The sequence below is a fragment of the Eriocheir sinensis genome, chromosome 7 (assembly GCF_024679095.1).
Source record: "Eriocheir sinensis breed Jianghai 21 chromosome 7, ASM2467909v1, whole genome shotgun sequence".
NCBI lineage: Eukaryota > Metazoa > Arthropoda > Malacostraca > Decapoda > Varunidae > Eriocheir > Eriocheir sinensis.
Genome location: NC_066515.1, coordinates 545,667 through 617,755, shown reverse-complemented (window position 1 = coordinate 617,755; position 72,089 = coordinate 545,667). Strand labels below are relative to the sequence as shown.

The 72,089-nt window shown below is 42.9% G+C and overlaps 3 long non-coding RNA genes across 3 annotated transcripts; all 3 read right to left on the bottom strand.

Annotated features, from left to right (window-relative positions):
- Nucleotides 1–27,118: 27,118 nt before the first annotated feature.
- LOC126991397 (uncharacterized) lies at nt 27,119–29,539 on the bottom strand. The gene is made up of 3 exons (XR_007745476.1): nt 29,403–29,539; nt 28,320–28,402; nt 27,119–27,977 (listed from the first exon to the last, which is right to left on the bottom strand). It is a non-coding gene; the product is annotated as an uncharacterized LOC126991397 (long non-coding RNA).
- A 610-nt stretch (nt 29,540–30,149) lies between these two features.
- Nucleotides 30,150–33,054, bottom strand: LOC126991383 (uncharacterized). Its single transcript, XR_007745462.1, has 3 exons — nt 32,780–33,054; nt 32,483–32,617; nt 30,150–30,325 (listed from the first exon to the last, which is right to left on the bottom strand). It is a non-coding gene; the product is annotated as an uncharacterized LOC126991383 (long non-coding RNA).
- A 2,374-nt stretch (nt 33,055–35,428) lies between these two features.
- Nucleotides 35,429–40,438, bottom strand: LOC126991390 (uncharacterized). Its single transcript, XR_007745468.1, has 3 exons — nt 39,999–40,438; nt 36,089–36,181; nt 35,429–35,770 (listed from the first exon to the last, which is right to left on the bottom strand). It is a non-coding gene; the product is annotated as an uncharacterized LOC126991390 (long non-coding RNA).
- Nucleotides 40,439–72,089: the final 31,651 nt, after the last annotated feature.

Genomic DNA, 72,089 nt, shown 5'->3' with positions numbered 1-72,089 from the left:
CAGAAGGGTCATGAAATAGCCCCTGGAAATGCCCAAAAGTCTACCGAGAGCCTAGTCAGTTATGTGTGCTTGGGCCGAAATGTTTAAGAATATGACGCAGAATCTCCCATCTCCACCCCGACACCGTGACGAGAGAGAGAGAGAAAGTTTGCGGGAACAGTAAGCCAAACCACTCATTCGATAATTCTCCCTCCGTGTCGTAGGGGGAATGTTTGGAAAGGGAAGGTGTAGGAAAAGGGTGGCGAGAGGAAGTAAGGGGATGGTAGGGTATAGGAAAGAAGTTTGGAAGAGAGGGAGAGTGTGTGAGAGTAGAGGGGAGTCCACAAAGGAGAACACGCTGCCTTCCCCCTCTCCCTTCCTCTCTCTCTCCCTCCCAAAGCACGCCGTCACATCTGTCTTGCTAATCACTGGCTGAAATGTGAGAAATTTGTCTTCCACCACACTCGCCTTGGCTGGTTTAATAGTCCAGGCAGTGAACCCTATACTATTTTTTTTTTTACAATAAAGGAGGCAGCTCAAGGGCACACAAACAAAGAAAACAATAATAAAAAAAAAGCCCGCTACTCGCTGCTCCCAAAAAAGAATTAAAAGAGGTGGCCGAAAGAAAGATCAATTTCGGGAGGAGAGGTGTCCTGATACCCTCCTCTTGAAAGAGTTCAAGTCGTAGGCAGGAGGAAATACAGATGAAAGAAGATTGTTCCAGAGTTTACCAGCGTGAGGGATGAAAGAGTGAAGATGCTGGTTAACTCTTGTATAAGGGGTTTGGGCAGTATAGGGATGAGCATGAGTAGAAAGTCGCGTGCAGCGAGGCCGCGGGAGGGGAGGAGGCATGCAGTTAGCAAGGTCAGAAGAGCAGTCAGCGTGAAAATATCGATAGAAGACAGAAAGAGGGGCAACATCGCGGCGGAGCTTAAGAGGTAGAACGCTATCAGTAGGAGGAGAGCTGATGAGACGAAGAGCCTTAGACTCCACTCTGTCCAGAAGAGCTGTGTGAGTGGAGCCCCCCTACACGTGAGATGCATACTCCATACGAGGGCGGACAAGGCCCCTGTATATGGATAGCAACTGCGCGGGGGAGAAGAACTGGCGGAGACGATACAGAACGCCCAACCTCGAGGAAGCTGATTTAGCAAGAGAGGAGATATGAAGTTTCCAGTTGAGATTTTGAGTTAAGGATAGACCGAGGATGTTTATTGTTGAAGAAGGTGACAGCTAAGTGTTGTCGAAGAATAGGGGATAGGTGTTTGGAAGATTGTGTCGAATTGATAGGTGGAGAAATTGAGTTTTTGAGGCATTGAAGGACACAAGGTTCCTTCTGCCCCAATTGAAAATTATAGCAAGGTCTGAGGTTAAGCGTTCTGCAGCCTCCAGTCTGGAGTCGTGTGCTTCCTGTTGTGGTGGTCTTCTATTGAAAGAAGTTGAATAATGCAGAATGGAGTCGTCGGCGTATGAGTGGACAGGACAGTTTGTTATGGAAAGAAGATCATTGATGAATGACAGGAAGAGAGTGGGTGATAGGACAGAGCCTTGTGGAACGCCACTGTTGATAGGTTTAGGGGAAGAGCAGTGACCGTCTACCACCGCAGAGATAGAACGGCCGGAAAGGAAACTGGAGATAAAGAAACAGAGAGAGGGATAGAATCCGAAAGAAGGCAGTTCAGAAAGCAAAGACTGGCGCCAGACTCTATCGAAGGCTTTCGATATGTCTAGCGCAACAGAGAAAGTTTCACCGAAACGGCTAAGAGAGGATGACCAAGAAACAGTTAAGAGAGCAAGAAGATCGCCAGTAGAACGCCCCTTGCGGAATCCATACTGGCGATCAGATAGAAGGTTAGAAGTGGAATGGTGCTTTTGAATCTTCCGGTTAAGGATTGATTCAAAAGCTTTAGATAGACAGGAAAATAAAGCTATAGGGCGGTAGTTTGAGGGACTGAAACGGTCACCATTCTTAGGCACAGGCTGTACAAAGGCATACTTCCAGCAGGAAGGAAAGATAGATGTTGATAGGCAGAGACGAAAGAGTTTGACCAGGCAGGGTGTCAGCACAGAAGCACAGCTCTTAAGAACAATAGGAGGCACTCCATCAGGTCCATAAGCCTTCTGAGCGTTGAGGCCAGAGAGGGCATAGAAAACATCATTTGGAAGAATCTTAATAACAGGCATAAAGTAGTCAGAGGGGGGATGAGTAGGAGGAATATGCCCAGAATCGTCCAGGGTGGAGTTCTTACAGAAAGTTTGAGCGAAGAGTTCAGCCTTAGAGACAGTGAGACGGCAGTGCTGCCGTCAGGGTTAAGGAGAGGAGGGAAAGAGGAAGAAGTGAAATTGGAGGAGATATTTTTGGCTAGATGCCAGAAGTCACGGGAAGAATTAGAAGAAGCAAGGTGTTGACATTTTCTATTGACAAAAGAAGTTTTGGTTAGTCGGAGAATAGATTTGGCACGATTCCGGGCTGAAGTGTAAAGGTCATAGTTAGCGGGAGTTCGAAGGCTCTGGAACCTTTTGTGAGCTGCCTCTCTATCTGTAATAGCACGAGAACAAGCATGATTAAACCAAGGCTTTTTAGCATGAGGAGTAGAGAAAGAACGTGGAATGTATGCCTCCATTCCAAAGACAATCACCTCTGTGATGCGCTGAGCACACACAGAGGGGTCTCTCTCCTGGAAGCAGTAATCATTCCACGGGAAATCGGAAAAGTACATCCTCAGGTCGTCCCACCGAGCTGAAGAAAAATGCCAGAAGCATCGCCTCTTTGGCGGGTCCAGAGGATGTACAGGAGCGATAGGACAGGATACAGAAATAAGGTTATGATCGGAGGAGCCCAACGTAGAGAACAGTTTGACAGAGTAACCAGAAGGATTAGAGGTAAGGAAGAGGTCTAGAATGTTGGGCCTGTCTCCAAGACGGTCGGGAATACGAGTAGGGTGCTGAACCAACTGCTCTAGGTCGTTGAGGAGAGCAAAGTTGTAGGCTTGTTCACCAGGCTGGTCAGTGAAGAAGGATGAAAGCCAAAGCTGGTGGTGAACATTGAAATCTCCCAAGATGGAGATTTCAGCAAAGGGAAGGGATGGACACCTGCCCCAGCCTTGTCATTAAGCCGCGAATTTTGGAAAATCAACCGCTTTGGTACGAATCGCCATAACTCCCTTATTTCTGGGGCTACATTATTTTTTTTTGGTATCAATCGACGGCAAATTAAAAGGGCTATATTATTGTAATTAGCGACCGGGCTCGAAAACCGACACGAAAGGGTAAACAATCGAATATATTAGCAAAAAACGACGCTGAAAAAACTATTTTTTGAGTTCCCAACCTTGAAACTCACTCATTGTTTGAGAATTTCAAAATACTTATTTAACAAATGCTTTAGCCCTGCCACTGTGCTTTCCAATAGGGTGCATAACATGTCCCTACTCCCAGTAGTTTCGTCGCTAGAGCTCGGCTCTTTCGCCGTGATTTGGACACGTCCTAGTTTTTTGCTTATAACTTTTTTTTATTTATTTAATGCTTTTCAGTTTTTTTCTGATTATTAATCTGCAATAAAAGAGCTTTCATTTGCCACCAAGCACGCCCTCCTAGCTTCAGTAGTTTTTGCTCGATTTCGACCAAAATTCGCGACGAACATTCGCCGAATCTGACTCATTCCACGCGCCGCGACGAGTGGGTTTCAAGGTTGGTAACTCAAAAATAGTTTTTTTTTCCGCGTCTTTTCTTGCGACTTTATTCGATTTTTTACCCTTTCGAGTCGGTTTTCGAGCCCCTTCGCTACTTAAACAATATAGCCCTTTCATTTTGCCGTCGATTGATACCAACAGCTTTACTGTAGCCCCTGAAATAAGGGAGTTATGACGATTCGCACCAAAGCGGTTGATTTTCGAAAATTCGCAGTTTAATGACAAGGGCGCCGCAAAATCAAAAGAGTAAGCCGTCCATTACTTGAGATGTCACTGGTCCAGGCATTCTGGAGCAAAAAGAGCTTTAACCTGGGCAAAATTGCTTCAGAAGCCTTATAAACTGTTTTCAGCTCAGTAACCATTGATGAATAAAATCCAACAAATTTGAAGACCGGGAACACCCACAAAATTGATATTCAAAATGGCGGATTTGATTTTTCCTGTGAAACACAATTTATTTGGATTTCTCTTTGTAGAGAAAGTTTCTTGGTCAGTAAAATGTTTTAAAACAAATTTTAGTGTCTAAATTAACCTTTATGACACCACACATTGTATTAGGTGACAAGTATTAAATTATGGCGTCACGTAACTGTACGGAATGTATGTGAAAGCTGACACTGGTCCATCTTTATTTGTGCTCGTCATTTTCTTTAAAACTTGTTATGTACTCTTTTAAACATTGCAACACAGCTTATTAACTTGTGTGTTTGCATTGTTACCTTTGAGCAGCCTTTGTTCTGGAAAGCTTCCCAAGTCATCAGTGAACAGAAAGACCTGCATTACGTTGTTTTATTGCTGGGATCCTTTCACACCTCTGTTGAACCTTTTGGGAGCAGTCGGTACACTTATGAATGGTTCAGGATTGTCTGAAAAATTTACGGATGAAATGCCGTGCAATACATGATGTCTGGCAAAGCTGTTTCAAGAGCAATACGTGGTCATATGATAGATGCAGCTCTTAGTGCCTTACTAGTTGCAGACGTTTACCTCCTAATGAAGATGGAACTCCTCATGACCTCATTAAGAAAGCTTGTGTGACCGACAAACAATCAGCTGAAGATGTAGAATCTTCGAATGCATTATCTCAGATTGCTACTACTTTGGATGCAAAGAATAATGACCTTCAATCTACTTCACAAAAAAGTCAACTCTGGCTGGAAAATCAGCGAATGATCAACACTGTACGTACCTTGATAACAGCAGACAAAACCGGCTAGTGGGATTTGCACTTGCAAACCATGCTGGAGACCCTCCCCATAACTCCAGCAGCCGGGCATCACAATTATCATAAATCGTTATACCTGTACCTGCAGAAAATGTTCAGTTTGCCTTCTGAAAATCCAGCCGTTAACAAATTGTTCCATGAAGGTAAGTTTGTGGTAAGAAGAAGCGACAGATTATGGACAGGACTTGCCACAGATCTGGTGATAGAACAAGTGCTCATACGTTCCTTGTAAAGCAGAGGCGGACTGGCAGGCGGAAGTAGATTTCAAAAAAATCCAAAGGTCAACGTGGCTTTATTCTATGTCTGTGTGTTCCACTTATAACTTAGAAATGTAGGAATACACCAAAGTTTTGTTGGAAACTAGTGAACAGTACAAGGAAATGAAGGGAAGTAGACATATCAGCGACAGTAATGACATTAAGAAAGTGACAACATCTGGAATCCTTATTCCCGTTCCATTTTACCTCGGGTCTCTACAACATTGTATCAGGGGTAACTGCTGATCCTGGAGTTAACGCTCATCAGTTGCATTTAATTGGTACAAACATTGTTGTAAAAATGTTTGGGAAACAAGTCTTCACATATTCTGCCAAAAGATATGACAAAGTAAAAACACTAGGATCTGCTCGTGCTGTTGTGATCCCTGATGCTTCAGATAGACTCTAAAGGGCCGTGTTACAAGTCAAACCCGAGAAGTTTTGGGTCCCTACAAGGGTCGGTTTAGGGGCCGTACTACAAGTTCAATTCGAGAAGTTTCGCGTCCCTTCAGAGTTCGGGATGAATAACTCTGTAGGGACCCAAAACTTCTCAGATTGGACTTGTAACACGGCCCCTAAACCGACCTTTGTAGGGACCCGAAATTTCTTGAGTTTGACTTGTAATACGGCCCATATAGGTAGATCTTGCACTACTGTTTCAGAGAATGATGACTGTTGCAACTTGCGGACACATAGATCTTGAAGACGTCATGTGCTATGAACTGTATGCATATCCTCCTGCACTGTTCGAATCACGAAGCATCTTGAGGAAACCCGATAAGTCTCAGCTAGCTCATTCAGTAATCAAATACACTGACACTTTACGCATGGAAGAAGTTCAAGAAATTCAGTGCACAGACCAGTATGTATTGGATGGTGGATCTCTACTACATCGTGTTTCCTAGTGTAAAGACGAAACATGTGACAGTATCGCCAACTCATATGCCGATTTCACTCTGAAAACATATGGAAAAGCAGTCATTGTTTTTATGGTTACAGCAGCTTTCCTGCAATCAAGGACATGACACAGAAGCCGCAACACCAAGACAAGCAGAAATGTGAATCTTGGTCCAGGCATGAGGTTTGTTGGCCAGAAGGACACTTGTTGGCGAATGAAAACAACAAACAAGCATTTATTTCCCTCGTAGGTGAGAAGCTGAAGAAGAACGGGTGTACTCTTCACTACGCAGATGGGGATGCTGATGTGGACATTGTTCGTGCTGCAGTTTCCTCATCAGAAAATGCAATTACAACAGTAATAGGGGAAGACACCGATTTGCTGATTCTCCTTCTGTACCACGCCAAGGACCGTGGTTTCAAGTTGTACTATTACAGTGATATAAGACGGGGATCATTTCCTAATCCTGCGTATGATATTCTCAGCATTCGGTCACTGTTAGGCGATGACATCTGCAAGTATCTCCTGTTCGTGCAGGATTTGATAGTACTTCCAGGAGTTTTTCGATTGGGAAAGCAAAAGCATTCGACACACTGATAAAGGCACCTGAACTCCGTTCAGTTGCAAATAGAGTCTGTTCAGATTTTTGCCAACACTCTGACATTAAAGCCGCTGGAAGAAAGGCAATGCTTCTGTTGTACGGCTGCAAAACACTTGAATCCACTAATGCACTACATCATTGAATGTTAGTTGAAAAAGAAGCTACAGGTAAATCTTTTTGTTAAACCAGAACGTTTGTCACCTACTGATCCATCCACAAAGTACTACAGCTTTCGAACATACATTCAAATACAAATCTGGAAGTCTACAAAAGAGAGGATCGATGTAGAAGAGTGGGGCTGGCATGTAAAGAATAATTCCTACTACCCTACAGCTTGCGACAAGCCACCAGCTCCAAACTATCTACTCAACATTATCCGCTGCTCGTGCAAGACGAAATGTGCCAGCGTTATGGAATGCCCTGTTCAGCCGCTTGTGGCGAGTGCCAAGTCAGTGGCTGCAATAACAACCCAAGTACAGGTATTTTGCCTGATGATAGTGATGAGGACTCATTTATGTATGATTGTGACCAGCTTTCACTTCTGTAATGAACGTTACATGAAAAGGAACAAAAGATAATTGTTGTATTACTGCTGACTATAATCTGTAAAAAGTTATACAACATTATATTTGCATAAATAGTTGTTGCATATTGTTGAAAGCCAAATTTTATTCAAAACATTACAACTGAAAGAAAAAAAACATCAGCTATATCTCTATTGAGCGTAAATTATTTTTTGTTTAATTTTGTAGGAAACATCCAGTCCGCCATTTTGAATTTCATTTTTGGGTGTGTTCCCGGTCTTCAAATTTGTCGGATTTTGGATATGTTCTTCAGCAATGGCTTCTGAGGTGGAAACAATATAGAAAGCTTCTGAGGCAATTTTGCCCAGGTCTTACTACAAATTGCCTGGACGAGAAGGGAAGCCCCCCCCCCCCCCCTCAGCAGTTAACCCTAGAATGCTTTCGTTGTTTTTTGTAACACCATTGCTTTCTCCGGGTAAATTTTACCCAATTTTAGGAAATTAATAAAAAATACTTGCACTCAACTTTCATAAAATTTGACAATTCAGGAATGACGGATAAGGCTAATACTTCATTGTAATATGAAAAAAAATAATAAATGTGGAAAAATGAAATTTATATGAATTTTTAGAAAAAGTTATAAAAATAACCCGAAATCTGTAAACACATTAACTTTATAATCTGGAACTTAAAAACTATGGGCTCCATAGACACTGGGCTGGGTTGCCACCTCCTTGGGTCCCTGGAGACTCAGGCTGGGTGAGTAGCTTGTCTTACACAGCACCTAGGCCTGAAATGGGAGCACCGAAAAAAACGGGTTTTTTTTGGTAAGTAACGAAAAAATGGTACTGTGTCCCATAATTCTGGAGTGGACAGGTGGTTATTTCGCTGGCATCCAGTGAATATCAATAGTCCTATCAGTGCCCTCAGCTCAACAGGCACAAGAGGTGCATATGCCGGCAGACTTTGCCTCACCTTTAGGATCCTGCCGGCGTCCTAGCTGACATGGACACCTGTGGCCGAGCATACCAAGTAAACCCACTCCAGGTGGTGAAGCTCGTTTTCGGGAGCTCGACTACTAAGGAACCAGTGTCTGCACCCTGGTCATTTTTTTGTAGCTCGCGGTTTTTCAGAATGGACTGGGTGTGCATGCGAGGGGCCTGGGATGGGCTCAGGTTCAGATGATGCCACATGTGTCAGATATTGTTTCTTCTTTGGTGTTGAAGTAACACTATTTATTTGCAGGTTTCTTCTGATATTTTCTCCCTCACCGTCTGAATCACTTTCATCATCAGGATTTGGCACATACTGTTTATCTTCATCACTGTCATACAACACATCTGGCTCTAAACTGTAGCCACTGTCTTCAGGTTCACTCTTAGGTAACATAATATCATCTACATCTTCCTCCTCATTTTCACACACACAATTATCCTCTTCATCTTCACAAGTAATGGCACTAATGCAGGATTGATCAAGCAATTTTTGTATCCCACTCACTTTCTTTTTCTAGCCATGCTGGCGAGTGTTTATAGTGACACCATCTGCTTGGTTCCTGCTGCCACCTGGAATTCATCTTTGATCCTCTCTTTAGAGGAAGATCTAGAGTTCGGGTTGATAGGTGGTCTTCAGGGCCACTCGGCTGTGAGTGATAAATCCCAACTTTGGCGGCGGGCAGGACGCTAACCGCTTCCTCCTGAACGCGGTGCCGCCTCCCCATTGTCATTATTACTAAATCCATTGTGCTATTTATTTCTCACCAATAAAATTATCTAACTGTTTGAATTCCAAAATGGAGCACATCTTAACTTGCTCACCTTTCTCTGAAATATCCGTCTTAGGTAATTTCAATGTTCACCATCAGCTTTTGTTATCATCCTCTTACTGACCAGCCTGGTGAACAATCTTACAACTTCGCTTTCCTCGTTGATCTAGAATTGTTGGTTGAGCGTCCTACACGTATCCCAGACGGTCTTGGAAACACGCCTAAGGCCCTAGTTCGATTTCAGAGCGCAGTCGGGATGGATGGACAAGGTTCCATTTATCCTTTCCCATTTAGATACAGGAAAAATTGATAGGTACCGAGTGTTAGTCAAGAGTTGTGTTCCGACTTCAAAGTTAGCGAGCTCTGCTTACAATTGAGATATCTCTCGATCGATTATCGGATGGAATGGAGACGGTAATAACACCAGGAGTTGTGTCGCGCTCCCCCGAGTCTAGAAGTCTTGACCCTCAAAGGAAAGTAACTCATAAGTGAAAACCAAAGGTCTTCAGACTGAGGCACATAGATCGTATCTCGGTACAGTATGGCACAAGTAGGTTAATATCACACCCACACTCATATACATCAAAAGAGGATGAGGTCTCTCTCTCTCTCTCTCTCTCTCTCTCTCTCTCTCTCTCTCTCTCTCTCTCTCTCTCTCTCTCTCTCTCTCTCTCTCTCTCATTCCATTCCTCGTTCCCTCCACGAGCAGTCGAGTACACTGGTCTCTCCGTACCTACAACGAGTCTCTCTACGACTTTTACCGACTTTTACCAAGTGGTGCATCTTGGACACTTCTATATCGAAGACGTTGTTAGATGCACAGAAACAAGCTTACAGCAGTGCCATGGAATTACTAATAAAATATGCCAAAAAGCAATGTAAAGAACTCCAGACGACGGTGCAAGACTTGACCACCAGTTTAAAATATTCTGAGAATGAAATGGACATCCTTAAACAACAAGTGAAACAACAAACAACGAATCACCAAGTTGACTTAAGATCTTCAAGGAAGCAATATGTGTATTGAAGAATTAAGAAGCCGCTATAGTTATCAAGTAGATTATAACAGGCGTAATAATCTTCCGTTCATTGAACTCGAAGATGAACCAGGGGATGGGAACAGTCCGCTAAAAAAGTTAGTCAGCTTATCGATAACAAGTTCGAAATGCCTAATGTACAAATATATCGGGCTCATTGTGTCGGACAACCTAACGCACATCGCCAGCGGCCCGCCAACGCACGCTTCAAGAGGTATTGTGATCGTGAAGCAGTTATGAGAAATGTTTCGAAGCTCCGTGGCTAACGTGTCTACGTCAGTGAAAATCAGGAGACCGCAACTTGCCATTTTGAAGCAAGCTAAGAGCGAAAGTGGCATATTTCCGCCAAACTAAGCTAATAATAAAAGAAAGAAATCCAAATACGACAACTGAACCAGTCGTTCGGAGCGCCGCTGCTGACGTCATGGGTACTGGTGATTCTGCTGCCGCTGCTGCTGCTGGTGTCTCCCGTGTTGGGGATTCAGTGTGGGGAGCATTGACTAGTAGTGGTTCTGCTGGCGCCGCTGTCAGCGGCGCCAGCGGGCCCCGCTGACTGCCGAGATACAAACAACTTGATTAGGTCAGATATGACAGCTGGTACTGGTGTGGTAGCTGTTTCTTAGGGGCTGATGGTCGGCCCGGCCCTGTCATGGCGCGGGCAGTTGTTTATAGTGGCACCATTCTTGGCCCATGCTGCCGCCCGGAGCTCATTCTTGATTTCGCTTGGACAGCGTCTAGAGCCCGGGTTGATAGATGTTCTTCAGGATAGTATGTGGGTAGTCTTAGGCCACTCGGCGGTGACTGCAAAACCCCAGGTGGTAGCGGCAGATTCGAGCCTGCATCATCCACAACGCGGCGAATGTGGGGCGGGCACACTAACCACTCAGCCACTGCCTCCCCTTCATCGGAGGTTCGGCGGGGGGATTCACCGTTGTCGTCCCAGCGCCAGGGTAGTGCAGTCGGGATAAGTTGGCATCCACGAAAGTACTATAAAAATAATATCATTGCCAGTAGAAATGACGTACACTCTCCACACAAAGTTCTCGAACACCTGGGCAAGATGGATGTGAAAATGAATCGATCGTGGCTGGTCACCTCGGAATGGTTGGTACCCCTGATTGTGATGACGCATCTGAGTCCATTACTGTGTATGATACGTTTCGAGCCTGTGTTGATTTGATGGTTGCAGTAAGTCATACGTACTCACGTTAGTTTCCGTGGAAACCCCACAAGACCGGCGTAAAGTCATTATTATCCTTCACATTGAAGGCCTCAGTTATCGCCAAACAGCACGGCGGACTGATGTGTCCATCTTTACCGTATCACTATGAGCCAGCGGATATGTGGAAACGGGCTCCACTATAGTGACACGCCTCGAAGCAGACTTAAGTAAAATCAGCGCAGGCGGTGCATTCATTTATTATTAAATAAATAATCCCCATCCTCATATATGTTATACCTATCCAATCTTTCGCAGTATGGGGATTACTTATTAATTTTTGCAGATATTTCAATTTTACACACTTTTACTGGCAATTTTGCCCAAACTACCACCTGAAATTATCATTCCCTCACTTGAATAGGACTGACATCATCCACAGCATTTAAATTTACTGATAGTCCTCAAGCGGAATGAGTTACAAAATTATTTTATTCACTCGGTGGTACTAAATTTGCACCAGAATGACTTACATCAACAAACGAAAAAAACACCCTTGTGACGGGGAATTATCGCCGCAACAACTTATAATACTACGGTTACATAACATGTGGTTAGTGGTGGCTGAGTGGTTAGCGTACGAGGCATCCATCCACCGCGTGAGGAATGACACTGATTCGAGTCCGCCGCCACCACCTGGGACTTTTCAGTACCCACATGCTGTCCTGAAGACCACCCATCAACCCGGACTCTAGAGGAAACCGTCCAAGTGAATCAAGAACGATCTCCGGGGGGCAGCATGAGCCAAGAAAAGCCTCCTTGGTAGAAACAGGCACCACTAGTGACACGCCTCGAAGCAGACTTAAAAGTGTAATGTTCGCAGGGGGTGCTGCATACACAAACTACTAAATACCTCCCTTTCATATATCGTATACTTAACCAAACCCTCATAGTGTGTGGTTTCTATCAATTTTGATAGACATTTTAATTTTATATACATTTACTGCCAAATATACTCCTAAACTATCACCTGAAAGTGTCATTCCCTCACTTGAATAGGACTGTGACATCAACCACAGCATTTAAACTGACTGATAGACCTGAAGCGGAATGGGTTACAAAATTAATTTATTCACTCGGTGATAATAAATTAGCACCAGAATGACGTAACTCTACAGACGAAAAAACACCCTTGTGACGAGGAATTATCGCCACAACCAATGATTATAATACGGTACATAAGACATATTACTTTTATGGAGATCAAGCGACAAGGCTTATCAGTGCGCATATAGTACTGAGCCATTGGCAGCTCACTCCTTCACACAGAGCATGTGTACACAGGCTACCAGTGGCCGCTACCACCCGTTCTACACAGGGAGAGGTGGCTCAAAAATTTTCGTCCGTGTATCTCAGAATGCATGGTGCTTAAAGCGTTCGAGAACTTTGTGTGGGGAGTGTACATATACTTAGTTTATTGATATTATCTATTGTACCCCGTCGAAGGGGTCACCTTGTGGTGAAGGGGCTTGAAGCGGGATAGGCGGCACCACTTACCGTGGTAGCCTGCCTACCTCGGTAGGGTTTGGTCTTAGTTGACCTCGTAGACCAACGGCTCCTCCTTCATCATCGGCAGAGGAGACCTACTGGTGATGTTGAATGTGCCCGTTTTTTTTACCATCTACGGCAGGGCTATTGTCTCTCCACGTGCTTACCGTGCGTGGCGTCCCGTATACTCTCCGTGTCCTCTCTTGTGGGAGTTGAGTCCACCGCGGGGCGGGGTGTAGTTCTCTCGGTGGGCAAAACGCTTCTTCGATGGGAGGGTTGGGGTAAGACGGGTGGTTCAGTGTGGCCCCACTGGATCAATCGGCTGGTCATGAGTTGCCTAGGGTCAAGCGGTCACGGTCAGGTGGGCGGAAGCAACGGTCTCGCGGCCGCCATTGAACGCCTGGCAGTGACCGCGTACGTAGACTTCCCCATTACCCCTGGGGCTGTTGCGATCGGTCTGGCCCCAGCATCTAGATTCCCCTTGTTGGGCTCCGTTATGGGTTGGGGTTTGGGGAAGTGTATTGTTATTTCTAGTCTATGAGTACTTTTACTACTCTGCCTCTCTTCCGGCAACCGCCTGTCCCCGGACTTCTTCATGGTCCTCTCTCATCACTACATTTTAAAATTTATTGTACTGGAATCAGGAGACATGCGGCTCGGAATAAAACTCATACTATTGTACACAATCCTCAAAACCGAATGCTTAAATGCTAGATTTGCTCAACATTAGCTACCGGTACCAGGGGTGTCAAACGCATGGCCCACATGGCAAATTTGGCCCTTGGGATGGTCATGAGTGGCCCACTGAACCTATTTTGTTGTAGGGGTCCACCAGTGAAAAGGTGACTGGAAAAGGGGAACGGGACAAAAAAGATTGGGAACCACTGCTCTAGACGGTCTGCCCTAGAGAAGTCCGTGCGATTAAGAAGTCCACGGAATGGTTCTCGTAAACCTGGGGACTCTCCAGTCTCCCAAATAGAAGTTATGCCTGGTATGTATGAGCCTGTCTCATTAGAGAAGTACATTATAGTTTAGTCTATGGATGTCCTCTCGATAAGCAACCTCGGCATTTATGGAGTCCACCGTTTTAATGTCAAGGGCTGTGGCCGTGAGCCCAAGATCATGCCACAAGGGGACGGGAACTTGTTGGTTGAAGCATCGTCACCTGAAGAGAGTTCTAAGCTCCGCGAACTTACCTCTGTTCCTGGTGCATCAGTGTCCTGTTATCCCCATGCCACCATGAACCAAGCTCAGGGTGTTGTCTTTTCACGGGATCTTCTCCGCTATCAAGAGGCTAAAAAAAGAGGAGTGATCCACATGTGGCTGTGTGGGCCCAGGTTAGTATGTGCTGTTCAGGCTGTCCCCATATCGGTGATTCCCGTGGGTCCCTGCCACCACTGAAGTATGTCGAGGACTAGGCAGTGCTTGCCTGGGTCCAGGTCTTGGTGTAGCTGGTGGTGTTTGGTCTATGTTTACTTTTGTGCTTTATGAACCCTTGATATGTACGAACCTGCGATTTGATTTTTGTGCTGGTTGTGATGGGACTTCTCTTATCTCCACTGGTGTGCTTGTAACGGTAAAGCTACTGACCTTGTCTGAGTATGTGGCGATATTCCCCAAACTGCTTACTATTCTGAGTGGGAGTGTTTTCCCAGCTCTGGGCCCCCGGGATCATATTCTCTGGTGTCCTGGTGCCTGGTGTTTGGGTGAAAATCTCCTGTGCTATCCTGTGGTACCTCTCTGATTCCGTTTGTGCGGTTGGTTGTGTTCTTAGGGGTTTCCTCAGACCCCGTGAGGAGTATTCTGTGTTGTCTGTTCAGTGCTTCCTCTGCCTCCTTGCACCACTCCTTGTCTGCATATTTTACCATGCACCACTGTTTACAGGTGTACTTACGGCTTGTTTTGGCGAAGCACAACAACTGGAATATAGGCAGGCCGCTACATTTGTAGTGTCCGCACTCTCTTCACCCATCGCGCATCACAGTGTAGCACATTTCGTCTTCGCCGCCACATGTGCCGCACCATTCTTTGTTTACTTCTACCTCGGTGGTGGACCTGCCATTTCGTCTCCTTATTTCCACTGTTTCACCTTTTCTTTACCGCTATATCGTTTATTTGTGTTGTTAGTATATCCATATGCCCCACTGATGTTTTTCGTTGTTCAGGGTAAGGGTCAGGGTCGGGCCAGATCAGGCTCTAAAGCATTTTTTTTAATATTATCTCTAACTACCCTAAGGTCAATAAACTCTCTCTCTCTCTCTTGCATTCTCTAGAAAGACGAAGGGTGCGTGGAGACATGATCGAGGTTTATAAATGGATGAAGGGCTTTAATAAGGGAGACATTCATAAGGTTTTGTTGGTAAGAGAACCGGGTAGGACACGATGTAATGGGTTTAAACTGGATAAATTCAGATTCAACAAGGACATAGGCAAAAATTGGTTTACTAACAGGGTGTGGATGAGTAGAATAGGCTTAGCAGTCATGTGGTGAGTGCCAATGCAATTGTCACATTCAAAAATAGACTAGATAAATTCATGGACAGCGATATTAGGTGGGGTTAGATACTCGGGAGCTTAGGGTCAAAGGAGCTGCCTCATACAGGCCTACCGGCCTCTTGTAGACTCCTGCGTTCTTATGTTCTTATGTTCTTATGTTCTCTCTCTCTCTCTCTCTCTCTCTCTCTCTCTCTCTCTCTCTCTCTCTCTCTCTCTCTCTCTCTCTCTCTCTCTCTCTCTCTCATAATCTTTAAGGTGACTGCATAGCATCAAGGTAATCATATAAAAAGAATGATCCAATTTTCATGAAGTATAACACAATGTTGAGACTATCATAAAAAATGCTTCAGACAAAAAAAAAAAAGCCATTCCATTTTTTTTTATCAATTTCTAATTAAAAAAAATGAAGCTTTAACTACTACTATAATTTGGTGAATAATTAAAAAAAATAATTCATGTATCCAAAACGTTTTTCTGTGGCTCCTGTTGAAATAATGGATAATGTTGCCGTATCATATAATAAACGGTATGCACATTAAAATAGAGCTCCATACTTTGTCCTAGGAGGTTCAAACTCTTCCACACAATCCAAGGGGTGGTTTAATACGTGCGTTTTTTTTGGACTTGACTAACTGGACTGACGCCGTGACGCGCTCTTCCTGGCTATGATCCTTTCTGCCACACACAAGCCCAACATATCGTACATCAACCAGAATGAGTTTGATTTTGGATAAAGTAGGAACAATTATGAAAATAAAATGAAACTAAAATCTTCACTACATGATATGGCCACACTTCCATTCAGATGATCCATTTAAATTCTTCGCGGGGCATTTAAATACGCGCCACATAAAGAATAAACATACGCTTGACATACCTGATGCCTGCAGCTAGTACCTATACATGCCAGAATCTAGAAATTGACTTCGTGAACCATTTTTGGTATCTCAATGCTATGCAGTCACCTTAAGTCTGTGTGCATAGACTATTCTTTGTTGTTCTCCACTTTATTCCTTCCTTTCCCCCTTTCGTTATGGTAAATCTTTTCCTCCGCCTTACACACACACACACACACACACACACACACACACACACACACACTCACACACACACACACACACACACACACGCGCGACACACACACACACACACACACACACACACACACGCCGCGTGCGCGGAGAGAGAACAATAGCTGTGGTTTATGCGGGAACGAGGTGTCGTCCCCTGTCCAGATTACGACTGAATAAATGTCAACCGCTTTATGTTCGTGACGTCATCTACTACGTCTCCATGAAAGGCCTGACGTCATATCTCCTCCGCTACCGCCCTTCCTTTAGTTTTATGTTAGAGTGAACACGATTACTTGAATTGTGTCTGCTGGCTATTATTGTAGTTGTGGTAGTTGTGGTTGTGGTGGTGGTGGTGACTTGCGGTTGTGTGTATGAGTTTTACATTATAGGAAGCAAGGGCAAAAAAAAAAAAAAAAAGCCCGCTAATTACTGCTCCTTTATAAAAGAGTAAAGAGGAGTGTTCAAAAGAGGTCAATTTCGGGAGAAGAGTAAAGAGGAGTGGTCAAAAGAGGTCAATTTCGGGAGAAGAGTAAATGGGAGTGGACAAAAGAGGTCAATTTCGGGAGGAGAGATGTCCTGTGATACTCTCCTCTCCTCGTGTGTGTGTGTGTGTGTGTGTGTGTGTGTGTGTGTGTGTGAAGAGGTTACTTGACACATGTGGCGGTCAGGGTTGATTTTGATGTTCCTTATGCACAAGTGGATAAAATGTATTTTTTTATTATTTTTTTATAATTGTTATTATTATTATTTTTTTCTACGTCGCGGCCTATTGCGTCGGTAGGCTTCTTCTGGTGGGGCCTGATGGTCGGCCCAGCCCGTTCTGGCACAAGAAAGTGTTTATAGTGGTGCCATCTTGCATTGGCTCATTCTGCCCTCCCGGAGCTCATTTTTAATCCTAGAATCTAGAGTCCGGGTTAATAGGTGGTCTTCTGGATAGCATGTGGGTAGTTTTTAAGCCACTCGACGGCGGCTGAAAATCCCAGCTTGCGGCACCGGTCGGGTTTGAACTCGCGCCCTCCTGAACGCGCCCCGTCACTCTGTTGACTCAGCCACCGCCTCCCCAAGGCGGTGTTAGTGTTATAATACCTTTTCTTATACTGGTGCTGGTGTTGGGGGGAGGGGGGTTGTAGTTCAGAATGGATAAGTTTGTCCTATATATTCAGTCGTTATGTTGCTGGTGTTGGTGGGGCTGGTGGTTGTTTGTGTATAGTAGGGGCGATGGATTAGTGGTGATTGTCGTTGTTGTTGGTGCTATTGTGGCGGGGTGCGCCATGCAGCAGGTCGAAGCTGAAACCCGGTTCTGTCACTTAGTATCTTCCGAGGGCGAATAAAGTTGGTACGAGGTAACGGTGCCATTCACGGGTTTGTCCTCACAAAGCTTCTTGAAGCGAGGCTTTCAGAGGTCCATGGAGTCGTTCACCTCGACCGTTTCCATTAGGAAGGTAAGGGTGGTGAAGATGGGTTTTAACTCTAGCAGCTCATGAGCTCAGCCATCAGGTTGGAAGTGAACTGGGTTCCCCAGTCAGATAAAACTTCCGGGTATACCGACGCGAGAAAATAGACAGCAAGGCTTCGGAGACTGAGTCGATGTCCTTTAATGGCACCGCTTCAGAAGCCAGTAGCAAAGTCAATCAAAGTTAGATATACCGGTGGCCCTCAGAGGACGGTGTAGAAAAAACCAGGTCAATAGCAAACACGGGAGAACGGCATGTCGATGATGGGCATCGGCTTCAAAGAGCTGGTCGGACCTGCCTTTGGCGGAGAATCGTTGGCACTTGTCGCAGGATCGACAGAAAGTCCGGATAGTACCCCATCCCGGCCAGAAAAGATGCACGCTACCTTCATTCCAGTCTTCCTGTGAGGAAATGACCAGCAAGGGGACTCTCACACACACACACACACGCCGCAGAGAGTGCGCAGAGAACAATAGCTGTGGTTTATGCGGGAACGAGGTGTCGTCCCCTGTCCAGATTACGACTGAATAACTGTCAACCGCTGTATGGTCGTGACGTCATCTACTACGTCTCCATGAAAGGCCTGACGTCAGATCTCCTCCGCTACCGCCCTGCCGGGAGGGGTCTGTTAGAGTGAACACGATTAGCAGATTGTGTCTGCTGGCTATTATTGTAGTTGTGGTAGTTGTGGTTGTGGTGGTGGTGGTGACTTGCGGTTGTGTGTATGAGTTTTACATTATAGGAAGCAAGGGCAAAAAAAAAAAAAAAAAGCCCGCTAATTACTGCTCCTTTATAAAAGAGTAAAGAGGAGTGTTCAAAAGAGGTCAATTTCGGGAGAAGAGTAAAGAGGAGTGGTCAAAAGAGGTCAATTTCGGGAGAAGAGTAAATGGGAGTGGACAAAAGAGGTCAATTTCGGGAGGAGAGATGTCCTGTGATACTCTCCTCTCCTCGTGTGTGTGTGTGTGTGTGTGTGTGTGTGTGTGTGTGTGAAGAGGTTACTTGACACATGTGGCGGTCAGGGTTGATTTTGATGTTCCTTATGCACAAGTGGATAAAATGTATTTTTTTATTATTTTTTTATAATTGTTATTATTATTATTTTTTTCTACGTCGCGGCCTATTGCGTCGGTAGGCTTCTTCCCGGTGGGGCCTGATGGTCGGCCCAGCCCGTTCTGGCGCACAAGAAAGTGTTTATAGTGGTGCCATCTTGCATTGGCTCATTCTGCCCTCCCGGAGCTCATTTTTAATCCTAGAATCTAGAGTCCGGGTTAATAGGTGGTCTTCTGGATAGCATGTGGGTAGTTTTTAAGCCACTCGACGGCGGCTGAAAAATCCCAGCTTGGTGGCACCGGTCGGGGTTTGAACTCGCGCCCTCCTGAACGCGGCCCCGTCACTCTGTTGACTCAGCCACCGCCTCCCCAAGGCGGTGTTAGTGTTATAATACCTTTTCTTATACTGGTGCTGGTGTTGGGGGGGAGGGGGGGGGGGGGTTGTAGTTCAGAATGGATAAGTTTGTCCTATATATTCAGTCGTTATGTTGCTGGTGTTGGTGGGGCTGGTGGTTGTTTGTGTATAGTAGGGGGCGATGGATTAGTGGTGATTGTCGTTGAGTTGTTGTTGGTGCTATTGTGGCGGGGTGCGCCATGCAGCAGGTCGAAGGCTGAAAACCCGGTTCTGTCACTTAGTATCTTCCGGAGGGCGAATAAAGTTGGTACGAGGTAACGGTGCCATTCACGGGGTTTGTCCTCACAAAGCTTCCTTAGCGAGGCTTTCAGAGGTCCATGGAGTCGTTCACCTCGACCGTTTCCATTAGGAAGGTAAGGGGTGGTGAAGATGGGTTTTAACTCTAGCAGCTCATGAAGCTCAGCCATCAGGTTGGAAGTGAACTGGGTTCCCCGGTCAGACAAAACTTCCCGGGGTATACCGACGCGAGAAAATATAGACAGCAAGGCTTCGGAGACTGAGTCGATGTCCTTTAATGGCACCGCTTCGGGGAAGCCAGTAGCAAAGTCAATCAAAGTTAGGATATACCGGTGGCCCTCAGAGGACGGTGTAGAAAAAGGGCCAACCAGGTCAATGGCAACACGGGAGAACGGCATGTCGATGATGGGCATCGGCTTCAAAGGAGCTGGTCGGACCCTGCCTTTGGCGGAGAATCGTTGGCACTTGTCGCAGGATCGACAGAAAGTCCGGATAGCTGCTCCCATCCCCGGCCAGAAAAAGTGTTGCGCTACCTTCATTTCAGTCTTCCTGTGAGAGAAATGACCAGCAAGGGGACTCTCATGGGCAACAGAGAGGATAAGGTGCCGATAATCGTTAGGGACAACTAGAGTTTGCTGTCCAAGCTTGTCAGGACGATTAGAGGAAAGGCATTTCCTATATATAAGCCCATCCAGCTCCACAAGCTGATATTCAGCACCATTCCTCATGTGGTCAACCACTCCGGAACAACCTTGGCCCTCACGTCGCTGAGGGTAGGACAGGAGGCTTGAAGTTGGCCAAAGGCCTACGGAGTCACAGACAAAGGCTGGAGGGCGGGAACAACACGGGGGTGTAAGCATTTCATCCTGCTAGCCCGGGTCTGAACGGCACATACTTGAGGGTGAATTGGAGTAGGCTCGGGAAGGGTGGCGCCAGCCGGCAGGCTGTAACTCGCGGAAGGTGTCCCATCAGCACAAGCAATAGGTGGAGCGATACTGGAGTCGGCAGAGGTCATCGGGGCGTGGTTGGCATCTGGTGGTAGACTATCAGGATCCTTAGCAGCTCTATCTCCCGGTATATTACCAATCAGAACCGTCGCGAACTTGATGGGGGTCAGTACGACGTTGGTCCACTCTACGAAATACGGAGACTTTATGTAGCATCGTAGGATAGGGAACTCATCTGTTCGCCCCAGGTAATCCGCGACCAAGGCTTTCTTGCAATTGGTGATGGTGGCATCGGGTAGAACTCCCACGGACACAGCCACACAGGAGCACCCGGAGTCTCTGATGATGGAGGAGGTCCAGGCTCCATTAACCGTACCGGCAACCTTATAGGTGTTGACGTTACTATCTTCCATGCAGAATCCCACCTTGTGTGGCTGAGGGCTGGCGCTGTCCTTAAAAGCCCTGGGATTCTTGCAACAGTTGGGACGGACGTGACCTTCCTCCCCACAGTTGTAGCAGCGTACAGCAGCCTTCTTTCTTTTTTTCGGCCAAACTAGGGGAAGAAGTTCTGGAAGACTGCGTGTCGGAAGGAGAAGACATGGCATTTTTCTTACGAGAGGAGTAAGGCCAGAAGTAATGGGTGGAAGCCCAGTTGTCAGCAAGCCGAGCAGCTTCGGACAAGGTCTTGGGCAGCCATTCCTCGACGAACAGGCGAATATCCGGGAAGAGGGAAAAGAGAAACTGGTCCAGCAGCATGAAGTCCATCAAGGAGTCGTAGGTGGCTTATACATCGGACAGGACTTGAAAAGACGCTTCAATTGTGTCGAGAATTGCGCGTAGCTCTCGTTGCTCTGTATCTTGGCGCTCCTGAACTCAGCACGATATCCACCCGGAGTTTTGTGAAACCCGGTCAGGAGCGCTTTCTTGAGAGGATAAGAGTTAGTAGTCTCGGGTAGTAAAGAGATGTAAATGTCAGCTCCCTTGCCGGCGAGTAAACAGCCTTACCTGACGGCATAAGTGGCCTCATCCACCCCGAGGAGATCTGCTACCTTCTCCTCCGAAAGGTTCGTATTACGTATGTCTTCTCCGTCCTTATACTGGGGGAGACGTGCTCTACTCACGGCTTCTTCCAAACAACCCTCGGCAGGTGTTCCTTGGGCGGCGATCCGTGCTAACTCTTATTTCCTTGTCAGCTTCTATCTTTATCTTCCTCTCTTCGGCTTCTGCTTTCATCTTCCTTTCTTCGGCTTCTGCTTTCATCTTCCTTTCTTCGGCTTCTGCTTTCATCTTCCTTTCTTCGGCTTGTGCTGTCATCTTCCTTTCTTCGGCTTGTGCTTTCATCTTCCTTTCTTCGGCTTGTGCTTTCATCTTCCTTTCTTCGGCTTGTGCTTTCATCTTCCTCTCTTCGGCTTCTGCTTTCATCTTCCTTTCTTCGGCTTGTGCTTTCATCTTCCTTTCTTCGGCTTGTGCTTTCATCTTCCTTTCTTCGGCTTCTGCTTTCATCTTCCTTTCTTCGGCTTCTGCTTTCATCTTCCTTTCTTCGGCTTGTGCTTTCATCTTCCTTTCTTCGGCTTGTGCTTTCATCTTCCTTTCTTCGGCTTCTGCTTTCATCTTCCTTTCTTCGGCTTCTGCTTTCATCTTCCTCTCTTCGGCTTGTGCTGTCATCTTCCTCTCTTCGGCTTGTGGTTTCATCTTCCTCTCTTCGGCTTGTGCTGTCATCTTCCTTTCTTCGGCTTGTGCTTTCATCTTCCTTTCTTCGGCTTGTGCTGTCATCTTCCTTTCTTCGGCTTGTGCTGTCATCTTCCTTTCTTCGGCTTGTGCTGTCATCTTCCTTTCTTCGGCTTGTGCTGTCATCTTCCTTTCTTCGGCTTGTGCTTTCATCTTCCTTTCTTCGGCTTGTGCTTTCATCTTCCTTTCTTCGGCTTGTGCTGTCATCTTCCTTTCTTCGGCTTGTGCTTTCATCTTCCTTTCTTCGGCTTGTGCTTTCATCTTCCTTTCTTCGGCTTGTGCTTTCATCTTCCTTTCTTCGGCTTGTGCTTTCATCTTCCTTTCTTCGGCTTCTGCTTTCATCTTCCTTTCTTCGGTTTGTGCTTTCATCTTCCTTTCTTCGGCTTCTGCTTTCATCTTCCTCTCTTCGGCTTCTGCTTTCATCTTCCTTTCTTCGGCTTCTGCTTTCATCTTCCTCTCTTCGGCTTGTGCTTTCATCTTCCTCTCTTCGGCTTGTGCTTTCATCTTCCTCTCTTCGGCTTCTGCTTTCATCTTCCTCTCTTCGGCTTCTGCTTTAATCTTCCTCTCTCTTCGTCTTCTGCTTTCATGTTACGCTCTAGGGCACGTTCTTCCCGTTGAATGGCCTTCTATTGCAGAACAAACTTCCCCACATCGTCACCAGAGAGACCCAGGCTTTGAGCTTGAGCCTTCAAGGCCTCTAATTTACTGAGGGACATACTGGCAAGGAAAGGCAAATAGATGAAACAAATCAAAGGTGTCCTCGGCACTAGAAAGACGCCTGTACAACAAATCCCGACACCGAAAAAAAAATGGTACACTTGAACTCAATACACAAAACACCAAAAGTTAATAAGTTAGACCCGAACACAAAACCACCAAAAAAATAAAAACACCGGCACCGCAAACAAACAACAATCCCTTGACATCTACATCAAAGATAACTTGGGTCAACTAAGGTCAACGAGCAGCAAAGAAAATCGGACTTGGCGTCCTACCAATCCACTCGCACAACCGAACGGTCGACAAGAAACACGGTGGAAAGGCAAACCTTGCTTCGGGCCTCAGACAGCAAGGCGCGCGCTAGGCGCGACAACCACCATCCACTCCTAGAGAAACTAGTACCGTAATCCTGGCGAGGTCGCCACTTATGTAAGGGCGGCAGATAGGGCGAGAGAGCTACGTTCTCGCTTCCGCTGCCCTTGTTAGCCCCGGAATAAGGTATCTAGTCCCCCAAGGAGTGGAATGCAAACAACACAACACTTGTAGGACAACTAGTGTATTTGAACCACAAACACACACGACAGACAAATGTACATATAACTCCCCCGGCCCGTACGGTCGCTTAGCTAGCTTGAATCATCCCCCACAAACTAATACGTGCACTCACTGGCAGCGACACTGGCGATTAACTTGAAGATGAGGGGGAAGCACTAGCCTAGCTAAGACGTACCTGGGGACTCGGGTTTGTACTCCCAAAAGATGGCAACAGGAGAAGACTGGAGAGAGTCGAAGGGTAGCCCACGCCGTTCGACTTCCCAGGGAACGAGCAGCAGACAGAAGAGCGATGGTACCGGTGTGGAGCAGCGTTACCGGCGATTCCTCGCTTATGTGGATGAACGGTTAGCAGTTAGCCTTTTTAAACGTATACAGCACAAGGAGGGCGTCTACTGATTTACCGCAGCTGCTTTTCTGCCGTTCTCTTGCCATTTGGTGAGAAATAAAACGGACATAAATAATAAAATTGAACCATATACTATTATTAACCCATGAATATTAGATTACCGCCAGCTCTTTTCCTAACAAGATGAACGATATCATAATATAAATTATTTAAATGAAAAATCTTACCTAATATTTCCTCCTTTTAAAGGGCCTTAAAGAGCTGTCTGAGCTATCAGTGTCATAGTCACCATCGTACTCAAATTCCGCTGTCACTTGTGAATGTGAAGATGGATCCGAGTCTGATGAGATTGTATATGGATTTTCTACGTAATTTTCTTGATCACTATCACTATGTTCCTGAGTATTATCACTGATGAAATCATCTCTGTCAGTGTTTTCTCCAGTATTAGAGATATAGTCTTCGCTAAGATTTCGTGGGATTCCTGAAAGGACTATTTGTTTGCCGGCTGGCATGTATTCTGGGACAGTGTGTGCTGTGAAGTGGGGGGGAAGGGGGGGGGGGATTGTCCAGCTTCTTTCCCGTGAATGCGGGAGTGAGGCAGGGCTGTGTCCTGGCACCATCGACTTCAGTCATTGTGGAGTATCTTTTGGCAATGCCAGGGTCAATGACCATTTATTCGCCGATGATACAGTAATCCTTGCGGAGTCGTAGGAGGTTCTAGTGACGGTTCTCGAGGCTGCACGAGGAGGCTTCAGGTCTCCTTGGCCAAGAACAAAGTACATTAGTTAGGAGGCTTGATAGATGAAACAGTAAAGTCTACATGCGTGTGGCGAGGACTGTGAGATGTCGGAAAATTTTCCATACCTTGGTAGCGTAGTTCATGACAACGGTGAGTCTCACCAGGAAATCCTACGGCGGATTGGCTTGGACCACGGTGTTGTGGACTCCTTGTTTTACTGTATGGCTGTGAGACATGGACACTAAATAGGTATTTGGACTGGCACATTGGTATTATGTACATCACAGAATTCCATATAGCTGCAGCCTGTTATCTATCTGTAAAGACAGTTGATGGAGGCTCAAGGCTCTGCCATCAACACTACCATAAAAGGGGGAAAAGTTCAAATGTGAAAGAAACATACACTAAAACTTTATATTGGAAATAACATGCATACATTGCATACATGCATACATCGCATACATGCATACATCGCATACATGCATACATCGCATACATGCATTCATCCCATACATGCATTCATCGCATACATGCATACATCATTTTGTGGAAGCCTTCCAGTGCAGCTAATTCTCGGCTCTCTCCTTCCCTCAACAGGGCAATTTTACATCCAGCACGTCCAGGTTCTGCCATCTTGCCTTTGTAATGTTCATCAACAGGCCGTTGTAGCGGTTACCTGCTTGTCGTGTAGTGCTAACATCATTTACAGTTACCGGAGCACAGGCATCATCTGAAGTGTATGATAGAGCGGTTCTCTCTCTACGGCAATGTGTTTATTCATGAGGATTGAGAAGACATTTTTGACAACTAACACTTTACAGTATTCCTTGAAAATTAGATCGTGTAATGACAAGACAATATTTATATATATTTACAACCATACAGTCTCTCTCTCTCTCTCTCTCTCTCTCTCTCTCTCTCTCTCTCTCTCTCTCTCTCTCTCTCTCTCACACACACACACACACACACACACACACACACACACTCTGCTTCTCATGCAGAGCCATTATTTCAGCACGCATTGCTCCCGGCTCCTCGATCAGTGGCTGCTCCACGCACAGGAGCGTCCTCCTCTTTCTAATCTTTTTCCAGCTAAGGAGGAAATAAGGTTTTAAAGGCACTCACAAAATATTATGTTACTTTTGGTGTGCTGAGTGTCTGATATAGTTTTGCATTATTTCATCTCTTACAGTAACTGCACTGACACAGCCAGAAATCTGGAAGATTGAAAGTGACCACTATTTTAAGTTGCTATATTATAACCAAAGATTACTCTACAGGGAGCACACAAAATAATGGATTACAGTTACCATTTCCACCTTACAGAAACGTAAATTTGTACGTGCTTGGGAACTGGAACCAGTAGATAGGAGGTAATTGTGTTTAGACATCTGATGGGGGCGTACTGCACTGCGCCCCCAGACACGTGAAGGGACCTGTAAACAGTGATAGCTGTAAAAACAAATCTCCCCAAGTAACCATCAACACCTTTACTTAATAATCCTGACTCTTCAAGCAAACCAGGGATGCATCTTATGCACTAGTCTTGTGCACTCCCATCTGCCCCGTCACACCTAACATTTTTTACTATATTTGCATTTTCAATCACTTTAATGCTGTAACAAGTTAGTAATCTACTTCTCAATGAGTTTTACAGGGTGATTAGCGTATGTGAATGCGCTAGTTATTGGGAACAAAAGTTTGTCACTTGCAGCGGCTCTTTAGAAGTCCAAATGTTTACAACACAACAACACGTATCCGTATATGTGTCATGTTGAAGCGCACCTTTCGTGCCGGTGTGGGATCGCGGACTAGTCATCAGAAAGGGATCGAATGGATAGCTGATATCACCTGTAAGATTACAGTCCCATGATGATGTTTTCAGGATGTAAAAAAAAAAAAAAGACTTAAGAGAGCTACACTGTAAAAAATTAAAGGTATAAAAAGGGTAGACATAGGGTATATCTGGTGTTCGAAATAGTAGACCCTATTGGGGTATTTTAGAAATGTGATATACCCTTAACACAATACCCCTATGAAGGGTATAACATATATTTACAATACCTTTACATCGGGGTATATCCAAGGCAAAAGATACCCTGCTGCAGGGTATTCTAGGCTATATATATACCATCGTACCTTAATCCATTATACCCTTATATATGGCTACAGATTAGGTATCACAAGAGGACTTCAGTTGAAAAGTTTATTATAATTTCTACAGACGTTTATAAGTATAATTATAAGGCATAAAAATATAGAAAATAGATTAAAGTTGTACACAGCTACACGCAGTATACAGATGACATGAAGACACCAAAAAAAAAAATATATATATATATATATATATATATATATATATATATATATATATATATATATATATATATATATATATATATATATATTTATATATATATATATATATATATATATATATATATATATATATATATATATATATATATATATATATATATCTATATATATGTCTTATAGGAATATTGGTGTACATACTTTTTATGGCTATTTGAAAATTAGTATAAGGCACATCAATAACATCATAGATATCAGGCACATGTAACACACATGCAGTGATATATATATATATATATATATATATATATATATATATATATATATATATATATATATATATATATATATATATATATATATATAATTTTTTTCCCTTCTTACATATCATTTTCATGAAAACAAATTTATACGTGAAAATCAATGCCATATAACCACATAGCATTTATTTAACCTATATGAGCCAATGAGAGATAAGTTCTACATTTGCGGCTGAGCATGACAAAAATGTAAAGTAAAGTGTTCTTTGTCTTTAAACGTAGAGCTTCTAAATAAAAGAAAAAAATATGATATTCTTAATTACTCTGAAAAGAACATGTCCTTGAAATAAATTTGCTATTCTAAAAACCATAAAATAGACAACAGTGAGTAAGACAAGTTACATGCTTAATTACTATTGAAAGAAGAGTTCTTTTAGTAAATTTGCAATAACATATGTAGAAAACTTTGAAACACAAAGGATTTCTGTCGGGCAGTGTTAAAGGTTTGATATTGGATACCGAAAAGAAAGTGAATTTCTCTCATGCCCTCTGACACATCCCTGACCCTGTTCCTATGGCACTTGGTTATCTTAAAAAAAATAAAAAATAAAAAAAAATAACACCAATTATCAGTCATGTATGGCATTGATAAAGTAAATTCAGTCTTTTATAAGTTAGTGAAGAAAATTATAACTTCATACCAATCTTTTTTGCCCAAGTAGAGACACATGCAGGTAGTTTAGTATTGTGTTGAAATATGTATGACTCTAAGAACAGTAACGTCTTTTCTATTTCCTTCGGGTATTCCAACGAAAATACCCAATATGACTGAAACAGAGCTTCCAAAGCATTTGTAAACTTTGATGATTTTGTTGCCAGAAGAGGTGCCCCGTTGATGTGAAGCTGGTATTCGCCTCCTTCACAGGTAAGAACTGGAGCTGGAGATTTGATATTCTGGAAAGAAGGACCATCTATGTCAAACGACTGAACCAAAGAGAGCGGGAAAAGTTTGTTTAGCGAGTCACTTAAGTATAATAGCAACTATGAAATTAATGAACTTGTTTGCCACCTATACTGGCACAATGCCCAGTAGGAGAAAACAAATATAATCTTCGATCCTTTTCTGACTTAGCAGAATTCGTTTTTGTCGGAAAAAGCCATTGCCGTATGATACGTTCTGTTGACATCACATGCACAGAAAAGCAGGAGAATTTTTATTTTAAGGCAGCTGATGAAATATATTCTTAGTAATATTTGCATACCATAAATACAATGTATTAAAATACAGTAAATTACCTCATTCGAATCAGCGAGTAGATACGTCGCATCTTCTCTAAAAAGCGATGGCAGAAGTTGCACAGCAAACTGCAGGCCACATTCTGTGAAGTTAATCGTAAATAAATACAATAATACTAAATGGTAAACGGTAAAGAGGTTTTGTGATAGTTTTAAAGGGGCTGAGTGTTTGAATAAATTTTACTGTGTTACGGGCATTAATAGAGAATATAAAGTTCTGATAATAAAACAGATGTTAGGACACGTTGTAATTGGTATATCCTAGATAGTTTTGGGCTCAGCTAGGAAATAGGTTCAGCTTGGTTTACAATAGGGCGGTTGATGAGTGATGTAAACTAACTAAAACAGTAGCAATTTAAATCTTTTGAACACAGCTGAAGTCCAAGTGGAATTAGATAAATTTATGGATGGGAATATGATGAATGATTCACCATTAGGAGCCGTCATGTGTATATATAGGCCGACCGGCAACTTGTAGTCTCCTTTCATCCTTGTGTATTCTTGTGTAGGTCATGGGTGGTAATAGAACAATGACTAAAAACTATCTAAGCCAACTGCAAACATATTTACCATGAATCATTAAACCTTATTATTCAAAAAAAGGTAAGAGGTCACAGCAGAAAGTGGATTTTTCTTACGAGTGGAACAGCAGTGGGAGATTATCAAGTGGTTGAAAGGGTTAAGTGAAGCTCGTCGAGATGGTATGGACACGTGATAATAATGAATAAGGATAACTTGAGAGAGAGAGAGAGAGAGCAGGCAAGGAACGGAATATGCTGAAAGGGAGTGCCTGAGAAGGGACAGCTGGAGACACTAACTCGTGGTATCCCAACTGGGAAAAAGTTCCCGACACAATAGAAATAAAAACACTCAACGAAAGAATAAAAAGAAAACTTTGATAAAGTAGTTACGACTAGTATGTCTGGACACTATAACCAAGTATATAAAGATAATTTTTTTGACGTGATTGTGACATAATTCTACTGACCACCTATTAATGACAAATAAAATTATCACCTTTATCTTTAAAAATAATGACTATTGTTATCACGTTCACCTTTAAAGAAATAAATAAATATTTACCGATTCTTTTATCTTCATTCAGACTGCTGTCCAAGTCCTCTTGGTATTTTGAGAAGTACTCTTTGTAACCTTTGCAACGGGACTTGGTATACTTCATCAACTCAAGTAGTGATGTATGGAGTTGGAGGTAAGAGTTTTCAAGGGCTTCAAAATACCATGTCGTTCAGCTTCCCCTGCAAGCTGAAACATCTTGGTGTTAAAAACATAGTATTTTTTTGTCGTTAAGTGCATGGCCTCTGCACCATATATATGAATAAAATGTCTGATGCTTTCACTGAAATATGTTATAAAAATTATTCATAAATAATAATGAATTCATCAGCGACAGATAATAACATAGCTCGTCATAGCACAACCCTTAACATCGAAAAAAGACAACAAAGATTTTGAAAACTCACAAAATTTCTTCGCCTCAGGGCTGGAAACTCTGAGATGATGTCAGCCACTGACAAACGTTGATCGTTGATCCTTTTCCAACGGTAGACAAATGTTCTGTCCATTTTTACAGCAATCACTGCAAGATCAGGTGACCCTTTTCTCAATTCTGCATTCAGTGCATCTATGGTGGCGCGTGTAGTCACATCATCATCTTCATGTCCTCCAAATCAACCTGGAAAAAATAACTTTATCAGAAAAACTTCAGTGATAGTTCTAAGACATATCATCATCATCAGCAAGCACATATGCAGCCGGTGTCATAACTATGCAAACAATACTAAGAAGATAAAATTCTTAATCCACACCTTGAGCTTTTGCCTTTTCTTGCGTGGTTGAACTTCTTCCTTTTCTGACAATGCCGTACTTTTCCGACCTCCTGTTACTGGACAGCCAAATTTTTCTTTAAGAATTTTCACAGTGTTGTGTGATGTTAGTGGCACTCGAATGTTTTTCATCTTGGTACGAAGGGACATCCTCCAACATTTCTGTTGAAAGACACATTACAAAAGTATTGCAAAATAACTACGGTATAATTAGTAGTTCCGCGCACGGGAGGCCTACCTATGAAGTAAAGCATCTCAAAAGAAAAACATCAAAACTTTATCTTATGGCTTGGTAAATTCGCCTTGTACCTTCATGAATCATGAATAGTCTATTTATTAGTGAAACGTTCAGCAAAGTGTCAGATACTTTATCTTTATGGTTTAATTGATTTTAATGTTTAATATGTTTTCTATTTTGGTGATGGCATTTCTCCACAATATGGAGGCGGAACTAAGTGAGAAAAAATAAAATAAACAAATGTGAAATATCCAACAAATTAAATATGTGGGAGTTAACATGTTAAGTTTTTAATGGGTGTGAAGTATGAAAATGACGATAAGCGGCTTTATGTATACAGTGCGATATGACATAATAAAAATAATATGCAGTTACCATGCCTTAAAACACCTCGCGGCTTAGTAACAGATAAATGTTTGTGGTTCTGGTTCACTCTTGCATAAGGGGTCTGGACAGTATAGGAGTGAGCTTGTAAAGAAAGAAGTGTACAGCGAGGCCCGGCCCTGGGAGACGGGGAGGTATGTAGTTAGAAAGTCCAGAAGAGCAGTTAGCATGAAAATAGCGATAGAAAATTGAGAGAGAGGCAACATCTCGTCGAGATTTGAGAGGTAGAAGACAGGTAATAAGAGGAGGGATCTAATGAGACGGAAAGCCTTTGAATCCACTCTGTCCAAAAGAGCTGTGTTGAACCTCCTACACATGGCCTGCATACGCCATACAAGGGCGGACAAGGCACCTGTATATTGAAAGCAGTTGATTGGGGGAGAAAAACGGCTGAAGACGATACAGAACGCCTAACCTCGAGGAAGCTGTCTTAGCAAGAGATGAGATATGAAAATTCCAGTTGAGTTTTGGGGTAAAGGAGAGACCAAGGCTGTTTAGTATGGGTGAGGGAGACAGCTGTGTGTTACTGAAGAATAGGGGAAAGTTGTGTGGAAGATTTTGTCGAGTAGGTAGATGAAGAAATTGAGTTTTTGAGGCATTGAAGAAAACTAAGTTCCTCATTCCCCAGTCGGAAATGATAGAAAGGTCTGAGGTTAAGTGTTCTGCAGCATCGTTCCTTGATAACTGCAGTTCCTGTTGATTTGGGTGTCTGTGGAATAGTGCAAATTAGTCATGCAAGATGCATGATTGTTACTTTTTTGGCGGTCAAACAGCCCATACATGACGACACGTTCACTGATGCAAGTGACAAAAAAAAATTAGTACGGCCACTCATTTATTTACGTTTAACCATTAAATTTAGAGTTATATGTGTTCTAATTAAATAATAAGAACATGGATTACACAGGCGAAATGCACATCAAATTAATAAAAACATGCATTCTTACTGGGTCTCCAATGTGTGTATATTCACTAAACAGGGCATCTAGTAGGTTGGTGTATCCCTGTTTTGAAGGTGTCCTGGAGGGAGATAAGGGGGTACTTATAGTGTGAATGTACTATATATATATCTCTTGTAAAAGAATGCAGGTTATACACTATAATATTCAACTGAGCAACATCTAAAGGCCGATCTACACAATCAGTGGGCACCTGTGGTGCTGGAGCACGCAACTCATCAGTTTCGAGGGATGGTGGTGAAGCATGGCAGAAACTCTCCGAGCGGTCAGGGAATGGTGCTTCAGTTGTTCGCGTCTACACTATCATTTTCCAGGTACTCGCCGTTACCATACTCCAAAACCACAGGTGCCCACTGATAGTGTAGACCGGCCTTTAGTCTCTCTCTCTCTCTCTCTCTCTCTCTCTCTCTCTCTCTCTCTCTATATATATATATATATATGTGTGTGTGTGTGTGTGTGTGTGTGTGTGTGTGTGAGTATCTATCTATATTTATCTCTATCAATCTCTCTCTCTCTCTCTCTCTCTCTCTCTCTCTCTCTCTCTCTCTCTCTCTCTCTCTCTCTCTCTCTCTCTCTCTCTATATATATATATATATATATATATATATATATACACACACACACACACACACACACACACACACATACACACACACCTACATGTATCTCATTAGTGATTGATGTGTGTGTTTTAGACAATTAAAATTGTGAAAAATGCACCGAACAGTGTGTACTTACAGGATATTCCTCTTTTGTAGGTCACATGTAAGGACCTCAATGATTCTTCTTCTGTTTGAAGTTCCAGGCAGGTAATCTTGTGGACTTTTTCTTGTTTGTAAGAGGGTCTTTACGCATGGCGGAAAAAGAGGCAGTCTGAAATGTCATAAATAACCAAAGGTAAGATTTAGAGAAGACTCCTCTGTTAATTAATATGGCTTAGCGGACTAAAAAGTCTTCAAGAATCTAGCATTGATGGTGACATGAACACTTTGCAGATACAGAAAGTACACCCTGACATGAACATCAGCAGCTCACTTGTAATTCTGCAAATCATTCCAAAGGTCACCAGAGGTCTCGTCATTGATAACTGTGGAAGGTGGCTGAGAGACTTCCTCCTCATCAGACAGTAAAGTGTCTGTTAGAGATGATAACGATGGCTCTCCACATATACTGCTCACTGGAGTACTTGCTCTTGCTTCCACTGCGTCATGAGTTGGCTGTGACGTTCTTCCACCTTTAGGTTGGGTATCCAGCACTGAAAGACTAGTTGGGTCCTTCAAAGTAGCCTGCTCCCGAAAGAAGAGAAGTTGTTTTCCACTGGAGGAATCAGCTTCCCTATCATCTTCTCGTTGATGTCTATAATGTCTTGCCCTTCCATTTCATTGTCTAGTTAGATATAAATCAAATAAGAGAAGGAGTCACATTCTGAGTTAATAAGACTGAACCAAACATATATATATATGTAACTTTTTAATTAAATAAAGCAATTAAGAAGCTAAAAAAAGGACTCGTAAGAAACTTTGCGCTTCATAATCTTAATTTGCAGCTTTAAGGTACTTGGTGACATAAAATGTTGAATAAGCATAAGTCACCTTGTCTTTTCTGTAAGTTCTGTGCATGTGACTGTCAAGTAAAGACTCGGGGAGTACAATAATCCAACCTGCGTGAAGTTCAACTTCATATGCATGAGCAATTTCATTATATTTCTTGGGCAACAGTAATTTGAGACAAAAATACCATTCCTTTTCCACTAGCACTATGTGTTTGACTTGTGCAAAACAAGGAGTTTCATCATTGCAGTCCAGTATATAGCAAGCACTTGAATTTGTGTTGTAACTTACGCCATCAACTTTCAAGCATTTTACAGTATTAATGTTGGACAGTGGTTTACCAATCTTATCTTGAAGAGCTAATTTTAAAGACTGTGGCAAGCTGTTTACATCAACGCTAATGACTGCAGATTGCGGTTCCTTCCCCTCATGCAAAAAAATTGATGATGCAAGTGCGTGAGCTACTCTCATCTGATGCCGTTCAGTCAGTGTATGAGTGACATTCTTGAAATTCCTAGTATTTGCAATAAGCTTTTTGAAATATTGGTGCTTAGCCTCAAACCTCATACACCACAAATTTCTCAGTGGTCCAAACTTCTCTATCTGTGAGGGGAAGTGCATCATAAAATGATGTTTAGGTATTAAACTGCTGTGACCAAATGTGCTCTTGAATTTCAGGATATATGATTCAATAAGGCCTGCTAAATGAGGCAGATGATCTTTTCAACAACTGGACTTAATATAAAATCCATACATTTCCTCAGTGCTATGTAAACATCCCATGCTGCAGAATTACCCACAGAGGAAAGATCAACAAGCTGGGGCAAAACTAGAAACAACTCTAATTTCTGTGAAGCCTTACCCACAATCTTGCCATTTCCACTAAAAAAATTGTCATTAAAGAAATTAGGCTTATCACTCACAGGAACCCGTGTTTGAAGGAGGGATTCATTCAAACCCTTCACTGTAACAAGATTTTCCTTATAAAGTTCTTTGAGAACAAGTTGAACAGTTAGGGGAATTATTCCTTCAAGACAGTCATGCATTATATCTGAGGGAAATGATTCAGGAACTGTAAAATAGTTCAGTTGAGACAAAGCACACCTATGCTTAATGCCATATATAGCTGCATCTGCTGCATTTTTATCAATGAACTTTATTTGATGAGCATAGGCAACACTATTCCTTTCTCTTAATTTAGATATGCATAATGTGTTCCTGAACTCAGAATATCTTATAGAACAAAACCTACAGAATGAGCCTGAATTAAAATTTGTCTGAAATCCAGCCACAGCATGGGACGACAAATTGTCTCCCAACACGAACTCTAGCACGGCTGTAAATTTAAGTTTCTTGAAGCCTGCATCATACTCAATGCCATTTTGTAGAGTTTGTAAGTCTGTTATTAAAGGTTGAAAAAGTTTTTGGTACGTAGGATCATATAATTTCAAGAATTTATGCCTAACCAGTAGGCATAAAAATATGGTGTCCTCTTTATTTCTAAAAATTTTGGGCAGATTTCCAATTGCAAAATACACTGCTGTCAATTTATACTCCCCTCGCTTTGAACCAATTGGATTGCAAATCTCAAATTCATCAATATACATGTGAAGTTTGATGGGGTTTGATAAGCAGTCAACAGTATTACTGCACTCACCATCACAAGTGTCATATAACACATTAGGGTGATGATAGCTATGTTCATTTTGTTGTATTTGCTTTTGTACATCTATTCTTGAGAGCACTGCTTTCAGCATCTCTATTACTGGTACATAATGATATATGGACGCTCTGTCATGAACAGATAAATAAAAAGCTTGTGGACCTACATAAGGAAAGTTTGCTGCAATATAGCTTCTCAGTTTGAACTTACTGTTGACTGCATTTATTTCCTCATCAAACAATGGTCCCTGAGTCTTCAAAGCTTTGTAAGTTTGGGAATTTTTGGGGTAACTTCCATTTTCTTCTAAGAAACACTGATCTATTATTTTCTTGTATATATTATCTGAAAAGTTCAGAAAAAATTCTAGCTCCGAAATGAGCGACCTTTGAACATTGTCGGGTAGCATGTGTTTTTCTTTTAAACGGAGTAAATACTTTGCAAAATGCATTGTAAACTCCTCTTTAACGCTCTCTTGATCTTCACCACGTTTGCTTTCAGTTGGATTATTTACTTCGATATGTTCACATTCTGTTTTCCCAGTATTGTTTATTTTCTCTGAGTGTGAAACTTCTGCTGCATAGTCAAGGAATTCTTTTGTTGCATGATTCCTTTTATTATGAATTATATAAGGAAACACCCTTGTAAATGTTTTCTTGCAGTCTGAATCATGACAGCTGATTTTAAATTTGTTTTCATGCTCATGATATATCTGCAAGTGTTTTGTATACTGGCTGAAATTATAAGTTGGTACTTTACAAAATGGACAAGGAAGTGGATGGGCTTTGACTTTAGGCATTATGCTCCTCTACAGACCTGAAATAAGGAAAGTTAATAACAAGCATGACCACGACTTCTAAATATGAAAAAAAATCTTAGAAATGATAAAATTCCCTGCGAATAAAAATAATTACTTTGGGTTTCTTGACACAATAGAGTCTTGAGATTTGTATAATTGCTTTGATAGCTGTATTTTTACTTAGTGCATATCACATAAATTTTAGTGATGATGGGTAAGTTCCAGATTCCTTTACTACTATATTAAGTTCCAACAACTTCAGCAGCAGTGATTTCTTCTAATATTTAGGAATGTTTTCTATTTATTTTTCTAAAATTCAAATATCAAGGCCTTACCTATAAAAACTTGAACATAGTTGTGTAGTCCTATTCTTGTTAGCCAGTCACTAACTTCAGCAGTGCCCCAGGTCGACACCGACACCATTACTTCTGTAATACAGTCACATATGAATATTGTGTTTCTAAATTCTAATAACAAGCTACAGCAAGCTGTGTGTGTGTGTGTGTGTGTGTGTGTGTGTGTGTGTGTGCAATTCACCCATGGTCTTGATCACGCGATGGACTTGCGGTCGCCAGCTGCTTTACCCTTACCGAGTGAGCTTGGAGCTCGTTATTTCCCATTTTCGGGTAACGCTGAGACCCACAGACAACACCCCTCCCCTTGCTCAAGGAGGAGAGTAAGACTCCGGTATCAACCAGAAAAATGTGCTGATGTCCAAGAAGGCTAGAACTCGAGACCACGTGAATAAGAGTCAGGCGTTCTACCGACTGTGTGTATGTGTGTGTGTGTGTGTGTGTGTGTCCTTTCACGTGTAGCCCCCGTTTATCTAGCAGTGAGTAGGTACGAAATGTCAGTCAAGGAGTTGTGACCTTGCTTTCCCTGTGTGCTGTGTGTGAGTGGTCTCAGGCCTTCCCCCAAATCGGAAAGATGAACTGTGGTCTTTCTGTAGGGGAACGTCTGGCTGGTATGAACAGTAGACCATGAGGTGGATTACACACACACACACACACACACACCAACCTGACCTTGAGCCACCTCCGCTTCGTAGTAAAAACAATTGACCTCCTGACCCCTCTCTCTCTCTCTCTCTCTCTCTCTCTCTCTCTCTCTCTCTCTCATTCACACAGCATATAATAATGAACTGACCATAACACTATAATAGCAATAGACGAGTGTAGTGAAACAGAGCAGAGCAGAGACTAAATGCTCACTGATAGTCCGGTCGAGGCTGTCATCAAAGTTGAGTTGCCCCTGACTGGTACTGAACGTGTAACGGACCTGCCTCAGACTCTCTCTCTCTCTCTCTCTCTCTCTCTCTCTCTCTCTCTCTCTCTCTCTCTCAGCATACAATGATAATAATTCTCTCTTCTTTTTCTCCTTCCCCCCTCACAGCTCATATCCGGGATTTCAGCGCGCGCGGCAAACTTTAAAAACTCCACGGTCAATCACAAAACGAAACATAATCATAACAGAGTATGTATCTGAATATCGAGAATAATTCCATTGTGCCTTACACACCAATATTCAGTCTAAAATAAAATGCAATTTATATTTCACTCACTAATTTTCATCGGAGGGTGGCGGCGATGGAAGTTGGTATTCTTCCTCCTCCTCTGATTGATAAAGTATAAGTGTTGACACACTTGAGAAAGAGTTCTCGGCAGCTGGTGGCGGTGAAGGAGGTGGTGGTGGTGGTGGTGAGGGTGAGGGTGACGGATGAAGGGGCGCGGGAGATGGAGGAGGGGCTGAATGTGAAGGAGAAGGTGGTGGTGACGGATGAAGGGGCGCGGGAGATGGAGGAGGGGCTGAATGTGAAGGAGAAGGTGGTGGTGAGGGTGATGGTGACGGATGAAGGGGCGCGGGAGATGGAGGAGGGGCTGAATGTGAAGGAGAAGGTGGTGGTGAGGGTGATGGTGACGGATGAAGGGGCGCGGGAGATGGAGGAGGGGCTGAATGTGAAGGAAAAGGTGGTGGTGAGGGTGAGGGTGATGGTGACGGATGAAGGGGCGCAGGAGATGGAGGAGGGGCTGAATGTGAAGGAGAAGGTGGTGTTGGTGAGGGTGATGGTGACGGATGAAGGGCGCGGGAGATGGAGGAGGGCTGATTGTGAAGGTGGTGGTGAGGGTGATGGTGACGGATGAAGGGGCGTGGGAGATGGAGGAGGGGCTGAATGTGAAGAAGGTGGTGCTGGTGGTGGTGAGAGTGAGAGTGAGTGGTAAGCAACGATGGGTGATTGTGGGAGTGAAGGAGGCTGAGAAACAAAATTAGCAGATAGGGGTGAAGATGAGCGGTGGTGTGTGTGGCGGGATGGTGTGTGGTGTGGATGTGGAGAGGGTGGTGGTGAAGAAGTTTTGTGGGGTGAAGAGGGTGCAGAGCGGGATGTATGGGGTGATGGATCACACATCTCTCACCAAGTGTTGCCACGTGACTGACTCGGACCAGGGTTGCCAACTCTTGTACGACAGGCATTGCCAAGTTCGACTCCAGTTATTACCAGATTCGTCATTTCATTACCAAACTTTTTAATTATTGCTAATTATAAATCCAATGTACATACAAGTTACACTCTTGTAGAGTCATACGTGCCTTTCCATTTAGACATGTCGTATCACCAATGTTATACTTCCAAAACCTAAATCACAAGCACCACATACGATGGCAGGATGAAGACTGGCTCGCTGTTAGGCGTGTTGTCCGTGGGCCTGTAAGAGCCCCGTCCCATACTGGAACTGAACGTGTCTAGCGCCTCTCTCTCTCTCTCTCTCTCTCTCTCTCTGAATTACGAAAAGAATGATAAATGAAGGACACAACAATAGCACAACAGGCAATTTTATTTATAGAAAACGATGTCTCGCGCGTAATCTCTTTTTCTATTGTGTCCGAGTCTCGGACACAATAGAAAAAGAGAGGGAAATTACTTCATACTCTGACATAAGAATAATATTGGGAGGTACATAAAACACCGTAGCATATCCGAGCAACATTTTGAAAGTCTCGTGCCATATCCGGGAAGAAATGAAACACACACTGACTCAAGCGACCATGACGCAGTATGCGCGTCACTCGGATATGCTACGATACCAAATGACGCGTATACTGCGTCACCGTGCTGAAGAGGTTAACCTGTCCCTTCCCATAGGGTTGCCACCTCCACCTCCTAAAAATACGGAACGCATTATCTGAGGTTGGAACAGTGATGGCGGGTAGAAAGTCAATCATATTGACAAGGCTTGAAGATAAGCTCTTCCATAAGAACCCTGTATTAGGAGGAATTCAAGGATATCTTGACTAAATGTGAGGATATATTGGAAAATACGTTCATGAGTCAAGTTATCAGTAATATATTTTTGAAACTACATGTTTGTATAAATTCTAAAGAATGAGACACTGAAAAATATATTTCCCTTAATTAAAGAAAAAAAGAAAACTCATTTGGAGAAAACAGTAACTACCTGGAATATGAATGGATCATAAATATAGCCATTACTTATGCTGTTGGTGATGGACCGTGGAGGCGGTGCGAGATATTACGTGTACTGTTCCCGTAACGCACGGGCCGCGGGTGGCGCGACAAACCCCTAACAAACTCATATATTTTTGTGAACTGGTTATGTATTTGTTTTAATATTTGGTCACGATGACTTATTAATTTATTTAATTTGCTTGACTATTCATACAGGCAAATACGGAACAAATGGCGTTCCGTATTGGTTCAATAAGGAACGCAGCATTTCACGCTTCAATACGGAACGGTTCCGTATTTTAAGGGACAGGTGGCAACACTATTGAAGTTCCCTACCCCTTTCCCCCGGACCTTTCTCCAAGTGGGCTGGCCACCACCAAAAGTTTTGAGCCGAAAAAAAGACCCAGTACGCTCATGGTGCTGCAGTGGGACATAATAGCACTGCTAGCAGTTTAAAGAAGTACTCTTACCTGAGCAGAGACTGCCCCGTAGAGGTAGGCTAGAGGACGCCTCCATGAGAGTCGTACTGGTACTAAACCCGTAACGGACCAGCCAGGCTGCCACACACACACACACTCTCTCTCTCTCTCTCTCTCTCTCTCTCTCAAACACACAACATATAATAATGATAACTCCCTTTTTCCTTTCCCCCTCACAGCTCATCACTTGAATTCCTCCTGACTTCTGTATACTGCACAAATTAACCTGTCCTTTCTCTAACTCCTTTACCCAGGGACCTTCCTCTTACGTTTATGTAGACAAGCACAAGCAGTTATCCTTACCTGGTATAGTTGATATTGATGAAATCCTGTGTCAGTAGGCTTGTAAAACGAAAATAATGATGAGGCACTCCACAACACTCCGACACTAGCACTGATGGGTGGTGGCACTGGCTTCCCGCGCTCCTAGCTCTGCGACCGGGGCGATGGACTGTTCAAGCGACCTTTGGCAATTATGCATGCAGCTCCTGCCAAGTACTGCAGCGCATGATAATGTCTCTTCTCAAATCTATCGATATCTCGAAAACAATACGTTTTTATCGTGTCTTTTGTCGCAGTATATACTCAGTGTACAAATGCTGAGATTTAATAAAGAGTAACATTGAAATTCATAGCCTAAAATAAAAAAGCCTCCACACATATTTATTGCTATGTCTCATAGAGGGTCTATTCTTGATTTTAAATACCCTTCCTCGTGGTTAAGAAGGGTATTGTTGAAGTTAGGGGTATTTCACTGAAAATTATACCATACACAACTAGTTATACCCTTTCAATACCCTCCAATTTTTACAGTGTACTCAATAACTGGAAAGGTATTTAGTTAACGTGTTATGCAACATTTGTCCTCAAGATCAGCACCCCTCCACATACGCACCAAGGAGCAGGTAGTCCCCAGAGTCGCCTCTGTGAAAGCGATCATATAGGTCGGAGTTGTGCCAGATGAAGGAATCATGATTTGACCTTGGAAAAATAAGCCTCGCAGAACTGCACACATTTATACTGGACGAATTTCCAGACTCAAATGAAAAGGTGTAGCATGTCTGGTGGAGGGATGCAGTCTGCAAAAGCTCTTGTTTCATTTGCCAAATAGCTAGTTTAAAATTAAGCTAAAAATCAAACTTTAGAAATGCCGTAAGAGGAAGGGGATGTTTGTGATTGAACTGGTAACATGACTGCCAGTAAATGACTTATCTTCATTAAGGAATACATACCTGGAAACCTGACACAGTAGCTGGTGATCATGCCACCAGCATCACATACAACTTGAAGGGTGAATGAATGGCACCGCTTCCGGTTCACGTAGACGGCCTCCTTTTCCTGAGGTGCAATATGAGTACCTGCAGACTAACATTAACAATATAACTATTATTTAGAGACGGGCTTAACCTCCTGAACCCACCCCACACAACGCCTTCCGCTAATGAATGTAAACAGATACAATTACTTATTGGCATCCTTCAAAACGGCGCTGCCCCACAGCACTGCTATCGGGGGATTCATTTAGAAAATATATATTATCTCTAAGTAGATCACAGAAACGCTTCATTTCAGATAGACAGCATTATTGCAATACTTTTACCCCACAATTCCCTCCCCACCACCAGGTGTTTTAAGTTTGTTGAAGTGGAGAGGAGTAAAATGTTACTTCTTTTCATCACTTGTAGATGCAGTATATGTATGATGCACCAGTAAAACTAGAGAGTTACAACAGTATGTGAGACCTTGGAAAGGTTATTATTCTCATGTGGCCAATACTAGAGGCGCGTAGTGACACTCCATATTTACCTTTAATTACTAGATAAGTGATTACTATTTAAAGATGCAGTACAGAACAAATATCTCCAAACGGGATAACTGCAAAGTCCTCGTCCACTTTTACCCTGCTTACTAATCCTCATACGAACATAACGAAAATATATCAATACTACAAAAATTGCTACTGTTACTCACCTGTCTTTCTGTGGGCTTCCCTCATAGCAGAAAGCCGTTGAATGGAAGTGGTCTTGGTGTTATGTCACTTCTTCTCAACTTCTGTCTGGCTGTGGCCGAGTCCAAACGTGGAATTGAGGCTGTTTGTCACCTCCTCCCACGCTGCCCGCTTGTCGTTATAGGTTAAACTAGGGCTGAATTTGCCCCTCAGTATTGTCTTCCTTAAGCCAACTTGTTCTACTATATGTAGAGTGTGGCAGTCTCTCCAATTTACTCGTCTTTTCCTCTTGGGAGAAGTGAAAGAGGCATTATTCTCCATGATTACTTCTTCGTCAGAGGGTGGGTGATGCGGGAATGAGGAAAAGAACAAGAACGTGTGTTCGTGTTTACATTCAAGAGAAAAAAAAAAGTATCACCTTGCGCAGATGATAAAAGTAACCTTTATTTTATAAATACCACCTTATTATGCCCATATTTCTGAAGTATATCTCATTTAACATTGATGAAGTAGTATTACTACATATTCAGTCTCTGAAGTTTTTTTTTTTTTTACAACAAAGGAGACAGCGCAAGAGCACAATAAAAAGTAAACAATAATAAAAAAAAAAGCCCGCTACTCGCTGCTCACAAAAAGAATCCAAAGAGGTGGCCGAAAGAGAGGTCAATTTCGGGAGGAGAGGTGTCCAGATACCCTTCTCTTGAAAGAGTTCAAGTCGTAGGCAGGAGGAAATACAGAAGAAGGAAGAGTTCCAGAGTTTACCAGCGTGAGGGATGAAAGAGTGAAGATGCTGGTTAACTTTTGCATAAGGGGTTTGGACATTGTAGGGATGAGCATGAGTAGAAAGTCGCGTGCAGCGGGGCCGCGGGAGGGGGGAGGCATGCAGTTAGCAAGTTCAGAAGAGCAGTCAGCATGAAAATATCGATAGAAGATAGAAAGAAAGGCAACAAGGCGGCGGAAATTAAGAGGTAGAAGACTATCAGTAAGAAGAGCAAAGCTGATGAGACGAGCCTTTGACTCCACTCTGTCCAAGAGAGCTGTGTGAGTGGAGCTCCCCCACACGTGAGATGCATACTCCATACGAGGGCGGACAATGCCCCTGTATATGGATAGCAACTGTGCGGGGGAGAAGAACTGGCGGAGACGATACAGAACGCCCAATCTCGAGGAAGCTGATTTAGTGAGAGACGAGATGTGAAGTTTCCAGTTAAGATTTTGAGTTAAGATAGACCGAGGTTCATTAGTGTTGAAGAAGGTGACAGCTGAGTGTTGTCGAAGAATAAGGGGTAGGTGTTTGGAAGATTGTGTCGAGTTGATAGGTGGAGAAATTGGGTTTTTGAGGCATTGAAGGACACAAGGTTCCTTTCACCCCACTCGGAAATGATAGTAAGGTCTGAGGTTAAGCGTTCTGCAGCCTCCAGCCTGGAGTCATGTAATTCCTGTTGAGAGGGTCTTCTGTTGAAAGAAATTGAATAATACAGAGTGGAGTTATCAGCGTATGAGTGGATAGGACGGTTTGTTATGGAAAGAAGATCATTGATGAATAACAGGAAGAGAGTGGGTGATAGGACAGAGCCCTGTGGAACACCACTGTTAATATATTTATGAGAAGAACAGTGATCGTCTACCACAGCAGAGATAGAACGGCCGGAAAGGAAACTGGAGATAAAGGAACAGAGAGAAGGATAGAATCCGAAAGAGAGCAGTTTAGAAAGCAAAGACTTGTGCCAGACTCTATCGAAGGCTTTCGATATGTCTAGCGCAACAGAGAAAGTTTCACCGAAACAGCTAAGAGAGGATGACCAAGAATCCGTTAAGAAAGCAAGAAGATCGCCAGTAGAACGCCCCTTCCGGAACCCATACTGGCGATCAGATAGAAGGTTATAAGTGGAAAGGTGCTTTTGAATCTTCCGGTTAAGGATTGATTCAAAAGCTTTAGATAGACAGGAAAGTAAAGCTATAGGGCGGTAGTTTGAGGGATTGGAACGGTCACCCTTCTTAGGCACAGGCTGTACAAAGGCATACTTCCAGCAGGAAGGAAAGATAGATGTTGATAGGCAGAGACGAAAGAGTTTGACCAGGCAGGGTGTCAGCACAGAAGCACATTTTTTAAGGACAATAGGAGGCACTCCATCAGGTCCATAAGCCTTCTGAGAGTTGAGGCCAGAGAGGGCATAGAAAACATCATTAGGAAGAATCTTAACAACAGGCATAAAGGAGTCGGAGGGGGGATGAGTAAGAGGAATATGCCCAGAATCGTCCAGAGTGGAGTTGTTACAGAAAGTTTGAGCAAAGAGTTCAGCCTTAGAGATAGAAGATATGCCAGTGCTACCGTCTGGGTTAAGAAGAGGCGGGAAAGAGGAAGAAGTGAAATTGGAGGAGATATTTTGGGCTAAGTGCCAGAAGTCTCTGGAAGAATTAGAGAAAGCAAGGTGTTGACATTTGCTATGGATAAAGGAGTTTTTGGTAAGTCGATGAATAGATTTGGCACGATTCCGGGCGGAAATGTAAAGGTCATGGTTAGCGGGAGTTCGAAGGCGCTGGTACCTTTTGTGAGCTGCCTCTCTATCTTTGACAGCACGAGAACAAGCGTGATTTAACCAAGGCTTTTTAGCATGGGGAGTAGGAAAAGTATGTGGAATGTATGCCTCCATTCCTGAGACAATCACCTCTGTGATGCGCTGGGCACACACAGAGGGGTCTCTATCCTGGTAGCAGTAATCATCCCACGGGAAATCGGAAAAGTACATCCTCAGGTCGTCCCACCGAGCTGAAGCAAAATGCCAGAAGCATCGCCTCTTCGGTGGGTCCAGAGGGTGTACAGGAGCGATAGGACAGAATACAGAAATAAGGTTGTGATCGGAGGAGCCCAACGGAGAGAACAGTTTGACAGAGTAAGCAGAAGGGTTAGAGGTAAGGAAAAGGTTTAGTATGTTGGGCCAGTCTTCAAGACGGTCGGGAATACGTGTAGGGTGCTGAACCAACTGCTCTAGGTCATTGAGGAGAGCAAAGTTGTAGGCTTGTTCACCAGGCTGGTCAGTGAAAGAGGATGAAAGCCAAAGATGGTGGTGAACATTGAAATCTCCTAGGATGGAGATTTCAGCGAAGGGAGAGTGGGTCAAGATGTGCTCCACTTTAAAATTCAGTTAGTCAAAGAATTTTACATAGTTAGTAGAATTAGGTGAAAGATAAACAGCACAGATGTATTTAGTAATAGAATGACAATGAAGTCTTAGCCAGATGGTGGAAAATTCAGAAGAGTCAAGGTCGTGGGCACGAGAGTAAGTGATGTCGTTGCGTACGTAAACGCAACATCCAGCTTTGGATTGAAATTGAGGATAGAGATAGTAGGAGGGAACAAAGTAGAGAACAAAGTAGAGATTGCTGTTAGTAGCCTCAGAAACCTGTGTTTCGGTGAGGAAGAGAAGGTGTGGTTTAGAGGAGGAGAGATGGTGCTCCACAGAATGAAAATTAGAACGAAGACCGCGAATGTTGCAGAAATTGATAAGAAAAACTTTCGAGGAGCTCTCAAGAAGTGTTGCAATTCTGCAATTAAAAAACATACCTCTTTTGCCAGGACACATTTTCATACTGGATCAGCTGTTGAGCGAAGTTGAACTTATTTTTTTCATTTAAGCTCAGCTTTAAGTTAAGTTTGAGATTCGGTGGAACTTTTAAGTTAAAGATTAAGATTAATTGTAAATTCGGGCCCCGGGCTTAACGTTCGGAGGGATCTGCGTGTGGGGTCCTGGAACGTCGGAAGCTTCTCTCGAAGGATGACCGACTGTCCTACTTATCAGATGGGCTCGGAAGGCTGAGGGTGGACATAGTGGGACTATTTGAGACGAGGAGCCCTGGCAGCGGCGAGATCAGTGAGGGGGGGTACACCACCTACTGGCACGAGCAATAGTTTCTGTCTCATGGGCATGACTTAATGGGCATCTCCAGCCAACTGCTGCCATTTGTGGTTGTAGTTCCTCCGGATGATGAGTGTATAATGCGAGTGAGGCTGAAGTACACACTGGGCTTCATGTCGCGTGTTACAGTGTACCCTCTTACCAGGATGTACTATCACAAACTCTACTCCTTATTAGACCAGTGCCCCCTCGGGACACACTCATTGTCCTGGGCGACTTCAATGCTAATACTGGCACAGATAGGGTTGGCTACGAACTATGTATTGATCCCCATAGTTCCGGTACCAAAAACATCAACAGTTCTCTGCTCTTGAATTTTGCAATATCCAGGAGATTGATGAATGCGGGTTCCTGGTACACCTACAGTCACTGACAATGTCACTTTTACACTTGGAGCTGGGCTTGATGTTTTCTAATCTTTTCAAATTTTTACCAACTCATAGTTCACAGCCATCTCACTCCCCCCTACATCCCTTCCCTGACCCCCATCGTCCTCGTCTTAAAAGAACGAGTTAAAAAATAATAATTATGTAAGATAAGTGGTCCATCCTTGGATACGCTAATGATTGTCTTTACGGTATAAGAAAAAGAGAAACAAAAACTACTTTCGGTCTAATAAAACCAATTACTATAATATAGATAAATAAGGAACTAATGGAATAATGTTGTGGCGTTTGCGAAGATGTGGTAACACTGAGAGTCGACAATCACGTGACCGCCCGCACTCAGTGTTACCACACCTCGATATGAATTCCTTCTGGTAACACTGGATACCATCACTTCTGGGCCGCCCCAATCTCAGGGGGCTACACCGGGTCAGTCGGGGATTGTGTCCCCTCCCAGGTGTGGGTCGGTGTGAGGTTTCAGCCAAGGTCTTTTGGTTTCAAAGATCCGTCACTTAAGATAGTTCATTACGGTAGTATACTGGCTGACGATCGCGGATCGAGAGCGTGGTCAGACCATGGTGAATCTCTCTCTCTCTCTCTCTCTCTCTCTCTCTCTCTCTCTCTCTCTCTCTCTCTCTTACACACACACACACACACACACACACACACACACACACACACACACACAGTCGGTTAAAGCTCTGCACTGCCAGGCTTCCCGGCCTGACAGGCGGAGGTTTGAGCCATGCTTAGGCCGGGATTCTTACGCTGGCAAGCTGTTACTGTCCCTCCTTAGGCAAGGGGAATGGGGTGTGTGGTGGTCCCGGCAGTACCCAGAGATCCACTATAATAAGTTTGCCCTTGTCGGAAGGGTGCTTGCCGGTGACAAAGTCCAACTCGTGATCAGGCCTTGGTGAATTACACACACACACACACACACACACACACACACACACACACACACACACACACATACAGTCTACCAGGATAAGTTTTTTTAATTAATACATTTCTACCTGTGCGGCTGCTCTATTTTTACATTACCCTCACGACCACTTACGAAGGCTTTTGACAATACAATTTGCATTCAATTCTATACTTGCGTTGAAGTGGCGACCCCTGCGTGGTCTCGCAACATTTCGGAAAGGGACCTGCACTTTGAGGGACCCGAAACTCGGTAATAGACACTCCTGGTCACACACACACACACACACACCAATCAGTAATAGACACTCCTGGTCACTCACACACACACCAATCGGTAATAGACACTCCTGGTCACTCGCACACATACACCACTCGGTAATAGACACGCCTGGTCACTCGCACACACACCACTCGGTAATAGACACTCCTGTTCACTCGCACACACACACCACTCGGTAATAGACACACCTGGTCACTCGCACACACACACCACTCGGTAATAGACACACAGACACACCAATCGGTAATAGACACTCCTGGTCACTCGCACACACACACACCAATCGGTAATAGACACTCCTGGTCACTCGCACACACACACCACTCGGTAATAGACACTCCTGGTCACTCGCACACACCACTCGGTAATAGACACACCTGGTCACTCGCACACACCACTCGGTAATAGACACTCCTGGTCACTCGCACACACACACACCACTCTGTAATACACACTCCTGTTAACACGCACACACACACCACTCGGTAATAGACACTCCTGGTCACTCGCACACACACACCACTCGGTAAAAGACACTCCTGGTCACTCGCACACACACACCACTCGGTAATAGACACTCCTGGTCACTCGCACACACACACCACTCGGTAAAAGACACTCCTGGTCACTCGCACACACACACCACTCGGTAAAAGACACACCTGGTCACTCCTTTTACACACACCACTCGGTAAAAGACACTCCTGGTCACTCGCACACACACACCACTCGGTAAAAGACACTCCTGGTCACTCGCATACACACACTACTCGGCAATAGACTCCCCTGGTCACTCGCATACACACACTACTCGGCAATAGACTCCCCTGGTCACTCGCATACACACACTACTCGGCAATAGACTCCCCTGGTCACTCGCATACATACACTACTCGGCAATAGACTCCCCTGGTCACTCGCATACACACACTACTCGGCAATAGACTCCCCTGGTAACTCGTACATACACAGCACCCGTTATTAGACACGTCTTGTTATTCGTACACACACACACACACACACACACACACACACACACGCGCGCACACACACCACCTGTTCTTAGGCACTTAGGGTCACTCGTACATACCCCTCGCTCTCACAAAGTTGGTTTACAGTTCGACTTTCCACATTCTCCATTCTCCATTTTCCTCTTACCCCCAAAAGTTCTTATGAGAGCGTGTTCACTGCCACTGTTATAATATGACCGTCTTTAATCTTCTAAGTAAACCTGTTAAAACTTTGGAGAGTCTATTATGCCTTCACGATGAGCCCCACGTGATGCCACTTACGGGTGGAGCCACAAGGGAAGGAGAGGGCTGCTGCAAGTTCCCACTGTGGCGAAGTGGTGGTGGCGGTGAAGCTGGCAGTTCACTGTGTACGGTGGTGGTGGGGAGTGCCGTTGTTATATATAGTGATGGTGATGGTGATAATGCTGATAGGAGGGAGGAAAAGATATAGAAAGTGGAGGTGGAAAGAAAATACAAAGGTAAGTAGGACAAGGACAGGGAAAAATAAATAAACCAAATAAAGAATAGCTACAACTACCACACTTAAAACAACATATTTAAACATACAACAACGAATATGACAACAAATGGAAAAAATCAGCCAATTATAATTGTATATATCAGTGAACCCTACACTGTGGACCGGAAACTTGCCCCAGCCCTGTCATTAAGCCGCGAAATTGGGAAAATCAACCGCTTTGGGCTACAGAGATGTTTTTGGTATCAATCGACTGAAAAATGAGAGGGCTATTATTTTCTAATAAGCGACCGTGCTAAAAAAAACGACTCGAAAGGGTAAACAATCGAATAAATTTGCAAAAAACGACTCTGAAAAAAAAAAATTTGAGTTCCCAACCTTGAAACCCACTCATTTTTTTGAGAATTTCAAAAAACGTATTTAACAAATACATTAGCCCTACCACTGCGCTCTCCAATATGATGCATAACACTTCCCTACTCCCAGTAGTATCGTCGCTAGAGCTCGAAACGTAAACCCTTTTGAGAGCGATTTTGACGAATTCCGGACACTTTGCTGTTTTTGTCTAGTGTGGCATTGTTATTGCCTCTAGAAGGATGTAATTTAGCATGTAGCCCCTCTTGGCAATGTAGTTTGACCACCCAAAAGGATGTTTTGATAGCTCGATCCCAGGTTTATCGTCGAGCCGTCACAAAATAGCCTGTTTTTCGGCCCTTTTGCCGCGATTTGGACACGTCCTAGTTATATGCTTATAACTTTTTATTTATTTATTTAGTGCTTTCCAATTTATTATTTCTGATTAATACGCTGTATTAATAGAGCTTTCATTTGCCACCAAGCACGCCTTCCTAGCTTCAGTTGTTTTTGCTCGAGCTTGACCAGAATTCGCGTCGAAAATTCCCCGAATCTGACTCATTTCACGCGCCGCAACGAAAAACCTTCCTGAAGCCACAAAAATGAATATATCTGCATAAAAATGCATATATGACCACTTCAATATGTCGACTATCTTTTATTAAAATTATTTTTAGATATTTTTATAAAAAGTTACTATTTTTATATAATCATTTCACAATATAAATCAACCTATATTAAGCGCCTTATTATACATGTTATTTCTTATTTCATTTAGTATTCAACCCTATTTCTTCCCATTTATGAATAATATATATATATATATATATATATATATATATATATATATATATATATATATATATACATATATATATATATATATATATATATATATATATATATATATATATATATATATATATATATATATATATATAAATTGGTATCAAAAGAAAACAAATTAAACAAACACGGTGCGACACATTACGCACTGAGACATACACAGTGCCACACCAGACTCAGTGTACACGCAAGCAGTGCCACACAAGACTCACTGAGACACCCAAACACAGTGTGACACTCCCTACTGGATTGCGGTGATATTGGATTACTCACCGCCCTCTTGGACAGTATAGGGATGAGCTAGAGTAGAAAGTTGAGTGCAGCAGGGACGCGGGAGGGGGGGAGGCATTCAGTCAGCATGTTCAGAAGAGCAGTCAGCATGACAATATCGATAGAAGATAGAAAGAGAGGCAACACGGTGGCGGAATTTAAGAGGTAGAAGACTGTCAGCAAGAGGAGGGTACACCAGCCCGACCATCATGGTGCTGGGAGAATACGGTTCAGGTGCAGTGCAGTGTTGAGGCCCGTCACTCAGGTGGACTCATGGTTGGGGCAATCAGCACGCCGCTCAACATACAAGGCAGTGCAGACGTTATAGATGTTCCCACGCCTACTGCCGCGCGGTCCACCTCTTCCTATCTTGTCACACCGGCTGGATAGAATAGCAGGTCATTGCTAAGCCCATAAGCTGAGTGACGGCCGACACCGCCTCTACTTGCACCCCTGACCCTTTTTGACCTGGGGTTGACCTTGAGCTTACACCTGATCCGTCATCCGAAATACCACACCGCCTCCTACCGCACCAACGCCCTGCATTTTTAATAATAATTATAATAATAATAATAATAATAATAATAATAATAATAATAATAATTGCAGCTGTCATAAAATAAACCATTATATTTATGAAGCAACTCCTTTAACTTAATATGATGACTGCAACTTATTGTTAATCCTTTATGGATTATTACCACGACTGAACAAATATTGCATACTTTTAAACAACATGCTACCTGTACTTAGTATATTTGGTCCTAATGGTGGGTTTAAGGGGGAAAGTTTTCAATTTTGGATGAAAAAATAAGAAAAAAATATCACAAATCAGTTGTAGCAGTGCGGAGATTATAAAGACGTTGCCAGGCGTAAAACTCTATTCTTCCCCTTTAAAATTTAAAGGTCTCATAGCACGTGGGCCCGCTAAGCCACGTCCCTCTCCTTACTCATGTTTTTCTTGTTAGTTTTTATGCGTTTTTACGCATAAAATGGAATATTCTTTCTTCCTAAACAAGTGTACGAGACTTTTGGCTGTTGGTCCTCAGTCCGCGCCGTGCCGGCAACACGACTCAGAACCTCCATAGCCTCGTACGTGATTGTACGTACAGCCTCTCTCTTGCCCTTTTCCTCAATCGGAGACAGTTAACGGCCTGCCGTGCTGTGTTGAAGTTCAACAATGGGCAGAAAAAGCAGAAGGCATGTTGAACTGAGTAAAAGAGCTACGGAAAGGTGGAAAAGTTACTGGCAAGATGCGAAAGAACGTATATCCCAGCTGCCTGCCCAACCACAAGCACCTCACGCTGCTGGTGCTGCTCCCACCCTCACTCCCCAGTCTGATGTCGAGAAAGATGTGACTGCTGCGGAATTCAGACATAGCCTAATACCTGCAGAGTTCAGGGAGGCGAAGGATAAAGACGAGGATAACAGACTCGTGATAACGTCTGTTCATAGACTGAAACAGTTACTTAGCATGATCAAGTGTGACTCGTGTGGTGGTGAATAACATCAAGGCTAAGTACTTTGATTGTTATGTGAGTGCTAAATGCAATAATTGTAGGATGCTGGTATTACACAATGGTACAGGTCAGCCCTTTGGGGTGAAGTTTCGTGACCCAAGTTGACCTAGGAAAGGACCTGACCACTGCAAGCAAACCCAACATAGCATAATAAAGTAAAAAAAACTCTGTTTGTAGAATTGTTACTCAATGGTGCATTTATCTAAGTATGATACAAAAATGCGTTTTTCTCGGAATCTTTTTTTTAACATTTAAAATTTAATTTCTCGGTTTGTAATCAACCGACCTGAATTTTCTTTTTTGGAAAATAATCGTAATGAAAATGCCAAAATATTTGTTAATTAAAATGTCTCTAAAGCGAAGAGTTTTTACCGAGCAATTACCCCTAATTTTTTGAAAAAAAAATTCATTGATTTTTTTGTAATATGATTATCATTATTAATGACATGAAATTTTGAATTAACAGATTAGTACATCAGGGTGTCTTCTTTCTCTTAACATAAAGGAAATAACTTTGTTATATAGTTAACACGAAATTAGGTTTCTTTTTCTAATGTAGGTAAAAAACCTGATTTATTATTTTTTTTGGAGAAAGCTATTTCACAGATTTGAAAACAAAACGCAGTGGTATCACATAATGTCATCCTTACTGTTTAAAAAAATCTTTAAGTTTAGTGCAGAATTGTGCGCAGGAGGAGAGAAAAAACGAATTGAGGCGTCGAGTGGAAAAACTTTCGGCCTTAAGCTTTAATGTAATACCCGCTTCCAAGTTTCTGTGGAGAGCTGATCAATGGCTCAGTATCGTTTTGAGCTTCAGGCAGGACTGCATGCTTGTATCATTCAGTCGGCTACGTAGTTTTTTTTTATGAACTTCATGCTTGTAAACGCTTGCTCACACAGGTAAGTCGTTTTTTCATTTCTATCTTTTTTTTATTTTTAGATGCTGCCTGTAGCACCGGTAGGCTCTCTTAAGGGGCCTTTTGGACGACCCCAGCCCGTTAGGAGCGCAGGCGAATTTCATATACAGTGGCTGCCGTGATATATGACCGCTTCCTCGAGGTTGGGCGTTCTGTATCGTCTCCGCTAGTTCTTCTCCCCCGCGCAGTTGCTATCCATATACAGGGGCTTATCCCCCCTCGTATGGAGTATGCATCTCACGTGTGGGGAGGCTCCACTCACACAGCTCTTCTGGACAGAGTGGAGTCTAAGGCTCTTCGTTTCATCAGCTCTCCTCCTCTTACTGATAGTCTTCTACCTCTTAAATTCCGCCGCGATGTTGCCTCTCTTTCTATCTTCTATCGATATTTCCACGTTGACTGCTCTTCTGAACTTGCTAACCGCATGCCTCCCCTCCCTCCCGCGGCCCCGCTGCACACGACTTTTTACTCATGCTCATCCCTATACTGTCCAAACCCCTTATGCAAAAGTTAACCAACATCTTCACTCTTTCATCCCTCACGCTGGTAAACTCTGGAACAATCTTCCTTCATCTCTATTTCCTCCTGCCTACGACTTGAACTCTTTCAAAAGGAGGGTATCAGGACACCTCTCCTCCCGAAATTGACCTTTCTTTCGGCCACCTCTTTTGATTCTTTTTTGGGAGTAGCGGGCTTTTTTATTACGGGCTTTTTTTATTATTGTTTTCTTTTCTTTTTTTGTGGCCTTGAGGTGTCTCCTTTGTTGTAAAAAAAAAAAAAGTTCCAATTCTGCTTGGTTCATTCCCGTAAAAGCTGAAAAATTGAGTGGAGGTGTTGCTGTGTCACAAATTACAGTGGCTTTTCTTTTCTGAATTTATGAAAACGTCCTTTAAAGGATTTTTTGTATTTTCAATTGGGCATTTTTTAGGATATCGCTATCCAGATCGAAATCTGCTCCCTCGAATTTCTTTAATAAAGGGAAGGGAATCAGCGAGACTCCCTCAAGATCTGACAAACAGTGATAACTTTCGTTTAAATGGATGCACTTCTTCCTAAAACAACAAAGCAGTGTTTCCCCTTCCTGTAGTTTCCTGTTAAGTTCACTTAAATGTGAAGTGATATCCAGATAATTTGGACATTTTTAAGCAGGTGTCAGGAGCCGCACGGGTCTCTTGAAAGAGCCGTAGGTTGCCGACCTCTGGTTTAGAAGAACAGTGACCGTCAACCACAGCAGAGAAAGAACGGCCGGAAAGGAAACTAGTTATGAAAGTACAGAGAGAGGGATAAAAGTCGAGGAGGGTAGTTTGGAAAGCAAAGATTTATACCTATTTATTTATTGCCCTAATTATCATCATGAACATCCTCCTCCTCCAAGGTTGTCCTCGAACCAATTGCTATGTTATGAAGCAAGAACAAGCCACGATAATTCTCTGATGTCCGCACCTTTGTACGGGGTGGTGTTTTCAAGCAAGCATACCTATTCTTCAACGCTCCCAACTGATCTGTCCTCACTGTTTCGTGTTGAAACATGAACTGCTTTGTTCTTACTTTCTTTTTTACAATGACAATTATGCATGCTGGTCAACAGGCGTGAGTGGCATAGATAGCCACTGTCTCTAGGTAGCCACTGTCTCCAAGTAAATACATCCCTCTTTGTTACCTGTGCAAGCGTGGTAACTTTAAATTGTAATCGCACACTGGCTGGACGCTGTGACAAAATCCTTCCTTCACGTATTATAATCAGCATTATCCCCTTTTTTTACGGGTATATGTGTGCCGTCAATACACCCATGGGCACCTAGCATTCCTGAAAGGCTGTATAAATATTATGATATTTGGAATGTTTTATCCGGGTCAAGAAATTTGATGTGGGTTTGTGCTAGAGAGGCGATCATCCGCGGTATGTGCTTCATGAGTCTGCACCCAGATCCTGCTGATATATCAGTACAATCAGCGACCCAAAGTTGAAAACTTCATTAACAAGGTAGCACATTTTTCTTATAGAAGTTGTAGTTTCAATGATACATTGCATCCTGTGAAAAATTGATAAATGCATGTATCAAGATTTGTTGATGGGAGAGAGAGCCATTGCCTCACTGTCCAAAAGGGCTGTGTGTGTGACCCCCACCCCCCCCCACACACACAAACATACACATGGGATGCATACTCCATATGTGAGCATACATGGACCTTGTATATGGATATCATCCGTAAGGGGGAAAGAAATGGCGACTATGGTTCAGGACGCCCAACCTCGAGGAAGCTGATATAGCACGAGATGAGATATGAAGTTTCAAGTTAAGATTTGAGTTAAGGATTCGATTTGAGTTAAGGATTCGCCAAGAATGTTCATTGTACGTTGAAGAGGAACCTGAGTGTGAATGAATAGAAGGGGATAGGTGTTTGGAAGATTGTGTCGAGCTAACACTTGAAGGACACCGGGATACACAAATGCAAGATAATATACTAAATGCCTTGAAGTGTACCAATTATATTAGCTCATCTATAACGGAATAACCTTATCACTATGACTGCTGCAGATATTCATGCACACTAAAGGCTTGCATTAAGAAGCATTTATCATTTTTTCTTGTCTTGGGACAGTTGCCTGTCTCTACGGTAATATCCATATATGCTCTATCCACACACACAGCCATACAGAATACAAGTACCTCTGTCATTTATAATCCTCGGACCAATTGGATGTAGCTGCTGAAGTAGACCAATCACAGCATCCTTGCTAAGTCTGTATTGCTGAACAAATTCTTCCTCAGTAAGCAATTGCAGAGGGTCACCACGACCACGAACAATCACACGTGGCACTCATGATTTCCTCAAGTTCTCGAAGTTAACGGTTCTGCTCTTCAAGATTCTCTTGTAAGGTGACATTGTCCTGTGCCATGGTCCCGTCGAAGGGGAGTCACCTTGTCGTGGTGACAGGGCTTGAAGCGAGGTCGGCGGCACAACCTACCGTGGTGGCTTGCCTACCTCGATAGGGCTCGAAGTCCTCTGGCCTTGTGGACCAAGTGCTCCCCCCTCATCACCGGTAGAGGAGGCCTACTGATGATGTTGCCTACGCCCGCCCACTTACCACCTAGGACAGCGCTAGTGTCTCCCTCTCCCCACGTGTTTGCCATGCCGTCCCGTATGCTCCCCGTGCCTTCTCATCTGGGAGTTGAGTCTACCGCGGGGCAGGGTGTATTTCCCTTCGGTGGGCAACACGCTCCAATGGTGGGAGGGTTGGGGTAAGACGGGCAGTTCAGTGTGGCCCCACTGAATCAATCGGCTGGTCATGCGCTGGCTAGGGCCATGCGATGGCTAGGGTCAAGCGGTCACTGCCGGGTGAGCGATCGCAACGGTCCCGCGGCCACCGTTAAACGCCGCCTGGAAGTGGGTGCGTTACCGTGCTCATACTTCCCCATTACCCCTGGGGCTGTTGGGTGCAGTCTGGCCCAACATCAAGAATCCCCGTGGTGGGTGGGGGTGTGGGGAAGTGAAACGAACCACCTGTGTATGGGTAAGTTTTCTTAACCCGGCCTGCCTCTCTCCCTGACGTCCGCCTGTCCCTGGAAACTCCCACACGGTCCTCCCTCTTCGTCACCTTAGAGCCATTCACGGCTCCTGGTGGTGTTTCTGGGAAGTCCCTACCCCCTAGAGGGTCTGCCCAAGACAAGTCCGTGCGACACAAAATTCCACGGAATGGTCCACGTAAACTGGGAGTTCCCCAGTTTCCCAAATACAAGTTTTGCCTGGTGTATATGAGCCTGTTTCATTTGGGAAATATATAGTAGTTAAGTCTGTGGATGGCTGCTCGATAAACGACCTCTACATCTTTGAATTACACCGTTCCCTTGTCAAGGCTTGCGGCCGTGAGTCCAAGATCATGCCGCAAAGGGACGGGAGCTTGCTGGTTGAAGTATCGTTACCTGAGGAAAGCTTAAAACTCCGCCCCCTCACTTATGTTCCGGGTGCATTAGTGTCCTGCGCTCCCCATGCCACCATGAACCAATTTCGAGGAGTTGTCTTTTCACGGGACCTTCTCCGCTATTCAAAAGAAAGACTGGTGACCGAACTTAAAAATTACGACGTGACATCAGTGCGACGAGTGCAACGCAGAGTAGACGGGGTACTCACACCCACACCAACCCTGTTTATTACATTCAACCGTCTAGTACTGCCAGAGACTGTCAGGCTGGCGTGGTTTAACCTTAACGTGAAGCCTTATGTCCCCAACCCAAGATGAACGGGAGCAGACAGACTGACAGTGTTCCAGATATTTGACGATACACAATGAGTTTGTCCATATGGCCACAGCAAGTGTTCAAGCCTCCCCCTCACTATTATGTGTAATGGAAAATTAGCAGACAAATTTGTTCGAATGGGCAGTTTAGGGTTAATGGATAAAAGTTATGAAATCGGGTTTATATATAGATATATTTGCTTGGAAATAAATTAGAACAATATAGTATGTTATTTGCATTCTTGAGGAAAGAGTAAATAAATTATATAATATCGTATATGCCACACATAACATATTTATACTTGAAAACAATAAATCTCACGGCACAGAGGTTTGTATCACAGCCAGTGTACTCGTTGGGACAAACCACATTCATTACTACATCCTTAACATTCAACTTTAATGCAGGCTACTTCCCAAACCTAACCTACATCCTGACATTCTATCCTTAACATTAATTCTTAATCTAGACTAGTTCCTTTTAATATTTTCACGAGAAACTGGTGAATGGGGTAGTGGCGGCTGCGGCCCCGCTCCCCACCTTGCCACACACACTCAACACCTCTCGCTTCCTCTCCAATGTCACCAATTAACTACCTTTAAATGAATTTAATTACATAGCTGGATAATCTAATAGGGTTATATAGGGTTAAGATTGTTTTGTTTTTAGGATAACAAATATTCTGTAGAAATAAAATGAAGCTTTTTGACATCAAAGAAAACGGGTCAAGGGCAACAAAAGGTGAAAAAAAAAAAAAAAACGCTAGTCATTGCCAACATTTTATTCCAATGCTGTCAAGTGTTGTGAATTTTTTACCAAACATTTGTTACTATTCTAAAAACGAAACAATCGTAACACTATGTGACGTTATTGGATTATCCAATTATTTAAATAAATTTATTTAAAGGTAGTTAATAGCTGACATATGAGAGGAAGGGAAAGGTGTTGAGTGTGTGTGGCAAGGTGTGGGTGCGGAGCGGGGCCGCAGCCGCCACTACCCCATCCACCAGTTTCTCATGGCTATACTATAATATAGGTTATATTATACATGCTCTTAATCCAGACTAGTTACTTAATATAGGTTATATTATGCTTGCTCTTAATCCAGGCTATTTCCTGAGGAAAAAGTATATAAATTATATATCATATAACTGACTATAGTTAGTTATACATACTATGTACATGTTCTTAATCCAAACTAGTTTCTTCCAGTAATTAAATTTGAAATAGAAATGGCAAATTAAAGATATGTACACCTTACTCGTTACTGCCGCTCGTGAAAGGGGCAAAAGTGGGGGTTGTGTTGAAGTTGGGTGACAGCAGTATTGGGTGGTAGTCTGGGTTGGCTACTATTGTGTTTACAGCCTGGAAGTGTCAAACCTGCATTTTTGTCGAGTGTGTGTGTGTGAGATGGTGAATCAAATACACTTACAGAGCCTTGTTTTGTTGAATAAAATAGTGGTGTTAGGGCGCTCACCCAATCAGCGGCCTCACTGCCTGAAGGCGGTGTCACCCTGGCCGTTTTACTAAAACGGCCAGTGTGCAGTGTCAGTGGCAGTGAGGCCGCTGATTGGGTGAGCGCCCTAACACCACCATTTGATTCAACAAAACAAGGCTCTGCACGTGTATTTGATTCACCATCTCACACACACACTCTCGACACTTCCAGGCTGTAAACACAAAAGTAGCCAACCCAGACTACCACCCAATATACTGCTGTCCCCCAGCTTCATTACTACCCCCACTTTTGCCCCTTTCACGAGCGGCAGTAACATTACCTTTTCCTGTTCTTACCATCTAATACTGATGAGAGTTATCAAATAAAATCCCCACTACAATTTGAACAAATGACCATCCTTATATCTGTAAAGGTAACACATTCAGAATGAAAATTGTTAAGACATAGTATGCACTGTAAGAATGAGCTATTACCAGAATTTGGTTTCCTACATTTACTGCAAATTAGAAAATAATAAAATGTAGGTGACATACTCCCTGCTTTGAAGCACTTTGCCAGGTGACGTCTCATTTGATACTGAGTAAAATTTTGCTGATCAGGAGCCATTCCAAAAGCAAAACATGTTGCAAAAGCAATAGCAAACAAGCCACAATCAGAAGAACCAAATTGCTGCTTGACACTTGGACATATTTCTCTAGTTTTGGCTGCTACAGTTTAATAAGGAGGCTAACTGAAAATTAAATTTAGCATTGCTCTTCATCCCACTGACCGACAGACTGTCAAAGAGTTTAACGGTGTTAGGACTGCAGTCAATATTACTAACTGTAACCCAGTGATTATTATTTACAAGTAATATTTGTATAAATTTTGTTGCGGCACTTTGAATATGCTTACACGTTTGACTCGCAAAAACTAAAGTAGACTGGAGCCCAGATAACAATTGAAAACTATTTCCTAATAAATGTTGGGCATGATCAATAGGCATGTCTGTTAACCAAGTCCATGGCAAAGAAACTTCAGTAGCAGCAACCTGTGGATACTGATGAGCAGGTGCACGGGAATCTGAAAAGGAACGCTGGTTTTCTTCATCATCTGCCAGAGGTGTAGGTCCAGCAGCGCTGTCCTCTGGATCCCTAAAAAAATGAAAATCATATTTATTTAGTTATATATAATTTCGTTCTTCATAGAAACAGTATGTTCTTCTCCATGTAAGCTTTATTTATTCAGTGATGTATTACAAGAAAGATCTTAAAATGTGCATTTTCACAATGTTTCTGTGGCTTCTGAATTATACATTAAAGTAGCCATGCAGTAATCACTATCACCTTGAGTTAGTGAATGCTTCAGTTAACAAAGACATGCAGTGCAAAAGCTGAGAGAATTGACAAATTGTGATAAATGGCTTGGGAAGAGATTATGGAAGAAGTAACTGATTTCAAGTATTTGGGTATAGTATAATGTAAGCATGGAAGATAGGAGACATGTTAATAGCAGACAGGCAACATATGCACTGGTTGGAGTTATAAAAGGGTGAAGTGTGAGCATGTGGGAAAAGAACAAGTGTTGTCGTTGCGCACGTAGACGCAACATCCAGCTTTGGATTGAAATTGAGGATAGAGATAGTAGGAGGGAACAGAGTAGAGATTGCTGTCAGTAGCCTCAGAAACCTGTGTTTCGGTGAGGAAGAGAAGGTGAGGTTTAGAGGAGGAGAGGTGGTGTTCTACAGAATGAAAATTAGAACGAAGACCGCGAATGTTGCAGAAATTGAGAAGAAAAAGGTTCGAGGAGTTATCAAGACATCTCTCAGGTCGGCAGCCAGAAGAGGAGTCCTTCCTGGGGGAATTTGTGTTCCCCTCCCCCCAGGCGGGGACTCCGAGGCACTGTTGTTGAACGCCATTTTGAATTTTGAATTTTTGGGAAAAGGTGTGTGTGTTGTGTGAATGTAGTGAGGATAGAGAGAGGATCTGTCTTTAGAGAGCATGCTGAACTACTCTCTGGTGTTGATGAGACAATAGGGTAACGGTTAGTGAGGTAATGGGAAGGGCCTTTGGAGGGCTTCAGCACCCTCCTCACTTCCCATATATACCTCACCGTGAGTGGCTTGCGCCCGTTCGGTAGGTGTCTTCCTACCTACTCCAAATGGAGTTGGTAGGTGAGGGATTGCATATACTGAGAGGGGGTGCCAAACTGTTTGTAATGGATACATTTGTTACTCTATACAGATGGTGGGTGGGGTTTGAAGTGAATGGTCACTGGAGACTTTCACTTCTGGGGTGTCACTGGAATTGAAGTATACGTATTACAGTGCTCGTCATAAACATTGTCGCCGGAGACCACGGTGTCCGTTTGAAAGATCAAAACGCGCGCGCTTTCCTTGACGGGCATCGGGTGCTTTAAATAAAATTATTACACATCTGGCATCTCAGCCTGGGTGTTGGGCAGCTTGCAACGGCGGGAAGAAGTGACAAGCACCTGTCAATCACTCTGACTGGGGTCCGCTTTTTTGCTGGCTTCCCACGCCACCCCCCCAGACTGACTTGCTGTTACTCTGCTGTTTAGCTGTTTTCCTGGACAATGGTGCGCTATCAGATCTTGTCACGGGATGACATCGCAGCCATCTCAGCTCTCCACAAGGCTGGACACTCCACACGGGCTATCTCTGACCAGACGGGCGTCAGTGTCCGCCAGGTTCAATGATACCTGAGGCGTATGGGTGAACTCGGCGGCAACAAAATACCCGCCAAGAAGAAACACCCGCAAAACTTCCCTGCGAACCCTGAGAGTGGTACACCGTGAAGTCGAACGCAATCTAGGAAAATCAGGGAAGACAACTTGGGATTGCTGAGTAATGTGTCTGTGAGGACATTATCGCGACGCATCCACGACGACCTCCAGTACCTGAGCTATGCAGCGCGGCCCAAGCCTGTGGTTACTGTAGCCCAGCAAGAGAAGAGGCTTGCATTTTGTGACAGGATGAACGACCTCCAGTACCTGAGCTATGCAGCGCGGCCCAAGCCTGTGGTTACTGTAGCCCAGCAAGAGAAGAGGCTTGCATTTTGTGACAGGATGAAAGATTGGACCATCGAGCAGTGACGTGGCGTGCTGTGGAGCGACGAATCAAGATTCACAGTGACAGCCAGCAGTCAAGGTCGTGTGTACCGGCGCCCAGGCAGCGACCCGCTCGACCCCCGCTACACCGCTCCAGCCGTCAGATTCCCTGATTCGTTGATGGTGTGGGGATGCTTTTCCTACCACGGGGTGGGGAGCCTCGTGGTGTTACCCAAGAACACCACAATGAATCAGGGGAACTACCTCGAGCTTCTGTGTGACCATCTACCGGGGTCTTTCGAGATGTGTCAGGCCTCCACCTTCATGCAGGACGGTGCACCGTGCCATACTGCTAAGTCAGTGAAGCAGTGGCTCAGGGACTGCTGTGTGCCGTTCTTCGAAGACTGGCCTGCTAATTCCCCGGATTTGAACTCAATTGAAAATTTGTGGGCGATGATAAAACTGGAGTTACGCAGCCACGACTGTTCAACCGTGGCCAAACTCCAAGCTGCGCTTCACCACCTTTGGAACACACTCGCTCCCCAGCATCTCATGGTGCTTGCAGACAGCCTTCCGGCCCGTTTGGAAGAGTGCAAGAGACGTCAAGGAAAGCCAACAAAGTATTAGTTGTAAGTTCAATAAATTTCTCTTGATGCAGTACATGTTTATATTACCTGGCGCAGCGTGGGAGAGGGGTGCGAAATATATCCAAATTACATTACGATTATGTTGATGAAACTGCTTCTTAGCAATACAATCTACATTATTTAGATTTATTCATTCGGACGCAATCTTTACAAATTTCTTGCCACCAACTTGCACACATAACTTTAAAAATATCAATCTAATATTTAATTGGATTACTTCAGTACTTACTTTGTATGGATGGTGTGTGTGGCTTGAGGTGAAGGGTCACTAGACACTTTCACTTCTGGGGTGTCACTGGAAATGTAAATAGAAAAAAAAATTGTTTTGCCAACTTACACGTTACATTCGAAGCAGTTTAAGTTTCTAGCAGAGTAAGTTGCTACTTAGCAGATTTCTGGGCATAATCCTGAAGGTTACTTATCTGCTGTTAGCAAATTAAATGTAAAAGTACAATATCTCAGTCATAATAAAACAATACTGAGAAGTACAAGTATAACTGTAACATAGGTACTACTGAGAAAAGTTACCTCATAGAATTATGCAGGTTACTCTGCAAATGGGGCCGAAGTTGGTGATATGGAACCCGACACTTCAGCTTCTTGCCACTACTGATGTGCTGCAATGCATGGCGCTGACACGAGTCAATGTCAAGAACTCTGTGGAGAAGGGAAGGGATGCAGTATGTGGCTAATGGAAAGAACATTTAGATCAGAAAATGAGTGATGAAGATGTGGAAATTACTCCAATCACATAGTACGTACTTGTATGGACCAGTCCACTTCGGTTCCATTTTCCTTCCTTTCCGTGCCTCGTTGTGCATGTCTTTCCTTAAAACAGACATTCCTATGCTGATGATGTACATTTTAACACCTTTTTTCTTTCTCCTTTTATACTCCGCCTTCTGTTTTTCCTGTGCTGCTTCAACATTCTTGAGGCGCTGCAGAGGAAAGGAAATGCAATAAATGACATTTTCGAGACATCGAAAGGAAAAGGAAAACATAAAATAAGTGCAATATATGATAAGAAAAAAATGAAGCTTTATCTGTTATCAATTAAGGCAAAGTTATTACTCCTACTATATTAAGGCAAATATATTACTCCTACTATATTAAGGCAAAGATATTACTCCTACTATACAGTGTATGTTCTTGCATTATACAGCAAAGGGCAGACAACAACAAAATGGTGCAAATTGCCTGTTATTACAATTAAGCCACAAATACCAGAAATCTGTAAATTTTACTGACTTGTGATGAAACTTGCTCAGGATCCAACCATACAAGGGCTTACTATTAAGGATTCTTTGTAGGACACGTTCATGAATTGAAACATGCTATCTGCCTAAATTTGCGTTCTAGTTACTGAATAAAAACTCTGTGGAAGTATTTCTCAGAACCCAAAATATAGGATTAGGTAAGCTTAAACCTTAGATAAATAAGAACCTGTCATGCTCACCTTGCTGTGGAGTATTTCACTTGTTTTCTGCTGATGTTCTGCAAATATCTCCATCTCCTCTGCACATGGAAGAACAGCAAGATCTTCCAAGTCCTGCAAAATGAATAGGTTGTAATTTTGCAAGGAAAACTAAATCTCCATCTCTACATTGGGGCATTCACACAAGGTTAAATAGAATGACATGCATTCTGTGTACTAATACATATAATGCTTACATAGTTTGTGGAAGCATCTTCTTGTGAAAGGCGAAGTATAATAGATTCATTCTCTAACAGATCCTGAAAAGACACAGTAAGTAGAAATCATTGAATGTGGTTGAAAAAACCCAGTGTACACCATTAATAGTGCCATGGACCTTGTCTATTTGGAAGTGTGATAATCACACATATACGCAAAAAAAAAAAAAAATAATAATAATAATAATAATAAATAACAAGTAAATAAAAATAAATTAAAATAGATAAATAAATAAATACAGGAAAAACTAAGAATTCATAATAAAAAAAAATTACATTAGATAAATCGAAGTAAATATAAGAAAATATACACATAAATAAAAAATGAATTAAAGTACCCAAAACACTCCTCTCCCAGAAAAATGCATTGGTTACCTGGTCAAGTGGCCGGTGTTCTCGATTGAACATAAGGTGAAATGGTGTGAACCCCGTACTTGACTGCTTTTGGGTACGGAGACTGTACGGTAAGTTTTCTATGAAGTGATTCAAATCGTTGCATTTCGCATTGCATAGCTTAGCAATTCTTGTTTTGATAGTCCTATTAGTTCTTTCTGCTAATCCATTTGTCTGAGGATGGTATGCTGCAGTAATGCTCCTCTTGATTCCATATGCTGCACATAGATTGTCATTAATCTGCAAAACATATGCAAGAAAATGAGAAATAGAGAACATGAGGCTGGCAATATTTTTTAAGCTTTCGACTTACGTATATTACCATGTTTTTTCAACTTAATTTCCCATTCTGTAGCTCTGACATAGAACCTTTGCAGCTCAAAGACAAAGAAAATTGAACGTTACAGGATCTGTGAAGCAGAAACACAATTTTCCACACAAAGTTTTTCAGTAAAAAAAAAAAAAAAAAATATATATATATATATATATATATATATATATATATATATATATATATATATATATATATATATATATATATATATATATATCTGAAATCATTGTATATTATAACGCATGGAAACTTCATCCAATATCCTTACATTATTTTCAAATATGTAATTTCTTCTGATGTAAATAATTATTAATTATGTCATTGATTTTCATAATAATATTTACCTGTGAATGAATGACCTTATGCATCTAGCCACACCACATGCACTCCTATCCTTAAGGGGAAAGAAATCCATGTATTTGGTGTAGTAGTCGATGAAGGTGCATACGTACTTATGCCCCTCATCAGTGAACAATATCTTCTCTGAAAGCTCAAAATAATTTCTTGTTCAAGCATTCCTTTCCGTAGTACAGACATACACGTGATTATGACATACCAAAACTGGATTAACAAGGCTAGGGCACCATGCAATGGACTTTGCCAGCAGGGAGAAAACTCATGGTGCTACTACCAAACTGCTATCACAAAAGGAGAAGAGAGATCAAATTCAAAAAAAGGTCATCTAGTAATAAATCTTGATGCAGAAAGTGAGAAAAAGGTCAGACAAGTTTATGAGTCCCTGGCAATTAAAGATCTACTGGAGCAATGTGTTCGGGGGCTCACTCAAACCGCGAATGAAAGGATATACGCCAAGACCATATTCTTCCTTACAGGGGTTTCCCTATAGGGTTAATACGAGACAAGTGCATATACTATATATATATATATATATATATATATATATATATATATATATATATATATATATATATATATATATATATATATATATATATATATATATATAATTTTCAACCTCCTTCAAGAAGGAATCTGCCCCCTTCATCCCACAAAAGTTTTGTTGTTTCTGCTTTTCTTCATTGTTCTAGTGTCTATAATTGGCATATTTGTAAGCAAATTGATAAAAAATAAAAGAGGTACATCCTTGCTTTTAACAATTATCAAAACCCCTTCAAATGTTAATTTAACATAAAGATAAATGACTTAACATCCAGATCAAATTTCATTCAATATATAGGCTAAACTTAATAATTAATCTTAAAAAAATATCCACACTGCAGGCGATCTATTAACAAAAGCATTTATTTAGTCTTTAAGAAAGCTAGCCTCGCTAAAAAAATTCTGATTACTTACGAGCTACATCTCATTGAAAATTGGATGACTTGTCTCCAAACTTTTCTCCTCTCAGCGACTGAAATGCCAGTGCCATGCTTCCCTGTCAACTGGTATGCGATGATTCTCTCATACAGGACATTGTCTGCGGCAAGTCGTACTTTGCACCGTTTTTCGTATTCCCCTGGAGATACTGTTGGTCTGTGAATGAGTTCAGAATATGTATAAGTTACTGCTTCCGTTAAATTTCATACCACAGTCAAATTGAGTAATTCTAGCTATGTGGGCCTTCTGATAAAGGATGTGGAGCAATGTAGAGTCGAACCGTATGTCTGGAAATAAGATAACTGAAACATTAGATAAAGTGGGAGTTAAAAACTGAGTCCTGCAGAAAACCACTGTCCAACTCCAGGATTTTCTACCTGTTTTTTTGGTGGCGCGTCATTGTCATTCTGTGGTAGCAAGTCTAAGTTGATATCTTCAGGTGTGCTACCCAGAAAAAACAATAGACCTAGGCCTAGCTTTATCATTCTTATCATTGTCTGATTCCAGAGTTTTTTTTCTGTTTGAGCTTATTTCATCACTAATTTGCTGAGATTCATCTGCCTGGATTTTTAGTTTGTTTTGCAAATAATTTCCCTGTACCACTATGCTGGAATTTACATCAGCCTCCCGCTCTCTATCATCATATTTTTTATTTGAGCACACTTCACAGTCCAATTTTGTTTGAATTTGCAAAGCATTTCAATGTATAAACGGGCAGTTTTGTGCATAAATTTGTATCAATTTCAATGTGAAACTGATACAAATTTATGCCCCAACAGCGGATAGTGATGAGGAAGAGCTGGAGGGGTTCTACGAAGACTTGGACAGAGTGATGACGCAATGCAAACAGCATGAAGTCAACATTGTAATGGGTGACTTAAATGCCAAGGTGGGAAGAGGACGTGAGGGAGCCGTGCTTGGACCATACGGATTGGGAGACAGAAATGAGCGAGGAGACAGATTCATAGAGTGGTGTGAGCAACACAATCAGATAATTGCAAATACTTGGTACAGACATCACCCAAGACATTTGTGGACTTGGAGATCACCAGGAGATAGAACGCGCAACCAAATTGACTACATCACAATAAACTCAAGGTTTAAAAGAGCAGTCACGCAAATAAGAACATACCCTGGTGCTGATTGTGATAGCGATCACAACCCAGTAATAGCCACCATCAAAGTTAAACTTAAAATTCCAGGAAAAGCTAATGTGAAACAGAGAAGAGATTTGAAGATACTGAAAGATCCACAAGTTAAAGAAATGTATAGAATTGAAGTTAGAAATAAGTATGAAGCATTACAGGATGACATGGACAATGGACCGGAGAGATTGTGGCAAAACATCCAGGAGGCTATTGCGGAAGGAAACAGCAAACGTGTCCCAAATGTCAGAAATGTCAAGAAAAAGCCGTGGATGACCCAGACAATTCTGGATAAAATGGAAGAAAGGAGGATGAATAAGAATAATGATATTGAATACAACAGATTGAATAGGGAAGTCAAGAAACTCTGCAACAAAGCCAAGGAAGAATGGACTAATACCCAGTGTGAGGAGTTGGAAGACCTCGGAAGGCGTGACCAACGAAGAATGTATGAGAAGATCAAGGAAATGACAGGCAAACGAAAAAGTAAGAGAGGTACAGCAATAAAAGCAAAAGATGGAACTGTATTAATGGATATAGAGTCTATTAAAGAGAGATGGAAACAATATGTGGAGGATCTGTTTGAAGATGAGAGACCTGATTTAGAGGAGGATGACGCAATAGAACCCAGCATTCCGATAATCCGACAGGAAGTAGAAAATGCTATAAGACAAATGAAGCGTGGCAAAGCCGTGGGGGACGATGGAGTGGCGGTGGAGATGCTGGAGGCCTTGGGGGAATTCGGGGTGGACGTATTGACCAGCTTAGCAAATAAAATTTATGACAGGGAAGAGATTGTGGCTCAAATGACGAAATCTACCTTTATTACAATCCCAAAAGTACCTGGAACATCAGAGTAGCAAGTTCAGAACAATTAGCATCATGAACCAGATATGCAAAATTGTTCTACGAGTAGTACTGGCAAGGATAAGAGGTAAAATAAGAGGAGAGGTAGCAGAAGAACAATACGGATTTGTGGCCGGTAAAGGCACAAGAAATGCGATATTTGTACTGCGAAACTTAGTGGAAAGAGCAATTGAGAAAAAGAAGGACGTATTTGCATGTTTTATAGATTATGAAAAAACATTCGACAAGATAAAACATGAGGAATTGATCAACATTTTAAGCATAAGTGGCATTGACAAAAAGGATATTAACATCATCAAGAAGCTATACTGGAACCAAAAAGCAGTAATAAAGGTAGGAACCGACGAAACTGACAGCATTAAGATCAAGAGAGGTGTACGACAGGGATGCGTGATGTCGCCTGATCTCTTTTCCATCTACAGCGAAATTATAATGAGAGAAATAGACAAATGTGAAGGAATAAGTATAGGAGGAAGAAACATCACAAATATACGATACGTTGACGACACAGTGCTTTTGGCCGATTCAGAAGAAAGATTACAATATCTGTTAAATATATTGGTACCGGCAAGTAGAGAAAAAGGACTGCTTATTAACATCAAGAAAACGGAAACCATGGTCTTTTCAAAGAAAGCAGAACGGCCGAGAATAAACATCAGGATTAATGGAGACGTTATTAAACAAGTTGATTCATTTAATTATCTGGGAAGTACTTTGAGTGCAGATGGCAGATCGGAGAAGGAAATCAAGAGAAGAATTGCTATAGCAAAAACAAGTTTCTGGAACATGAAGAATATTTTAACAAACAGGAAATTGAGTATACCAACCAGGAAACGTGCTATAAAATGTTATGTCTGGTCAACATTGTTATATGGAGGTGAGACATGGACGATCAGTAGGAGCATGGAAAAGAGATTGGAGGCTATGGAGATGTGGTTGTGGAGAAGAATGTTGAAGGTTTCGTGGACGGAAAGGAAGACAAATGTCGAAATCTTACGTATGGCAGGAGAACAGCGAAGGTTGATGAGTGAAATAAGGGGAAGACAGCTGCAATTTGTAGGGCATGTAATGAGAAGAGACGAACTTGAGAACACTGTTCTGACCGGCATGGTGGAAGGCACTAGAGACAGAGGACGACAAAGAGAGAAATACCTGGATTGGATGAGAAAACATCTACAGGCAGGAATGAACATCGCGCAAGTCCTGCAGAGAACGCGAGATAGAGAGATGTGGCGTGTCATGGTTGCCGACGTCCTGCAGGATATGGCACACCGGTAAGGTAAGTAGTGTATCCACTTTTTGCAGGTATCACACATTATAGAATGGTGCAATTGCTCCTTACTATGGCAGATTCCACAAGCCTGGTCACTGTCTATATATGTGCCACCAGGTGCCATTTTATTATTAATAATGTGACAACAAGGCGTCGAGAGGGGCCACACACACAAGAAAACTTATCTCCTTAAGGACGGGGCGATGTTGCAGTGACTGGGTCACACAAGCAAGATAACTTATGTTGCGGGGATGAGGTCCCCCACAAGTGGTTCCCCTGTGGGTGCGGCGATGATGCGTACGATGGGTTACCCACACGTACGTGTTTCTCTGAACTAGAACTAGAACTAGAACGTGCTTCCTTCTGAAGAGCGCGGCGATGCGGCTTGCAAGAAACTGTGTAACCAACGACGCCCCCGACAAGTGAACTCATTCAACACGACGCGGCCAAACCAGGAGTCACATTTCCATTTTGTACACAAATGCACGCAGTCTATTACCCAAAAAGGACGAAATTAGGGCGTATATTGCAACTGAGAAACCAGATGTGGTAGCCATCACAGAGACTTGGGCCAACTCTGCACATCTAGTATCTGAACTGTCATTTCCCGGGTACGAAAGCTTCCAAAAAAATCGATTGCACAAGAAAGGAGGAGGAGTAATTTGCTACGTAAAAATAGACAAACAGGACGCAGAGAATTACGACTCCGTCTGTGGAAATAACCGCGAATAATAAAAAACTAACACTTGCGACCGTATACAGGCCTCCAAAACAACAGGCAGCCGACGACACTGGCCTGTACGATGAGCTTCACTCTTTAACACAAAGCAAAGAAGATTGGGGACTTTAATTGCCCTAACATTGACTGGGGATTGATGACTGGAGATCAAGAGGATAACAGGCTTATAGAAATGGTGGAGGATTCATTCCTCACTCAAGTTGTAACTCAACCGACAAGAGAAAATAATCTGCTTTTTTTGTTCCCCTTGAGCCGTATCCTTTGATGTAAAAAAAAAAAAAAGGCTATCACCCCAGCCCCGCTACCCCCGCCAGACATCCAGCGTGCCACAAAACCGTATAGTCAGAGTTGGTGCCGACGGACTATGCTGGTAATATATGTCGAATCAGTCTCGCGGAGTAGTCACCGGTTTGACGCAGTCATTCCAGGGTTATCCCATGATTCTGCGTAATAACTTGTTACCAAAGACATCAGTTCGCTTATCCAAGTCCCAATTGAGTATCCATGGCTCACAGCCACAGAGTAAAACAAGGATCTCAAGCGACTTAAAAAAAATATTCGGATCTGTGTCCTTCTAAATAGGTAACGACAAAGCCGTAGACTCGTGCTGAGCGAGTCCATAACGCCGTGGGTGAAATCAGTCCGCCGTAAGACTTCATGGCAAGATTCACCACCTCAGTGATATTATAGTAAAGTAAAATAATACATATGAAATAATAATAAAAGTAATAGTATACGATGATAATTTTGAGTTTATGTATTAACTAAAACATTAAGTATAAAAGAAATAACAAAATATTAATAATAACTATGATAATCATACTGGCACCTTTTTTTCTCCTAACTCTTCCACCAGCAAACCAGGGAACAGCTGGTTTCCTTTGTCTGTATTTCCTCCTTCCTACTACGTAAACTTACTGAGAAAACAATCTTGTTTTGCTGTTTCTGTGAGCAATGTTCTGGTACGGTACCATTTATATTTCCATGCTTTGCTCTTGAGCTGCCTCCATTGCTGGAAAATATAATAGTCCGCTTGCCACCCACATAGGTCCTGTACTTTAACCTTGTTTTTGCTGGAAGTGTATTGTTTTTTCATGGATTCTTACTCACATGGGTCTATTGAGAAATTCTAGCTTGGTTGCCGGAGCGGCAACCTTGGGGAACTCCGCTAATTTGCATAAATCCAAGATGGCCGCCATTGGCGGAAGTGGAAAATAACTTTTCAACCATTTAACTTACAATAGTGTGTTATACCTCTTTCCCATATAAATTTGAGGTGAGGAATCGATTTCTGAGGTCGTTTGTGTGATTTGAGGTCAAATTCATAGTCAAAGGTCAAGTTGAATGCCATTTTAGACTACTGAGGGTATGAAAATAATTGACCAGAGGAATTGATTTCTCAGGTACATTTTGTGATTTGGGATCAAATTCAGGATCAGTGATCAAGTTGAAAGTCATTTATTGTTAAGTATCAAATTACATAATGCTAATGACATTTTCAGAGTGATGCTGAAACATTTTTTTATATATTTGGTTAACATCGATTATTCCCATTCATCATCAGTACCGACAACATGATCAAGATGTCCAGTTTCTTTGCCATCTTCCATATCTTCTTGTCTTTCCTCATCCTCTTCATCTTGGTCTTCCTCCCCTGTCTTAAATGGATTAAAGCAAGCATCACTACATTCACAAGAACAGTACACAGTGCATGACATTTTCCCATGGTGACAACTGCAACGTTCAGTGCTGCAGACTTTCATAACAGCCTTACAGCTGCATCGCACTACATCCATAAGTTCTTGGGGTCCTGGGGGTTGATTGGAGGTTGTTGGTCCTGGGATGCCATCTTTGATTTTCCACCCATACTTCGTGATGTCAAGTTCAGGTGGAGCTTCCTGGTCAGCAGATTTTGCAAGTATGGTCTGCAGATGAGCACGTAAGATGTGCAGGAACAGATTATGCTCTGTTGGTGGTAGCGACATTATCTTGATCCGCTTACCAAACTTCTTTGTGTAAATCTGGTACCTCGCCACATTCATCGATGTCCCCTGCTGTTGACCATATAGAGCACAGAAGAACGTCTGTCCTGCTTCCATGAGCTGTGCATGGGTGGCATCACGCTCACCCAAGACTGAGTACAGGCCTGGGAAGTCACCAGCTCTCAGGGTCTTCAGGGCTGACACTTTCCCCTTGCCATACAGGTATGAGGTGGTATCTGAACCGGTAAGATAGTGCATTCCCAGGATCTGCAAGCACTTGGGGCCAAGTTGTTCACAGGTGGCATTGATGTCCCAAATGGCTCCATTCCATCGCTCCATTTGTACTGTGGCCTGGATCTTGTTTCGGTACACCCAGTAAACAA